This window comes from Meles meles, chromosome 20 (genome assembly GCF_922984935.1).
Source record: "Meles meles chromosome 20, mMelMel3.1 paternal haplotype, whole genome shotgun sequence".
NCBI classification, from domain to species: Eukaryota; Metazoa; Chordata; class Mammalia; order Carnivora; family Mustelidae; genus Meles; species Meles meles.
In genome coordinates, this window is record NC_060085.1 from 2,256,253 (window position 1) to 2,325,641 (window position 69,389).

The window sequence follows — 69,389 nt, forward strand, 5'->3', positions numbered from 1 at the left end:
CCTGGCACCTGCCCCCATACCGGAGACCTCCGGGAGGAGCAGGGAGAGGGGCTCAAACCAGGCGGGCTCTCGAGGGACAGATGGGGACGCTGCCCAGGGCTTTAGGAAAAAACCGTTTCCTAACTTGTTATTTGGCCATAATTTCAGATTCAGGAAATGTTCGAGGAGTGCCACGCAGAACTCTTAACCTCTTCATGTGCTCTGGGAACGCGAACGGGTCACATCTGTGCCGTCCCTTTCTCCCTTTCCCTGTCTGTCCCTACCCGGTTCACTCCTAAATTTGTCCCGGGGCATTTCCTAAACTGCAGGGCGCCCCTCCCTCCTCACGAAGCACTCACCCAGCTCGAGAAGCGGACACGGATTCATGACAGACAAGCGTGGGTCGTTGTCCCCAACAGCGTCCTCCGTGGGAAAGAACATTCCAGATCACGCCTGCATTCCGAGTCCTGTCTCTTTAGCCTCCTCCACCCTGGAATGTTCCCCCGTCTTTGTGTCTTACGATCAGGCCCCTTTTAGGAGTCGTGGCTGCGTGTTTGTACAGTGGCCCACAGGCTGAGCGTCGCGGTGTGCCCAACGATCGGGGTCAGCTTCTCTGTCGGGGGTCCGCAGCCCAGATGCCGTGTCCTTCCCGGGGCATGAACCCCGATGGCAGGGATGATGTGGCGTCTGGGGTTTCCCCACCGGGGAGTAACTGTCGTCCCCTTTGTGGCCCAGCAATGTGGTGCGGGGGGGAGGGCCGTGGCCCTCCCAGGACCCACCCGCCGGGGCTGCCCGCCCGAAACCGAGACCCTCTGATGGCCGACAAGCCGGGGCACTTCTCGCTTTCCCTCCTACATTTACCTGCTGGATTCAATGCCCACTTGTGTTTCCAGTTTACAGGGGACAAAAGAGAAATTCAAGCCCGTGAAGGGTGTTGCCCTGAGGTCGAACGGCAAATGGGAGACAGGACCGGCATTTAGGGTTTTTATAATTCAAAACAAAACCGCGTCATAGAGACCGATTCACTGACCATAAAATTCACCCACGTCAAGGGTACATTGCAGTGGTTTGTATGTAGTATACGAACAGAGTCATACCTCCATCAGCCCTATCCGGAATATTCCATCACCCCGAGGGACGCCCCGCCCCCGCCCCCACCCCCCAGCAGCGGCGGGTTCCCCTTCTGTGTCGGATTTGCCGTTGCGGACACTTCCAGGCACAGGATCCTACGGTTCCGAGCCCACGTGGTTCCGATGACGAGTCCAGGAACACGCTGAGGCCGGCTCATTCAGAAAAGAGAATTTATTATCCATCTTTCTCATTCTTACTTGGCAAAAAAAAAACAAAAAACAAAAAAACCCGTTGATGACTCCCAGGTTCAGCCCAGCGCGCACCCGGCCCTGTAAAGGGCTCCCCTTGCTCCCACACTGAGATTCCCAGCGGGAGAATTCAGCGGCCCGGTGGGCAGGGGTCTGCCCCTGGACCCAGGGTCTGTGGCCCACTGGGGGCATGGGGGGACTGGGGGTGTGGAGGGGGTGGGACCGAAGGGCATCGGGGTCCAAAGGGACAGGTGAGGCTGACTGTCACCCACACACCGTGCCCAGCCCCCGCCCGCGGACTGGCCATTTCCCCACCTGCAGAAAGCCAGGATGTTGGCAGCAGGGGAAGGGGGACAGGGGGGTGGGCAGGTGCCCAGAAAGGACAAGGAGCCATTTCTCATTCTTCCTCCTGGGGCTCGGCCCTCTTCATGCCCACACCCGGTGAAAAGTCCATCGGGAACAGCGCAGACATCGCCCCAGGCCTGCGGCCCCTCCCCAGAGGCTCGTTGGGAATGCAGAGTCCCAGGCCTCAGCAGGCTCCGGACCCACATTGCCGGCAGGATGCCCAGACGGGCACATGGACATTCTCCGAGCGTCGCCTGCTGGCCCCGGAGCTGCCCGGAGAGGGGGCCGCGTGGTAAGGACGCAGCTGTGCGACTCAGTGGGAACGGCAGCCCCGGAGCTTGGACGAGGGTCTCGCGTTCCGAACGCCGCCTGGCTGACCCGCTCGACTGCAGCTTCGTGGGACTCGGAAGGGAGCCCAGGGGCTCGCTGTGCTCCAGGGACTGGCCCAGGGAAGCCGTGAGACCATGAACGTGTTTCCGGCCCCTGAGTCTGCCGTAAGTGGTCACGCGGCCCTGGCCAGCTGACGCAAGGCGAGCGGGTGTCCCTCTCATGCCTGGCATCGGGGTTTTCCTCTGGGCTTTGCTCTCCGCCCCTTAGAAAGCACCTGCAGCGCCTTCCGGCCCCTTCTTGACGTCTCCTTATAGCGTGCAAAGTGCACGCTCGGTGCTCGAGGGAGGGGTCCCGAGTCAGACGTGGGGGAGTTCTCAGGGCCCACGCAGGGGCCGGAGGGGTGCTCATGGCCACCACCTTCATGTTTGGGGACAAGGAGGGTTTTGGTTTTTTTTTAAGATTTTATTTGTCAGAGAGAGAGAGAAAGAGAGAGAGAGCACAAGCCCGCAGAGGGGCAGGCAGAGGCAGAGAAGGAAGCAGGCTCCCCGCTGAGCAAGGAGCCTGACGTGGGGCTCGATCCCAGGGCTCTGAGATCATGACCTGAGCCGAAGGCTGCGGCCTAACCGACTGAGCCACCCAGGCATCCCGACGAGGAGGTTTTGACACAGGAATGTCAGTCCCTAGGGTTTCCCGCCAGGCAGGGGAAGGCCTGGGGGCAAGAACGGGGATTTAAGTGAATTTGTAGAGTCTAAAAACTCGGTGTTTCTTGGTTATTTTGAGGTTGAGGGTCATTTTCGGGCTGGGGCTCAGCCCGCTGCCCGTCCACGGTATCACGGGAGCCTCACAGCTCCGTTTCGCAGAACCGTCCCTGCCCCTCCCCACAGCATACTGACAGTGCAAGGGGGGGCCCAGAGAGAGCAGGGGACTCACCCAAGGCCACACAGCACAAACCACCTCTCGCTAGGCTTAGAGCACTGTCCCCTCAACCAGGGTTTCCCAAAAGGTGGGACTCCCACTGTGATTGGGGGGGCGGCTGATGGAAAGACCCTAGCGTGAGGACGGCCCACTTCCTCCAGCTGAAGTCTGGAGAAAGTCTCTCTGGAGCCAAGGGCTCTGCCGCGCCTCTGATGCCTGCTGGTCGCCCTTCTGAACCCAGAGCGAGAGCGTCCGCGTCCTGTTTAAACCCACGGACGAGCACGGTTTTCTAATATCTAATGGATCTAATCAACCTCATTCCCTTTTAAGGCAGCAACGTAGTTTTGCCTTCAAGATGAATTTTTTAAGGCTTTATTTGTTGGAAGACAGAGCGAGCACAAGCAGGGGGAGGGGCAGAGGGGGAAGCAGGCTCCCCGCTGCACAGGGAGCCCCCTGCGGGGCTCGGTCCCAGCACCCCGAGATCACGACCTGAGCCAAAGGCAGAGGCTTCATCCGCTGAGCCCCCCAGGCGCCCCAGCCTTGGAGATCGATTTATGTAAGTTTGCTCCGCTGAGGGACGCGTGGGTGGCTCGCTCGGCCGGCTGTCCAGCGCCCGGTTTCCACTCAGATCACGATCTCACGGTCACGAGATCGAGGCCAGCATCGGGCTCCCCGCTCTGCAGAGCGTCTGCTTGAGATGCTCTCCCTCCCTCCCCCTGCCCTCTCCGTGCTCACTCGCCCGCTTGCTCGCTCTCTAAACAAACACGCAAACAAAATCTTCTAAAAAAAGCTGATTGCAGGGACTTGAACAGATACCCACGCTCCCAGCAGCCCAAGCGTCCACAATGTGTCCATCCTCGTGGTGACAGAGACAGCGGCTGCGGCGTGGCCGGGTCGGGAGGACGGGCGAGCGGACTGATTTGCCGGGAGCCCCCCAGCCGGCGGGACCCCTGCCGTGATGCCGATGTGACCACGTTCCCCCCCGCACCCTGGCTGGAAGCAAGTCAGAGAAGCGGCCGCGGGGACTGCCGACGCACAGGCCGCTCTCCCCGCCCTGACCTGGGCTGAGCTGTGACCGCCGGGTCAGGGGATGAACTCCAGGGGCGAGCATGGCTCAGAAGGTGGATGGCTGTGTTTATTTTTTTTTAAAGATTTTATTTATTTATTTGACAAACAGATCACAAGTAGGCAGAGAGGCAGGCAGAGAAGGAGGGGGAAGCAGGCTCCCCACTGAGCGGAGAGCCCGATGTGGGGCTCGATCCCAGGACCCTGAGATCATGACCTGAGCCAAAGGCAGAGGCTTAACCCACTGAGCCACCCAGGTGCCCCGATGGCTGTGTTTAAACTCCCCAGGGCTGGCCGGGAGCTGGACTGGGCTCTCTCCAGCCCCTTCCCTCCCCACACCAGTTCATTTTGGGTAGAAGCAAGAGGAAAATGCATCTTTAGCTCACAGGGTGCCTGCTGGGTTTAATTTTTGTCCTTTTTACCAACTCTCCTGGCACATCAGAGGCCCACAGGGCTTCGGGCGCCGTGCTCTGGTCTCCATGGAGACAGAACCTGTCTCCAGCCCCGGTCCACCAGCCGGTCCTGGGGCTGAGCTGAGAACCAGGGGCTGGGCAGGGCCGAGGGGTGGGATGCCGTAGGAGGACCCCTGACTCACTGCCACCCCACCCCACCTCTGCCTCTCAGCCAACCCTGATGCCCTGCCCCTGTCTGCGGTTGGACCGGGGGCTACTGGCGATGATTACGAAAGCAGCCGTTCCCTGAGTGCTGAGAATGTCCCAGGCGCTACACGAAGCCTCACCAGTTAGCTCACTGAGTCCATGCCCCCTGTTCACTCCTTGGTGTCACTTGGCAAATAAGGAAACCAAGGCTTAGCCACCCGTAGTGTGACGGAGATGGTGTGGGATTGTGGGAAGTGGGTGGGCTCCAGAGTCAGCTGGCTGCGCTCAAATCCCAGCCCTCTCTGTGTGACTGGACCTTTCCAAGCCTCAGTTTCCCCCTCTGTAGAGTGGGTATAGAAGCAGTACTCCCCTCTTACGTTTGGTGGCTTTGAGGATTGTGCTGGGAGGGACCAGGGTGAGCTCACCTGGGGAGAAAGCTTAAGCGTGGGGGCGGGGGGGGGCTCCAAAAAACCCAGTCATCAAGATAAAGATTATTTTAATGCAATTTTATTTTTTATTTTTTTTAAAGATTTTAGTTATTTATTAGAGAGAGAGAGTGAGCACAGGCAGAGAGAGTAGCAGGCAGAGTCAGAGGGCAAAGCAGGCTTCCCGCCGAGCAAGGAGCCCGATGCGGGACTCGATCCCAGGATGCTGGGATCATGACCTGAGCTGAAGGCAGCTGCCTAATCAACTGAGCCACCCAGGCGTCCCTATTTTAATGCAATTTTAAAAAGTCTACACTGATGACCAGCAAATCCATAATTGAACTAAATGTCAACACTTTAAATAGAACCAGTGTTCCCGAGTTTCCCTTTTGGTTCAGCATGGCATTGTGACGGGTCCTGTCTTTGCTTTAAAACAGAATTTTTAATTTAAAATAAAAATAAAACAAATTAAAAATTAAAACCAGGACCGGTAACAGTGCTGTGCTGAGCAATGGGAAAACTCAGTAATACTAATTCTGTGTTTATTTAAAATTTTGGTATCTCGTTCCTTGTCATTTTTTGCATTTTGATCTTTTAAATATCACATTAAGTGTTTTTTATTTTTTAGAAAGGCTTAAAAAAAAGGTTTATGTATTCACTCTAGAGAGAGAGAGCTCGCAAGCAGTGGGAAGGGCAGAGGGAGAGAGGGTCTCAAGCAGGGTGCAGAGCCCAACGTGGGTCTCAATCACAGGACCCTAAGATCATGACTTGAGCCGAGACCGAGTCAGATGCTCAACCAACTGAGCCACCCAGGAGCCCCTGCATTAAATGTTTTTTAAAGATTTTTTTTAAAGATTTTATTTATTTATTTGACAGCGAGAGAGAGAGATCACAAGTTGGCAGAGAGGCAGGCAGAGAGAGAGAGAGAGAGAGGGAAGCAGGCTTCCCGCTGAGCAGAGAGCCCGATGTGGGACTCGATCCCAGGACCCCGAGATCATGACCTGAGCCGAAGGCAGTGGCTTAACCCACTGAGCCACCCAGGCGCCCCTTTTTAAAGATTTTTTAAGTAATCTCTACCCCCAACATGGGACTTGAACTCATGATCCCAAGATCAAGCATCCCATGCTTCATCAACCAAACAGGTCTGTAGGAATCTGTTTATTTGCACCCACCCAGCGGGGTGTGCAAATTGGATGAGTCCCTACGTGTTGGGCACCTAGCATAGAGCCCGACACCTGGAAAGAGCTACATGGTTAGTTAGTAAATAAGTATGTAGCATATTAGCATTAAGTTAAAAGGATATGCACGCCCTGGAGGAAAAAGCAAGCCAGAGAAAGCAGATGATGATGGCTGAATGGTTTTAGATAAAAGGGATAGAGAAAGTGGTGAGGATCCAACGAGTGAGCCCGCCATGCACCATCTGGGAGATGGCATTCCAGGAAAAGGGCACAGCTCGTGCAAAGGCCCTGGGGCAGACCGTACATGGTGTGCTGGAGGAACAGAGGAGACTGTGTGGCTGGGGCAGAGTAAGCGAGGGAAAGAGAGGGAGGTGGGAGGGCAGGGAGCGGACGGGTCAGGTCCTACAGGGGCTTTGGGGGGGGGGGGGAATTCGGGCTTTAATTTGGGGACATGTTCGGAGAGTTTTAAGGCAGGATGACGGGATAGTCTCCGAGCTGTTGCACCCAATGTGTCAATATCCTTTGATATATTTTGATTGGTATGTGCACATAGCAAGTGTGAAAAGAAATGTTAGTTCTGGCTGCTGTTGGTGGGGACCCAGGGTGGCAGTCCCTTTTCGTCTGTTTTCCGTCTTTGTGTTGAGTGTTGGTGCGCACGGGTTTTGCCGCCGAAACCCGGGACGAGGATGGCTGTCTCTATCCAGCGAGCTGTCCGCCTGAAGGCACGGAGCGCAGTGCCCGGCACACGGTGTGAGCAGAGGGTCCTTCGGGGTCGGGTCGCTGATGCTCTCAGGGCCTCCCATCCTGCTGCAGGCTCCGAAGGGCCAAGGACGCCCGGTCACGGCCAGGCGGGCACCCCCGAGAGCGGCGCGCCGCGCTCGGTGGTGTTTCCCGTCCTCGGCCGCGGGAGGAGCGGCGCGCTGGCAGCCAGGTCCGCCCGGCCCTCGGTTTCCCCGCCCGCGCCCGGCGCCGGCGGGGGGTGGGGGCGGGGGCGCCGCCGCGGCGAGGCGCGCTCCGGCCGCCAGGGGCCGCTGCGGAGCCGCCCTTTTGTGGTCCTGATGCTGGAGCGAGCGGGCGCGCGGGGGAGGGAGGAGGGCGCGGGGACGGGGCGGGAGGGAGGCGGGAGGCGGCGTCCGTCGCTCCAGCTGCGAGTCCGCCCGCCGCCCGCCGCCGCCGCCGGCTCGGTCCCGCGCCCGCCGCCCGCCTGCGCCCGCCATGGCCCGCCTGACGGAGAGCGAGGCGCGCCGGCAGCAGCAGCAGCTCCTGCAGACGCGGCCCTCGCCCGTGGGCAGCAGCGCGCCCGAGCCCCCCGCGGGGCAGCCCGACGGCATGAAGGACCTGGACGCCATCAAGCTCTTCGTGGGCCAGATCCCGCGCAACCTGGACGAGAAGGACCTCAAGCCGCTCTTCGAGCAGTTCGGCCGCATCTACGAGCTCACGGTGCTCAAAGACCCCTACACGGGCATGCACAAAGGTGGGCGCCCGCCCCCGCCTCCCCTCCCCTCCGCCGGCCTCCCCACCCCACCTTCCGGCATCTTCCCTCCCCCAGCCCTCCTCTCCTCACCTCCTCCCTCTGCTCGCCTCTGCCACGGCATCATCCCCCCCTTCCCCACCCACCCCGCCTCCCCCCTCTGGGGGTGCAGCTGACAGATTCGAGCTGGCCCCCTCCCCTCCTCCGCCCCCTCTCCCTCCCTCCCCACCTTCCGGCATCCTCTCTCTCCCTCTCCCTCTCTCTTTCCTTTTCTCTCCTCTCCCATCTCCCTCTACCTCCCATCCTCTCCCCCCCCCAAAGCATCCTTCTCTCTCGCTCTGCCTCTCCCTCCCATTCCCCCTGGACCCCCACCCCTTCCTCCCTCCCTCACCCTCTCTCTCCTGCCCCTTTGCTGGGGGAGCTGCCTGAACATCGCCCCCCTCCCCGCCCCCCCCACCCCATTCATTCGGCCTCCCCAGGCCCCGTCGGGAAAGTTTGCACCTCTGGACTCCATTGCTTTGGTCATTTTCACAAAGCCAGCCCAGTGGGGCAGGTCCGGCCAGCCGCGGGGAACACGGATGCCCAGGACCCCGGGCTAATCGGTAACTACAAAGGAAACCGGGTGGGGGGATCAGGGAGCTGAGCGAGAGGGGGAGGTGGCGGCGGCGCCAGCCTCCCCAGTCCTGGGTGGTTAAAATGCTCCGGTCTGCCCTCCCCTCTGCCCATCCGCTCTGTTTGGATCAGTGTCCCCCGTCCATTTCCCTGCCCTCCCCCTCCCTGCCTCCACCTTTGGCTCAAGTTAAAACTGGCCTAGCCTGTTAGCAATGTGTCGAGGTCTGAGGCCAAAGACGATGAGCCTGGACCGTCCATCTGGCAGAGCCCAGATCCCAGGGTGGACGGGGAGGCGTGGGCGACCTGGGAGTCCAGTGGGGGAGGCAGGAGGGGCGGGGAGGCCTGCCCACCTCCCTCCCACCTGATTCCCTCTCTGATGGGATGCTGGGAGGAGGTGCCCGGGGACCGAGGCCCCAGCCCCGGGCTCCGATCGAGGGCCCGCTGTCGAAATTACGGTAGCTTTGACGGCTCTCCTGTAAAGAGGTTGGCGACCGAGGGTGCGGACGGTGTAGGCTTTGTGCTGCCCACCCCTGACAAGACCCTGGAGGTGCCTTGGGGATGAACCAGGGCCCGTGACCTATTTCAGACCCTGCTTGTCTCCATCCTCCTCTGTTGCAGGCATGGGAAGCATGAATACATGTTTGTTGGATGGATGGATGGATGGATGGATGGATGGATGGATGGATCGGACCGGGCAGGCTGTGGGGACAGTCTAATGGGACGGAGCGAGGGCCTGTCACTGGCTAGACCCTCCAGCTGGTATCTTAGGGGAGAAAAGAAACCCCTCCCATCCCCCACCTTTTTTCAAATCTAACCATCACCAAAAAAAAAAAACAAGAAAAGAAAAGGAAAAAAAATCGGGCTTGGAAAATCCAATTCTTCTATGTGAACTAGGAGGGTGGGGGGGTTTCCATTCATCCATGAGTCACGCTCAGGGGTCCACGGCTGCGTGAGGGCTCTTTCCTCAAGCCCCTAACCCGAGTACGCCTGGAGGGCCCATTTCTAGAAAGATTCTGATGGAGGCTGGAGGGGGTGTCCGCACGGCCCCCGAATGTTGGGCTGAAAGGCTGTCGGTGAGCTCTGGATTGAGGAAGCCTACGGGGTGCTGGGCATGGCCACGCTGGGTGATCCTTCCTTTCTTTCCCCTTTTCTCATTTTTTAAGTCTCCCCTGGCGCTCCCCCCGCACCCCCCCCCCCCAGCCAGGAAGAAAAGAGCGAATGTGGCCGGAGCCTCGGTTTCCCCCACTGTCACAGAGCAAGGCCCCTTGAATGCGCCGTTATGTTTTTCTGGCTGGAAATTCTTGGATTAGGGACATCTCAGGGGCTTTCTCAGGTGGGGGAAAATGAGGAAACAACGTGTCACCTGACAGACACCTGTCTGTCACCCTCCACGTCCCAGGGGTCCTGGATGGAGGGCCTGGGGCTAGGGCAGGGGGCCTGTCCTCACATCCACTCTCCGACACCCGCAGTCAAGGATGGGTCTCTTTTCTGATCCCACCTCTGCTGGGCCTGGCTGGGCCTCGCCTGTGGGAAGGGGCCGGGGGTGGGGGGACAAGCTTGAGGTGAGGGGGTCTCGAGGACCCACAGCGTTTGGGGCTCTGCTGTGGGACCTGTGGTCCGTGGCTGCCCCTCTCTGGGTCTCAGCCAAAGGGAGGTGGAATGATGAATGGGAAATGGGGGTGATCTGACTTAGTTCCTGGGGAGCCAACAGGGCACAGGACACCTGCTGTTGGTGCTGAGAGTAGTGGGGTTGGGGGTGTGGTCCCGGCGGGTGGAGAAGGGAGGGGAATTTCCCCCCCACACCCCCGCCCAGAGCCTTCTGGGCTCCTGAATGCTAGGGGATCCCATGACGAGGGCAGCAGGGGCGTGGGAGGGCCAGAGGGTGAAGTGGGTCACGGTGCCACCGGCTCCCCATGCGGCGAGGACCACACGGCGTCGTCCTCGTCATCTCGTCCTAAGGATCATCTCATCCGTGACTGTCATACCCGTGGGGGGTTCAGCGCCCGCTGAAGGGTCACCCCTGAGGTGGGCCGTGAGCATTAGCGCCTTCCACGCGGAAGGGAAACTGAGGCCCGGAGGGGCCGGGACTGGGTCTTGAAGACCAAGCGGGACTGGGTCCCTGCTGTCCTCCTCTCCCCCCCCCCCCGCTGTCCCCCACCTGTCTCCCTCCAGCCCAGGGAGTACAAAAGTCTGTCTATGTGATGGAGAGGTGACCGGTTCCCCCAAGCCAAGTCAGGGCCCTCCAAGATGGTGTTGGGGAGGGAAGGGGCTGTGAGAGGAGGCACCCGATGCCTCAGGGACGGTGTGCTGGGTCCCCTGCTGAGACCAAGGGATGGCCCAGCCAGGCCCAGGGCTCTGGGAATGTGGCCGGGTAGGGGGAGGATGGGAAGGACACAGTCCTCAGAAGGAGGGCAGGCCCCTGGGCGCTGGCTTGTTTTGTTTTTAAGAGAGAAAGGCATGGAGACAGAGACACAGAAAAACAGAGATTCAGAGACAGAAGGAGAGACAGAGAGAGACTCAGAGCAGAAGGAGAGAAGGAGAGAGACGCAGAGACTGAGAGAAACAGGGGCAGGGGAGGACCCCACACACAGCCAGGGAGAGGCAGGGGGAGGCGGGGGGAGGCAGGGAGAACCAAGGAGAAGGGGCAGCGTGGAGGGAGCAAGGCCGCTTCTCCACTCAGACCTGCGCCTCACCAAGACCTCAGGCCAGGAGCGGGGGCTCCCACTGGCCGGTGTCCCCATGTCCCCCCACCAGGTCCCAGCCAGGGGACGGCACCCTCAGAGGGGGCCCACGGAGGTGCTTGGTGTGGCCACGCGGTCCCTCTCTCCCGAGGGGGCCAAGCATCAGTGTCCACCCTGTCCTGGGCAGGCCCCGTCCTGACCCGCCATAGGGCCAGCGGCCACAGAGAGCGGGGAGCCAACCCCGTTTATGGTCATTGTGTATGCATTTGCATGGTAATGACAATATTTGTCTTAAAGCGGAGGTGGCAGGGGGGAGGGGGGCCGCTGCAGGTGGGGGGCCGGGTGGAGGCCTGTGGTTTCCATGGGAGCACAGGCTGCGGGGCCAGCGGCAGGCGGGGGCTGGAGCGCGCTGAGCTCTGAGGCGTGAGATCCTGGCCCTGGGAGACGGAGGGCCGCCTGGCGGGGGCGCCCAGGGAGGAGATGGCCGGGCGAGAGCGGCGCGTGGGGGGTGCTGGGGGCGGAGTCCGAGCGGGGCCTGCCCTGCCTCTGTGCCTCAGTTTCCCCAGCCGCCCACTCTTCCCTGATTTAGCAGGCTTTTATTTTTTATTTTTATTTTTTTTTAAAGATTTTATTTATTTATTTGACAGAGAGAGAGATCACAAGTAGGCAGAGAGGCAGGCAGAGAGAGAGGAGGAAGCAGGCTCCCTGCAGAGCAGAGAGCCCGATGCGGGGCTCGATCCCAGGACCCTGAGATCATGACCTGAGCCGAAGGCAGCGGCTTAATCCACTGAGCCACCCAGGCGCCCCTTTAGCAGGCTTTTAGGAGGCCCTCGGAGCCTTCCAGGCTGTGCCGGTGGCATCCCTTCCGCCCCCCTTGAGGCGGGAGCACTGACCGAGCATCTACTGTGTGCTGCGTTTGTGGGGACGTGGGATCTGCAGGAACAGGAGTTGGTCCGGGATTCACGGTGGAGTGAATGAGACCCACGTCTCCACCGACCCATGGAACCAACATTTACTGAGCTCCAGGCCCCATTCTAGACCCAGGATACGATGTCGAACGACACAGATAGAAGCGTCCCCAAGACCTGACCTGCCTGCAAATCCCAGCCTGGCAGGAGGACACAGTGAGGAACGAGGCGGTCAAAGGCATTGCTGTTAGGGTTGTGATGGTGGAAACACGCGCCTCCAGGGACAACCCAGAGGAGCCCTGGTTCCTGCAGGTATGGAGACCAGGAGGGCTTCCTGGAGGAGGTGGTCAGTGTGAAAGAGCCGTTCCAAGCTTGACATTGAGATGAGTCTGGTTTCTGTGCATCTTACTGGCAGACCGTGTTGCCATCTACAGGAACAGGAGAGCTGCGGGGCTTTCCATCTCAGAGGGCGGGGATGGTGAGCACCAGAATGGTAGGCAGTTAAGCCTTTTGGCACCGGGCTGGGCTCATCACGTGACCGAGCTGACACCTGTAGGGTGAGAAGGATCTGTTGAAGGGGACAGGTGTTCCTGGCACAGAGAACAGCATGTGCAAAGGCCCAGCGCAGTGTTAACTCTGGAAACCTCTGGTGGGGGAGGGGCGGAGGTTTTGCCCTGGTGGGGAAAGCAGGAAGGGGTCCTTGGAGTCTCAGCGTCCCTTTCTGACATGGGACTTATCTGGCAGGGCTCTTCTGAGAGGCTCTGGCATTGGGGGTGGGCCCAGGAGCTGTGTCTGGCAAGGGCTCATGTCTCTCTCTCACCCCTGACCCTGGCAGATGGGAACCTGGCCGTCAGGGACGCTCAGGAAGACCATGCTCACTCAGGTGCCCATTCATTCATTCATTCATTCAGCCAACACTTCCTGAACACCTCTGGGGCCTTGTCTCGTCCTGGGTGAGACGGGATGAAGGCCCTCTGACGCCGAGACAGAGCTGGCCGTGAGCGTCTCGAGCCAATGGTCAGGGCCGGGCAGAAGCAGGGAGGCAGCATGGGGGGAACCAGACAGGGCATCGGGGGCTCTGCCTGTGGACTCCGGCTGCATGGAGGACAGCTTTAGGGTCTTTGAAAGACGAATAGGAGTTGGTGCGGTGGGGAAACATTTCATTTGTTCATCCACAGAAATGCTTACTGTGTCCCAGGCCAGCGATGCGCGCGAGACACAGCAGAGAGTGCGTGCTGGGCAGCCGTCCCGCCCTCGTGCATGCGGGCAGAGGCAGCCGGGTTTACAGAGGCCGGGGCGCGTGGAGCACAGAAAGCATTAGGTGAGACGTGGGAGATGAGGCCGGAGAGTCGCACAGGCCTGCAGGGCCTGTGATCCCTACGGAGGGCACTGGGGAGCCATGGGCGAATGTAGAGCAAGGGAGGAAGTCGGACTCGTGTGGAAAGGGCGTTTCATGTGTCTTTACCTGCCATAGCCAGCCTCCTTCTGGGCTCACAGCCTCGTTCAGGATATACTTACTTCCTACGCACCTGGATGAAAAAAGAGGAAGCTTCCCCGTGGGGTGGACCCGCACTGTGGGGAAAGAGAAGTGCAAAGAAGCAGACTTGTGTCCTCAGAAAATCAATCTCCCCTCCCCCACATGGGTCACATGAGGAACTGGGGCTCGGAGACGGTAGCACTCAGCCCCAAGTCACACAGCAATGTATCGAGGCATCGCAACCTCCCAGACTGAGGCTTGACCCACTTTGGAAGAGGAGTGAAGGCAGCAGACAGAGGTGTGATCGTGGAGATGAGGACTCAGGGTAATAGTCATTGAGGGAGGCTGGCGGTCCTCAGACCAAAGACGACCAGTGCCAGAGGAAGGGGCTACTGGGCTTAGAAGACACTGACCTAGCAATGTCCTGTTGGCCTGGGGTCATGGGGATCGTCACTGGTACATATGCTCTAGGAGGGCAAGGACTGTGTCTTATTTGCCATTTGGAAGTAAAGCATGTGGATGGATGAGGGCATGGGGGAATAAGAGGGTGGGACGGTGGGGAGTGGGCGGGTCCAGGCAGTAGGCTGGCTGCGATATGGATAGATGGACGGGTCAGTGAGTAGACTGGCCCAGGCATGGATGGATGGATAGATGGACAGGTGGGTGGATGGATAGATGGACGGACAGATGATGGATGGATGGATGGATGGATGGATGATGGATGGATGGATGGATGATGGATGGATGGATGGATGGATGGATAGAGGGACGGACAGATGATGGATGGATGGGTGGATGGAGGGATGGATGGATGGGTAGATGGATGGATGGATGGATGGATGGGTGGATGGGTGGATGGATGGATGATGGATGGATGGGTGGATGGGTGGATGGATGGATAGATGGACGGACAAATGATGGATGGATGGATGGATGGATGGATGGATGATGGATGGATGGATGGATGGATGGATGATGGATGGATGGGTGGATGGGTGGACGGATGGATAGATGGATGGACAGATGATGGATGGATAGATGGATGGATGGATGGATGGATGATGGATGGATGGGTGGATGGGTGGATGGATGGATAGATGGACGGACAGATGATGGATGGATGGATGGATGGATGGATAGATGGACGGACAGATGATGGATGGATGGATGGATGGATGGATAGATGGACGGGTGGGTGGATGGATGGATAGATGGACAGACAGATGATGGATGGATGGGTGGATGGATGAGTAGATGGGTAGGTGGTAGGTGGAAGGATGGATGGACGGATGATGGGTGGATGGCTGGACAGATGACTGGATGGAAAGATACAAGGACAGGTGGATGCGTGTGTGGACGATGGATACCTCCCAGCATTTACCGCCTTCCTCCTCACATGATGGGTGGGGATGACCCGTCAGGTTTGCAGGCGGACAGGCTTGGTTTCTGTTCCTGTCTCTGCTTTGTTGCTTCTGGTGGATCTTAGACAAGGCCCCTCATCTTTTCTGAGCCTTAGCTTCCTCGTTTGTAAAAGAGAAGGAATATTGACAGCTGTCTTCCAGACTAGGTTGTAGAAATTAGAGTTCACTTGCATCATGTGATTAGTATACTGACTCCGAGTAATGTCCTTCATATTGTAGGGCTCCTCGATACAGGGCCAGGCGGTCATATGGTCAACAATTGTCTGTCCAGTCTCTATTATGTGTCAGGCACTGAGCTGGGCTGTGGGATGCAAAGCTATCCCAGGCAGAAGGGGGACTGATAATAAATGGGGAAACAAATCAGTAAGATTTAGATCGGACTGAGCTGCCATGAAGGAGATAAAGTAGGATGTGTGTTGGAGGAGACAGAGTACCTTGCCCCTCTTGCCTCTCATCTGAATGACAGATGAGGCCAAGGGAAAGGCATTCCAGGGCCAGAAACAGCATGTGCAAAGGCCCTGAGGTCAGAATGAGTTTGACCTGTTGGAGGAGAAGCGAGGCCGATGTGGCCGGAGCAGAGACAGTGAGGGGAGGGAGGGGGGAGGGGTCAGGGCCAGTTGTGCTGGGATGGACTGTGGGCCTGTGGACGTTGGTGGGATGGTGGGTTTTACCCTGAGTGAGGTGGGAGCCCTTGAAGGCGGTGAGCAGGGGGAAGACGGGGTCCCTTAGGGAGCTCAGAATCTGCATTTTCCAGAGGGGGTAGCTGAGGCACAGAGGGTCTTGGAGAGCAGATAGAGCTTCCTGCCGCATTGTCGTTGCCCCGGCCCCCCGAGGGCCTCCTGAGGATGGCGGATTGCCCCTCGGCGGCGGCGCGGTCAGGATAAACATGGGAAACCTGGGAGAGGGCGTCCTTGTCCCTGACCCTCTGCTTGGGGGAAGGAGCCGGTGAGGGACCCCCATTGTGGCTGGGGGGGACCCAGAGCAACCTCACCACAGGGGGAGATGGAGGCTCAGGGAGGGGAGGAGACCTCCCCAAGGACCCACACACGGTCGGGGCTGCGGGCTCGTCTCTTCACCCCCGACCTCCCCCACTCTGTGTCCACAGGGAGCCCACGGCTCTGGGAGTGGGACAGATGTCTGTGCGGGCCCTAAGGGGTGGTGACGTGTGCTGGGGGCGGGTGGAGCGCGCGACCTGGGGTTGAAGGTGCTGCGGGAACGCATGTCAGAAGCCCAGGGAGGCCCGCACGCCCCGGGACAGCTGTTCGAGGACAGAGCAGACGAGTGACTGCGAGGATGTGGAGAGACCCCAGCCCTCACGCACGGCTGCGGGTGCGCGCTGGGGCGGTGCTGGGGAAGACGGTTCCTCAAAACACGGACACGCGGTTGCTGGTCGCCGTATGAGCCAACGGCTCTCACAGACCCAGGACTGAAGGTCTCCGAGAGCCGTTTGCACACGGGTGTTCCCAGCACAACTCATGACGGCCAAACGTGCAAAACAGCCCGTGTCCGCTGATGGACGAACCGATACATGCGACGTGGTCGTCCCCATGCGGGAACACGGTCCAGCCTCAGGAAGGGGGGGACTCTGACCCCTGCCACGACGTGGAAGGGCCCCGAGGACACGGGACTCAGCGAAAGGAACCAGACCCAGAAGGACCCGTCCCGCAGGACCCCACTCCCGGGAGGGCCCAGAAGAGTCCCTTCCACACGGACAGAGAGGAGAGGGTGGGAGCCGGGGCTGGGGCAGGGGTGGGGAGTCCGTGCTTCGTGGGGACGGAGTCTCCATGTGGGGAGATGGAAAGTTCTAGAGACGGAGGTTGGGGGTGGCCGCAGGATAGTGTGAGTGTGCGCTTAGACATGGTGAAGATGGTGAATTTATGTTATGTGTATTCCACAGTGATCTGGGGGGAACAGCATAGAGGAGAGCAGGGCTATGGGGGAGGGGCCGGAATTCCGGGGTCAGGCACCGAGGCCTGGAGGCTGCGTGTCTGGGGAGTTACAAGTGGATCGGAGGGAAGGGCAGCGGAGGCTATGCCAAGAGACGAGTCCGGAAGGCAGCAGCGGTGAGGCTGGGAAGGGCTGCAAAGGCGGGCAGTCTTGGCTTTGACCTGAAGGTCCGGGGAGACAGAGTTAAAGGGTCAAGTCATCGGCTCTCGGTGGGGGAGGTGAGGAAGGGGAAGGGATCTAGCAAAGTGGTTCTCTCCTGGGACACTTCTGCCCCCAGGGGACACCGGGTGATGCTCAGGACGTCTGCGGTTGTCACAACTGGTGGTGCTCCTAGCGTCCAGTGGGTGGGGACCAGGGATGCTGCTCAGCCCCCCCCCCCCCCACCGTGCCTGGGATGTTCCAGAGTGACCAGAGTCCTCTCTGCAGCCCCCAAGACCCTGCATGACCTGCCTCACCCCTCCCTGCCCTCCCCGCCTCCCTCTCTCCCCCTCACCCACTCTGCTCCAGACACACAGGCCTCCTTGCCTTTTGTCCAACGCACCAAGCTGGTCCTGCCCCAGGGCCTTTGCATGAGCCATCCCTGTTACCCGGGATGCTGTTCTCCCAAACCTCTGCAGGGCTCACTCCATCTCTTCCTCCAGATCCCGGCTCAGAGGTCACCTGCTTGACGAAGGCTCCCCTCCCCCCCAGATACTCGCATCCGCCTTCCTCTTGCCTTTCAACCTTCGCCTTCCCGCCTTCCTGCCTTCCCGGGCTGCCTCCCGCAGACCTTCTATAAGCACAGCCACCCTCCAGCGCTCCAAACCCTGCCTCCCTGCCTTCCTCTTTTCCCGTGAAAAGGAAGACTTCTGACACACCCCACATCATAGATTTTGCTTCTTACGTGATTTTGCTTTTCTCCACCCCCGCCCCCCAGACTGGAAACTCCATTAGGACGGAGTTTTTTTTTGCCTTCTGTGTTCACTGCTGTGTCCCCCGGGCCTCGAATTGTGCCTGGAGCATAGCAGGTGGGGAAATGGATGGCTGGACGGATGGAGGGACGGACAGGTGGGTGGGGGGTGGATGGGTGGCCAGGTGATGGACAGGTGGGGGGATGGGTGTGCGGATGGAGGGACCAGTGGTGCAGCTGTGGGGACAGTCTGTGACAATCAAGGCAGCTGTGGGCCGGAGACCGGGGGTGCGTGTCCTGTCGAGGCCTGGGAAGCCCCAGTGCGTAAGTCTGGGGCACAGCAGGAGTCAGCAGGGGCAGCCAACGAGACCAGGCAGGGAGCGGGGAGGTCCCCCCCCCCCGAGATGGTGCGCTGGCCGGAGGGGTCCAGGAGCGTGAGCCAGTGAGTTTGTAAGTGAGGGGAGGGGTGATGGATACGGGAGGGAGCCTGTCCGCCCCCCTCTTGTCAGCAAGTTGGGGACAGCCCGTGGCTGAGAGGATGGAGGGGAGCAGAGAGGGTGTCCAGGGGCAGGTGGCTGGTGGAGGGTGGCCCCACAGCACAGGGGAGTGTCTTCGCTAATTCTTAGTGGAGCCTCAGAGAAGTTAAGTGATCCAAGATCACACAGTGGAGAGCGGCCCTGGGCCGGGCTAGATCACAGAGCCAAGGTTAAAGACCAAGAACAGGGGGCACCTGGGGGGGCAGGGGGTTGGGGCCCAAGGGATTTGAGAGGAGGGTTCACACAACTAGCTGTGGTCACGTCCTTGCCGGCGAGGGAAGCGGGAGATGCTGGTGATCAGCAGTGAACAAGGGAGTCTTTCCGTCGTCTGTTTCCACTGTACAGCTGGTGCGTAATAGGTGCTCAGGAAACGTTGAATAAGTCCGTGCCATGCATGCTAAGAAAGGGGAGGGATGAAAACGATCAAACTTCACTGCCCTCGAAGAGTTGCCTTGATATCAGCAGGTCAGCTTGAAAATGCAAGCGTTCAGCCAACAAGTGTCCATTGAGCACCGACTGTGTGCCGGGTGATATCTAAGTCCCCCCCAGCCCCCGAACCAAACATGTAAAAAGCTACCAAAGGACTCCGGAAGTACCTCTTTTTGGTAACCGAAGGAAACCTGGAGGGGATTTTTGTTTTTATGCATTGGTTTTGCAGGGAGCTGTCCTGGAGGCAATGCCCCCCTCCCCCACCCCAGCAGCAAGCACCGCCCCACCGGGTGCCTTCCCCAGGACCACGCTGGGCATCCACACCTCAGTCCCCAGGGCTCCGAATGGTGTGAGCATCTGTGCGTTATCTCGATTCATTCTGTGCATCCATTAGCAAGATGTGTCCCGAAGTATCTGAAAAGTGTAAGAGGTTATTTTTTGAGTCTGGGAATGTTCAAGAAGTTTTTCATGTAAATGAATGGTGGTTGCTTCCTTGCTGTATGCCATTTAGGCGGTCAGAAGGTTTCGCAGGAACGCTCAACTTCTGGATAGTGAGGGAAACCTGTGTGCGTCATGCAGAGGTGATGAGGGCCCCGGAAAAATAGAGCTGGGGGAGGGGGCGATGGGGGGCTGTAACCTTACATGGGACGCTCAAAGGAGGCCTCACTAAGGAGGTGACGTTTGAGGCAAGACCTGAAGGAAGGGAATGAACTGTGCAGAGATCCGGCAGAGTGCATTCTGGAATGGCTCGTGCAAAGGTCCTGGGGCAGGAGGGCCTGGCATGTTGGAGGAGCAGAGGAGGTGCGTGTGTCTGGGGCAGAGAGGGCTAGGGGGAGAGAAGGAGGAGGGGAGGACAGGGAGGGGACAAAGCGGGTCATGTGGGGCCTTAGGGACTGCGTGGGGAGTACTTGGGCTTGTACCCCAGGAAGGTGGGAGCCCTGGAGGGCTGTGGGCAGAGGAGGTGCTCACAGGCGCCCTCTGGTGGCTCCCGGGAGGAGGGCCGGTTGTGGGGTGGAGGGCGGCAGTGGTGGCCTTGGGGAGACAGGACCGAGGGGCTCCGCAGGTCCAGGAGGGCTTGGATGGGTGCTCGATCAGCGTGGAGGCCGTGAGCTGTGGCCAAACTCTGCTGAGCACACAGCGTGCTGGGCCCTGGGGACGCGTCGGTGGTGGCTTACCTGGTTCCCACGCTCAGCTCCGGGACTCGGAATCCAGTGGGACAGTAACTCCTGATGGCAGTTAGAGACCCACACAGGCTGGGGAGAGCTGCAGGGGTGCCTGACCCCCACCTCTGGAAGGGACACTGGGCTGGGCCGCAGGGTGGAGGAGGAAGGTTGGGGACAGATGAAGGTGGGGGTGTGCGGACCAGGGCGTGGCGAGCTCCAGGGTGGTGGCTGAGAGCCCGAGCGGGGTGCCGGGGGACACGGCCCGTTCCCAGACCTGCCCGGCTCCCAGAAGTGACAGAAATCCTACACTTAGGCATGAAAATAACCACCATGACTACTAAGAAGGGAAAAAAGCTTTAAAAACGGTTTTTGTTTAGGCCACTCAAGTAGTCCCCCTCACTCTGGGATTTTCTGAAACCTCAGAAGCCCTTTGCCAACCCCCAGGTTGGACTCAGTTCTAGGCCTTGTTTGTGACTTGCTGTGTGACCTCAGGAAAATTGCTAAGCCTCTCTGATCCGGGGTTTGTGCATCTGTAACACGGGATACAGATACCCGCCAATTTAGAAGGAGGGTTCCACCTGAGGCCGTGGCGTCTGACCCGGGGCTTGGCTCTGCTCAGTGGGTACTGCCTTGCTGGGCCATTTGGGGGACTTTCAGGGAGTCCTGGGGTGGGGGGGATGGTCCTCCCCTGATGTCCCCCAAGCTCCCAGTTGGGTCTGAGGACGCGAACCAGATTCTGCATCTTTCTTCCAAACTGGTCTTCCTACTGGGTCTCCATCTCTGTGAGCCTCCTGGGGCGTCGGTCACAAATGACCACAAACTTGGCTTGAAACAGCGGACTTCTCGCCCAGTCCTCGAGGCCAGGAGTCCAAGATCAAGGGGCTGTGCTCCCTCGGGAGGCTCCGGGGACAGCTCTTCCTGCCTCCTTCAGCTTCCTGGGGCTCCAAGCTCCCCTTAGCTTATGGCCACGTCCCTCCATCTGTGCCTCGGTCTTCACGAGGTGTCTCCTCTCTCTGCGTCTCCTCTTGTCTCTTACAAGGACATTTGTCATCGGATCTGGGGTCCACCTTGTTATCCAGGATGGATCTCATCTCAGGATCTCTCATTACATGGGCACAGTCCCTTTTTCCAAAGAAGGTCCCACGCACAGGGCCTGGGACGTACGTTATCTTTCCTGGAGGGCCTAATGCGATCTGCTGCTCCCTCCCGGGATAGCCCTGGGCTTCCGCCTTACCTCCACCCCCAGCCCCTCGCCCCCCAGAGACCCCCTCGGAGTGTCCCACCCATCTGTCCTCTCTGCCTCCACGGCCCCAGCTCAGCCTTCGCCTCCCCTGACCTCTAGCCTCTGGCCTGTGCTCCAGGCTGGTCCCAGAAGATCTTCCCAGCACACACCCCTGGGCCTTCCCCCACCTGCACACACCCCTGGGCCCTCCCCTGTCCGCACATCTTCTGTGGCTCCCCACTGCCTTCAACTCAGTTCATTCCCTTCACCTGCTGCTCAAAGTCCTTGGGACCCTGTTTACGCTCCCCGCCCCCCAACAGCGTCTTTCGACACCTGCCACACTCCCCAGCCTGCTCCCTGCATCTTCGACGCCACACCGAGCCATCCCTCGTCCTCTGGGCTTCCCCTAGCCCTCTGTCCCGCCCTCTGCTGCCCCAGGCTGACCACACATGCCTCTTCCCAACCTCTGAGTCTTAGGATTGCCCGTTAATGAGGACATTGTCCCCAGAGCCCAGGGTGAACAGAGACCGGTGCTACAGAGGGACCATGGCCACCTTTGCCCCCCCCCCGCCACCCCCGAGGCAGCATCTCCCAGGCTGGATAGAGGAGTGTCCTTGTGGGCTGGGGGGACAGCCCTGGGCAATGGGGTCATGCAGATCCGGATGTTATCTTTCCATAGATGCTCTTAAGGCCATGTTTGTCTTAACGTAGCCAAGGTTTTGAGTGAATTTCAGGGAAGATGGCAGAATCGGGAGCCCCTGCCACTCCGCATGCACACCCTGGAGATCAAAGCCTCTCAGTGCAGTGGATGGGAGGGAAGCCCGTGATGTCGATGCCCCGGGTTCCAACTCCAGCCCTGCCCTTTCCTGCTGTGCATCTTAGGCAGGCTTCCCCAGCTACTCTGTGTAACCCGCCCTGCAGGGCTCCTGCGAGGAGCGTGGGGGGGGGGGGTGTCGAGGCGGGTGGAGCCCAGCCCCAGGAGAGTGGCCGCCCTGTCCCGGTGCCCTGTGCAGGAGCCGTTGTCACCACTATGACTGTCTCTATAAGAGGGAGAAGAGAGAGGTTGAGGAGGCACAGACTGGAGCTAGTCCTCTGGGCTTCCGATCTGGCCTCTGGCCCCGTCACTGTGTTACCCTGGTGGCAGCTGTCTGAGTTTCCTTACCTGTAAAGCGGAAATAATCATAAATAAAATACCGGGGCGCCTGGATGGCTCAGTCGGTTGAGCATCTGGCTCTTGGTTTCAGCTCAGGTCGTGATCTCAGGGTCGTGGGATCGAGCCCCAAGTCGGGCTCCATGCTCAGCAGGAAGTCTGCTTGGGATTCTGTCTCCCTCTGCCCCTCGCTCTCTCTAAATAAATAAACCTTTAGAATAATAATAATAATAATAATAATAATAAACACAATCATGCAATTCTCTTGGGCTAGTCTGTGGACTGAGGGTTGATAGCGGTGACGTGCCCCATAGGATATGTGGTGCTCAGAGGACACTGACTATTATTATCGTCGTTCCAACTTTGAGTCATGAAATCCCAAAAGCTCAGATCTCAGACCAGAGAGCAGAGGATCTTAGCATGAGGAAGGTCTCTCAGGATTCTCTGGCAAAGAAGTTTCCTCTCTGGGGAGACCCTGCTGCTTACCTCTAGAGATAGGGAGCTCCCTGCCTCCCAAGGGAGCTGTGATGACCCAGATCTAGTTATTAGGAAACTTTCATGCATACATACTCTTGTTCCCCAATGAGTCCCCCATCTTGGTCCCTGCTCTGTCTTTGGGCCTGGAGAGATCTGTGGGCATTGACAGCTCCCCACCCCAGGTCCGTCCTGGTCAAGGCTTTGAAAATGGGTGTGGGTGTGAAGGGATGGTCAGGTGCTGAGCATTCTGGGAAGGACCCCAGGGCTTGGCCAGCATGGGCAGGGGCTACTGGACACCAGGCCTGGTCGCCTTGTCATTGGGGAGGCTGATGTGTGGGTAGGGGTGGCCAGGACTGAAACTGAGATGAGAGGTTCACCCAGTGTAGGCTTTGGTTGGGTTGTGGCTTCCCTCAAAAGGTCTCTCTGGGTCTAGGATGCCGCAAACAGACCTTGAACAATTAAAATGGGGTCCATGGCCTTCGACCCAGCCTTTGATCCTGGCACTATTTTAAAACTCCTTTTGGGGAGGCTTGAGTCAGGGGCCTGTGATCCTCCCCTAGGCCCTGGGTAAAATTTTTTAAAAGATGCAAGTTTCAGGCAGTGTACCCCAGTGTTTAGCACACAGTCTGTGGAGCCTGAATGAGCACAGGCTTACCACCTGTGTGACCCTGGGCAAGTCACTTGCCCACTCTGTGCCCCAGACCCTTGTCTGTATAATGAATACAAGAGAGCAGCTACTTTGTGGGGTTGCTCCAAGGACTGAGTGAGTCATTCTGAGTACAAGCTTATTAGTATTAGAAGCCCGGGACCTTTATTAATACCAGTAAAAGTCTGTACTGGTTGGGGACAGTATTAGTTGGCTAGGGGTGCTGAGAAAATGTACCACAAACCAGGAGGCTTCAAAAACAGAACCATGTTTGCTCACCATCCGGGGATCCAGAAGTCTGAGATGAAAGTGTGGCTTTGAGCTGGTTCCTTCTGAGATGGAGGGAGAACCTGGTTCTGGTCTCTCCCAGCCTCTAGCGGTTTGTTGGAAGTCCTTACTGTCCCTGGGGGTCCTTACTGTCCCTGGGCTTGTGAATACATCACCAGGATTTCTGCCTTCATAATCCCATGGGCTTCCCCCTGAATCTGTGTCTCAGTGCCCAAATGTGCTCCTTTTTTTTTTTTCATTTTATTTATTTTTTCAGTGTAACAGTATTCATTCTTTTTGCACAACACCCAGTGCTCCATGCAAAACGTGCCCTCCCCATTACCCACCACCTGTTCCCCCAACCTCCCACCCCTGACCCTTCAAAACTCTCAGGTTGCCCCAACCTCCCACCCCTGACCCTTCAAAACCCTCAGGTTGTTTTTCAGAGTCCATAGTCTCTTATGGTTCGCCTCCCCTCCCCAATGTCCATAGCCCGCTCCCCCTCTCCCAATCCCACCTCCCCCCAGCAACCCCCAGTTTGTTTTGTGAGATTAAGAGTCATTTATGGTTTGTCTCCCTCCCAATCCTATCTTGCCAAATGTGCTCCTTTTTTAAGGACACTAGTCCTGAGGGACTGGGGTGGTTCCTCCTTCCCTACGGCCTCACCTTAACTCATTACATCTGCAATGGCTGGTTTTCCAAAAAAGGTCCCATTCTGAGGTCCTGAGGTTAGGACAGCAACAGATGAGTTTTGGGAAGGGAGATCCAGTTCAGCCCTAACAGAAACTGAAAATCAAGGCTGTGTTTACCCAGAAAGTGGTGAACATCACACATTTTCCCCAGTTAGAAAAGAGAAACGGAGACATCGGGAAGAGAGCAGGTCAGGGGAACAAGCGAGCGTTTCAGCACCGGGGACAGCGGCGCACAGTCGCGTCTCTGCCTCCCTCTGGCTGGAGACCGGCTCTAGAAGGTGGCTCCCTATTGTCCTAGTCTAGCCTCCCAGGACCAGCGCACTCCATGTTCTCCAAATGAGGCCTCGCAGGCAAGAATGGGCCCAAGGAAAGGGGTTTTGTCTCTATCTCACATCTCCCTGCAGTCCAATTTCTTGGCTCTGCTTAATTTCTCTCCGGCCCTAGACTAGTTGTCTTAGCACCTCTCCTTTCCCTGAAGACCTTGGGGGATTAAATTCAGAAAATAGAAACACCAAAAAAAAAAAAAGTGTAGACAGACTAGCCATAGATTGGGGGAAGATGTGTGCCTCAGATAGAACCATAAAAGAATACGAAGTGTTCTTGATTTACACAGCACATAAAGAATTCCTACACAGTGCATCAAGGTGGCCGGCTTTGAAACTATGGCAATGTATGTTAAGTCTCAATGAAATACAGTGATACGCCCACCATCATGACTAACGTTTAAAAGCGTTGGTGAAAATGAGCATTAATATTGTCGGACCCGCTGGTTGGAGAATTCTTTGGTACAACCCACTTTGGAAAACTGTTTGAAGGAATCCTTTAGAGCTAAACATAAGCCTACCTTATAAGCTGCAGTCCCGTTCCCGGATATGTCTTTGTGCATCAAAGACCCATACAAGAGAGTCCCAAAGCAGCTTTGTTCATGGCAGCCTCTAACCGTGGACAGCCCAGATGGCCACGCACAAGAGTACAGATGGCCAACCCGCATTATATCCACAGGAGAAAATATTACACAGCCACGAAAAGGAATTAACCCCTGATACCCACAACCGCCTGTTGTGGAGTAGCAGAAGCCAGACACAAAGTGTACATACGCTATGATTCCCTTTACGTAAGTTCAAGGGCAGGAAGTACTCAGCTACACTGAGTAGTGACCCACACGGGGCGGGAGCCGTAATGAAAAGCAACGGCGTGGGGATTACGAAAGCCAGTCTAGCAGCCACCTCTGGGGGATGCAGGGGTTTGTCACGGGATGCGAGGCACTGGGGATCCCGGTGGCTGCCGTGTTCTGTTCCTTGACTTGGGAGAGGGTTACATGATTTTATAATTATTTGCTACATTGTACACTTAATGTGCTCTGCAATTTTGGGGGGGGAGTATGTTTTTAATATATCCCAATGATGATTTTTTATTGCGGTAAAACACACACAACACTAAATTCACCATCTTAACCATTTTTTAAAGATTTATTGATTTTTAGAGAGAGAGAGTGGGGTGAGATGGGGGAGGGGCAGAGGGAGAGAGAGAATCTCAAGCAGACTCCCCGCTGAGCCAGGAGCCCTGTATGGGGGGCGGCTCTATCTCGTGACCCTGAGATCATGACCTGAGCCAAGACAAGTCAGGCATTTAACTGACTGAGCCACCCAGGCGCCTCCCGCCCTCCCTTCATCCTAACTATTTTTAAGTGCACACCTCAGTGGCATTGAACACGCTCCCCCGTCCTGCAGCCACCCCCTCTGTCTCTAGAACTTTCCATCTCCCCAGACGGACACTCTGTCCCTATGAATCATGGACTCCCCACCCCCTAACCCCAGCCCCGGGTTCCACCCTCTCCTCTGTGTCTGTGTGGACGGGACTTCTCTGGGGGACCTCCTGGGAGTGGGGTCCTGCGGGACGTGTCCTTCTGGGTCTGGCTTATTTCACCGAGCATAACACCCTCAAGGTTCATCCACGTGGTGACACAGGTCAGAATTCCCCGCTTTTTAAGGCAGAATAATACTCCAGTGTAGGAGTGGACCACATCTCGTCTGTCGGTGCATCCGTCGATGGACACTGTGTTGTTCCACGTCTGGCCGTTGTGAACAGCGCCGCTGTGAGTGCGTGGAGTATCTGTTCAAAATATCTGTTCGAGTCCCTGGTTTCCATTCTTTCGGGGACAGACCCAGAAGTGGAATTGCTGGGTCCTATGGTAATTCTATGTTTAACTTTTTTTGAGGTGTTGCCCACAGGGGCTGCACCACTTTACATTCTCACAACAAATGTTTTTTAAATGCTAGAAACCATCCTCCGCTCTGCCTGGTGCCCTCCTCCCCAGGGCTCCCAGGGAGCCTGTCAGGCCTGCGGCAGACCCCTCCCCGGCAACCCCCTCCCCAGCAACCGGCCGGCCTGTGGGAGTGGCAGCTTGGTGAGCGCATCCCAGAAGGAAGGAAACAGCTTTAATTAGCTCCTGTCTGGAGCGAAAATGGGCCCCACAAAGCTGTTCCCAGGGCTTCTGCGCAGGGGGTCCGCAGGGGGTCCTCCGGGGGGAGGGGGAGGCAGAGGGAGGGAGGTGGGGGGCGGGGTGGACACAGGGTCCAACAGCATCAGAATGGCCGACGATGGTCTCATTTCACACGCAGTGAAAATGAGGCCCCCAGAGGTTAGCGGCAAAGCCCAGGGCTGAAGCCCTGTCCCCTGCATCCATCCAAGGGGACCTGACTCCCGCCTGCATCCCATGCACATCCCCCCCCTCAAACCCTCACCCCCTCACCGGCCTCCAGCAAACGTCTTTCCAACACCTTTGATCTCATCGGCCTGTCTCTGGGGACTTCTCTCTCCTTGCTTCTGTCTCTCAATGTCTCTCGTCTCTGCAGTCCTCACGCTTCGCAACCCCCACCAACTCACCTCCCCCCTCCAAAACGTCGTCCAGTCAATCACACCCTGGCTCTGGACCACTTCAAGGCTGGCCTGCCCCTCCCTCTCCTGATTGGCTCTGCGCTTGGCCACTGTGCCCCACTCGCCCCCCTTCCCTTGACCCCCACCCCCCCGCACTCGGACCATCCTCGCTGATGGGGGCAACTAAGGCCCAGAGAAGAGAGGCGCCCCATCCGAGGCCACGACACAGGTCGTAGCAGAGCCGCGGCGCCCCTCGTCTGCAGCTTTGGGGCCGCTGGTGCTCTCCCCCCCGCACCCCCCCCCCCCAGGCAGCAGCTGTCCCACTGTCCCGCCACACCTCACCCAGCTTCCCGGGATCCCTTCATCGAGCCTCAGCCACGGACTTAATTAACAGCTGGGTCTCCTCGCTCCCCATCCTTTTCTCACCGGTTTGGGGGGGTGGGAGACTGCACGTCTGCCGTCGGCCCCCCCAAAAAGCAGGCTCCTCTCTTTATTTTTAACTTGGAGTAAAAAAGAACATAAAATCCACCATTCTAACCAATGTTTCCTTCTTCTCCAATTTTTTTTTATCGTGGTGAGATACATATAACATTAAATTTATCATCTTAACCATCTCTGCACAGCTCAGGGGCATTTTCTTTTTTTTAGATTTTTAAAAGATTTTATTTATTTATTTATTTGAGGCAGAGAGTGTGAGCGGGGGTGGGGGGGAGGGGCAGAGGGAGAGGGGGAAGCAGGCTCCCCGCTGAGCAGAGAGCCCGATGCGGGGCTCCATCCCAGGACCCTGAGACCATGACCTGAGCCGAAGGCAGACGCTGACCCCACTGAACCACCCAGGCGTCCCATAGCTCAGTGGCATGAAGCACACTCACACTGTCCTGTGACCACCGCCACCCTCTGTCTCCAGAACCTTCCATCCCCCACACGGAGACTCCGTCCCCACGAAGCACGGACTCCACACCCCTGCCCCAGCCCCGGCTCCCACCCCCCCTCTCTGTCTGTGCGGACGGGACTCCTCCGGGGCCCTCCTGGGAGTGGGGTCCTGCGGGACGGGTCCTTCTGGGTCTGGCTCCCCTCACTAAGCCCCGTGTCCTCGGGGTCCTCTGTGTTGTGGCAGGGGTCAGGGTCCCTCCCTTCCTGAGTCCGGACCGTGTTCCCGCGTGGGGACGGAAGGACAGGTTGTGTTTATCCCTCCTCCACTGAGGGATATTTGGGGTGTTTCCACCTTCTGGCCTTTGGGATCAAGGCGACCGTGAACACGGGTCTGCACACCCCCTTCTCGTAACATCCCCGTTTCCTTCCTTCCCAGGCTGTGCCTTCCTCACCTATTGTGCCAGGGACTCCGCCATCAAAGCTCAGACCGCCCTGCATGAGCAGAAGACCTTGCCCGGGGTGAGTCCAGGTGCTGTCTGGGAGGGGGGCTGCTCTCAGCCCGGGGAAGGCTGAGGCCCTTCCTGGGATCAGCGGCGAAGCCCACTTGCCTCTGGACTCAGAAAGAGGTACAAGGCGCAGACAGACAGGAGCGATCATCGGAGAGAGCATTTACTGAGTGCCTACTGCATGCTGTGCTCTGTTCTCCCCACCAGAGTGGTTGTGTGTGGTCGTGTAGGTTGCACACGGCACAAGGGCACGTGGCCCTGCACGTTAGTGTCGTTGTGCTGAGACCCGAAGGATGAAGAAGCATTAGCAGGCAAACGGAATAGCCGTGCAAAGGCCCTGAGGCGGGACTGTGCCTGGGGTGTTGGAGGAGCAGCAAGGAGGCCTGTGTGTCTGGAGCAGAGGGAGCAAGAAAGGAGGGGACTGGGCAGGTCATACAGGGCTGGCCTAGGCTCTGTCCCTGCTGGCTGTCCTTGTCAGCCCTGCCTTCCTGGGGAGGGCAGGAAGTCCCTGTCCCCGGTGAAGGGAAGGTGGTCCCCCTGAGCCAACTGAGCCCAGGCAGTGCCTCGAGATGGAAACTGAAGGAACCACAGTGAGATCCATGGCATCCCCTGACCTCTGGGGGTGCCACCCTTCCCTCTGGGATTCTCGGGGTCTCTTCAGCATCAAAGGCTTTTGGGAGTGGCTTGGGTGGCTTCTGCAGCCACAAATGCTGAGAACACGCGTGCAGCGCGGTTGGCTGGGCAATCGGGGAGCACCTGCCGGAACATGAGGTCACGGCAAGGGTTGGCTTGATGCCGAAAGCACCGAAAATGGTCCTGGGGTTGGCCTCAGCCTCATAGTAAAGAATAAGGTGCCCCTCTTTGGGGGAGGGGAGCGTGGAGTGGAGACGAGAGCGGTAGAGAGCTGTGGCGGCCACATCCGTGGACTCCTTGCTTGGTCCCCAGCAATCCTTGCTGTGTGTCCGTGAGCCAGTGACTTGACCTCTCTGATCTTCGGCACTGGAAGCGTATAATGGGGGAGTGGAGAGAGGAAACTGTAGAGAAGGTGGTCAAGGAAGTCTTCACTGAGGTGACATCTGAAAATTCACAGTTCTCCCTCCCTTGGACGTGGTGCCAGCACTGGGGGGCAGTTTAGCACTTGGGGGGCGGGGGGGACAGCGGAGTTCTGTGGATCTTCTTAGTTATCTCCTGCTGCCAAGCAATTATTCCACAGCCCAGCGGCTTCAAACATCCAGCATGAGTTATCTCATGGGCCCCGGGGCTGGAATTAGGGACTGAGTTTGTTGCACGGTCCTGGCTCAGAGTCTCTCCTGACGTCGCCGTTGAGAGGTTAGCCAGGTCAGCCGGGTCCCCCCAGGACACAAGGAGGAGGCTCAGCGTGCCTGGATCTCCAGGCGCCAGGGCCCCGGGGGGCGTCGGGCACTTAGAGGAACAAACCAGTGCTGTAGTGGGTTCTGTCCCACGTCGGCGGCTGGCAAACAGCGGAAGGGGGATTTGACCGCAGACCCTGCGTGGGCACCCAGCCCTTCCATGCCCACTTGACCTGCGTGTGCGTGTGTGCGTGTGTGTGTGTGTGTGTGATCAGATTTGGGCTGGAAGCTCTGGCCCCTCTGTCCGGAACAATCCGTACCCTCACGGAGATCTGCTAACATCTCTAACATGATTTTCCTGAAGGAAGCTCTGACACCCCAAAGCCAGCCCTGACCTGAGCCCCGGCTCCCTCTGTGTTGGGGACAAAGATGGGCTCTGGGCTCCATCAGCATCTGGGATCAGGGGCCCCTCCAGGGCAGACGCTGGGCTGAGTCCTCAGCACCCAGCGGTGCATCCAGCAGACACGGACAGAGCCCCTGCTCTGTGGCCGGAGCGGGCCCCAACGAGAGGGCATCCGGTGATGGGAGCAACAGGGAACCAAGGAGCAGGAGGACGTTCAGAGGGATTTTCAGACTCTGGGTGCAGGATCCGTTCAGACAGCGTGCTTGGGGACACCACTCCGCGCAGGGTGCGGGGCCCAGAGGAGCAGCAGGGAGGTGTGGTTGTCCGGGAAGCGACTGGGGCAGGGATGCTGGAGGTAGAAGGCGGGGGTTTGCGATGACCTGGGAGCAAGGGTTCCTGGGCAGGAGTGAATGGGGGGCCGCGCACTAGGGGGCTTAGCGTGACGGAGACTTACGCTCTCTCAATTCCGGGACCTGAGGTCTGAAATCAAGGTGTCAGCAGGGCCGTGCTCCTTCCAGAGTTTCTAGGGGGGACTCTGCCCCGCGTCTCCCCAGCTTCCGGGAGCGCCCGTAATCCTTGATATGCTCCAGCTCGTAGAGGCATCAGCCTCTGTCATCACGTGGCCGCCCTCCGTGTCTACACGTCTCCGCTCTCCCTCTGCCTTTCTCCTATAAGGACACCTGTCTCTGGGTTTAGGGCTCGCCAAAAATCCGGGATGACCCCATCTCGAGATCGATGACTTACTGACACCCATAAGGACATCTGTTCCAAATAAGGTCCCGTTCACAGGTTCTGGGGCGTTAGGACTTGGACATGTTTTAGGGGGGCTCCCCCATTCAAGCCACAGAATGAACAGCGGGTATGAGGCAGCTGGGGGGATCTCAGGGAGGGGGCCCCGGGGAAGCAGGGGACCCGGCCCACTGCCGAGGACTTGGTGGCGGGCAAACAAGGCGCCTTCTTGCAGGACAGAGCGTTTGCGCCATGTCTGGAGAGACGGGGAAGGCTGTGGCAGATGGAGAAGGGGGTAGCGTAGGGACCGCGTGTGCCGAGACTGGGAGGCAAGAACGAGCCAGGCACATTTTTGAGTGCAGGAACGCACGAGAACCTGCGTTGTCTCATAGAGGAGTTCACATCAGGTCACAAGGGGGTCCCAACCCCAGGGGGGCAATTCTGCCCCCACAGGACCCTGGGTGACATCTGGGGACATTGGCGATTGTCATGACTGGGAGAGATGACGGGCATCCAATGATCAGGAGAATAAGGAGCTGGCGAAAGGTCTAGAGCGAATGCTCACGGATATATAACGCAAGCCACAAACGGCATTCTCATTTTTCTAGGAGCAACAGCTAAAAATTAAAAAAGAAACAGGTGAAATTAATTTTCATGCTAGATTTCCTCTTAACCCAACACCTCTCCAAGATAGTATCGGTTCAGCAGGCAGTCGGCATAGTTAAGGAGAGCTCACGTCCCCTTGTCCCTCGGAGGCGGTCCCGCCTCTCGGTCCATCTCAGGTTGGACAGTCAGTTGTGATCAGAAATGCTCGATCTGCCTTTGCTGTTCACGTTCTATAAAACGGACGGTAGGAGAAGCAGGCTCACACACCTGCTTGCTCTAAAATACTTAAGAGATTTTCCAAGAATGGAGTCAGAAATCAGTTTCTAGATGTAAGTTTATATTTACAATAATTATAATTAAAATTTAAAATTCTGTTCCTCGGTCACACAAGCCACATTTCAAGGGTTCGATGGCCACGTGTGCTGGTGGCTCCCATGTTGGACGGTATCTCGCAAAAACGTTCGAGGCCGAGGGCGCCTGGGTGGCTCAGTGGGTTAAAGCTCTGCCTTCGGCTCAGATCATGATCCCAGCGTCCTGGGATCGAGCCCCGCATCGGGCTCTCTGCTCCGCAGGGAGCCTGCTTCCTCCTCTCTCTCTGCCTGCTTCTCTGCCTCGTTGTGATTTCTCTCTGTCAAATAAATAAAATATTTAAAAAAAAAAAAAACGTTCGAGGCCGAGAGTCAGCAAACTTCTTCTGTAAAGGGTCAGAGAGCAACTATTTTTGGCCTCACGGGCTGTAGGCCCTCTGTGGCATCACATAAAAGAAACCACAGACAGTGCAGAAATGGATAGGTGTGGCCGTGAGTCAATAAAACTTTATTTACAAAAACAGACAGAGGCCCAGAATGGAGTTGGTAGATTCCCATTCTAGGCCACTGCTGTCCGATAGAATTTTCCAGAGTGACAGAATGTTCTATCTCCGCGGTCCAATTTGGTGGCCGCTAGTTTGGTGTGGCTACTGAGCCTTTGAAATGTGGCAAGTGTGACTCGGGAAAAACTTCTTTTTTTAAAAGGATTTTATTTATTTATTTGAGAGAGAGAGAGCATGAGCGGGGGGAGGGGCAGAGGGAGAAGCAAGACTCCCCACTGAGCAGGGAGCCAGACATGGGGCTCGATCCCAGGACCTCAGGATCATGACCTGAGCTGAGGGCAGGCACTTAATGGACTGAGCCTCCCAGGCATCCCCTCAGGAACAATTTCTAATGCTGTTTGATTTAAATTTAAACTTAAAACGCCACATGTGGCTCGTGGCTACCACATTGGACAACTCAAATCTAGAATGTTCTAGATCAGGGGTCAGCTACTGTGTTAGACGGCAGATATCGAATGTTCTAGACTGAGGGGGGGTCACCTACTGTATTGGCGAGTTCAGACCTAGAATGTCCGAAACTAGGAGTCAGCCACTGTCTTGGACAGCACAGATGTAGAATGTTCTAGACCAAGGATCCACTATCATCTTGGTGCAGACCTAGAATGTTCTAGACCCAGGAACATGATTCTGTGTCATCTTATTATGTCTAGGTTGTGGGTCTCAGTTTGATACCAGCTCATGGCTGGAGAGGCGGAGGGGGGGAACTGTCACCAACACCCAGAAACCGTCCCTGCCACGTCCCCAAGCCCGTGCTCTCACCATCCCGACCTCTGTGGTAGCTGACCCCTGATTTTCACGTTCTCCGCGCTTATGACCAGATCTCTGAAGCACTGGGCTGCTTTTCCCCATCTTGCTCTTTCCCCACAGGGGACGGACCCATAGTACACGGCGTCTTTACCGTCTGCATTTTGTTTTCACTCAGCACGCCGCCCAAGAGGGTCGGCCTCCCCGGTCGGTGCCCCGCGCCCCCGCTGCAGGTGCCTTTTCGTGGCTGGCCGGCACTTCACCGCACGAAGCCACATTGACTTGTCCGTCCCCCCGTTGGCGGACACCCGGGTCGTTCCCAGCTTTTGCCGTGACAGACAGAGACCCTCGTCTGCGCTTTGTGTCTGCTGGGCACGTGCCATGCTTCCTCGGGGAGCAGCCGGGAGCTCACACCCGAGTACGCGGGCCTTCGGCTTCTGGAGCTGACGCCCCCCTGCCTAGCGAAGGGGTCGGACTCGCGGGGGAGCCTCCTCTCCCCCCGGACCCCAAGGGGACCCAATATCTGCCATCAGCACACTCAGAGCCTCGTTCGCAGCGTGCGGGGGGGGGCTGCTGGGGGGGAGCCCCCCGTGCATGTCAGCCGCATCGAGCAGGGATGTCTGAGCGCCCCCCCCAGGCGTCTCCGCCAGAAGACGGAGCAGCAGCCGCATGAGGTGCGCCCGTGCAGGAAGAGGCCCCCCCCCCTGGCGGCTCATGTGCCCCCACACGCCTGCACAGGGACCCCGGGGAGTTAGGGGGCCACAGTGGGGTCACGCGACAGACCAAGGCAGCCACCATCCTTCCTGTCCCCTGCCTCCCCTCAAAACCCCACGTGTGTGCGTGTGCATGTGCGTGTGTGTGTGTTGGGGGGACAGGGTGGCGTGGACACCAAGTCTTTCTAAGCCGGGAGGGACTTTCTAAGCCCCGTGCCCCACCCCAGTCCAGGGAACAGGCCAGCCCCCTCCACAGAAGCTGCTTCTGAAGCGAGTTCCAGCTCCCTTGTCTGAGCGTGACAGCGGCGGCCGTGGGGGTGTGGTTTAATCAAATCTCGGCATTCTGGAATAGGATCCGAAATTGAATAACAGGATCCCAGAATAGAACCCAGAACGGACCGCAGGCCCCTGGAATGCACGCTGGGCAGAGGACTCCGATTGCAGCAGAGGCTTTTTGTGGGGCTGTCCAACCCGAGGATGAGGTTCCCGGAGATGGCACAGGCCCGTGGGGACAGTGGGGCGGGGGGCAGGTGGCCGGTCCAGCCCTGTCTCTGAGAGGCTGTGCCGTTAGCTTCTTTCTTTGGGAGGGTCTTGAGGGGCGAAGGACATCCCAGATCTGGCGTCTGCCCTGCACCCCAGAAAGGGCTACGTCTGTCTGGCTGGCTGGGGGTCCCCCCACAGACCCCTCCTGAAAACTCTTTCTATGCACACAGGGATTTCTGAAGTGGCCCCCTGGCAAGACTCCCTCCCACGTCCCATGACCTGACTCTGGTGCCAAATGTCCAGGGCTCTGACCCTCCCCGGCCTCAGTTTCTTCGTCTGTGAAATGGGATTGCAGAAGGGCTTTGAGGCTCCTGTGAGGGGACAAGGCGCGTCGCTGAGCTCGCAGTGGGAGCTTGGCAGATCCATGCTGAATGAACAAAGGAGTGAGTGAATGAAGGAACTGTCCCAGACACAATGCCTAGAGCCAGACAGCGGTGTGGTCTGTTTGGCCCCCACACGCCCGCACAGGGACCCCGGGGAGTTGGGTGTTAGGCACTGGGCTGCAGGGCCGAAGGGGAGGCTGGAACAGTGGCCCGGGCACCACCTTGCTTTCTCCTCCCCTTCCACCCGGAAACGACCTAGCCTCTGCTGGGCCCCCACGTCCTCTAAAGGCACAACTTTGCATCTTCTAAAGGACCATCTTCAAGGCCCCAGCCTGACCGCCGAGACACCTCCTGTCATCCCTCCCCCAGTGGCCTCGGTTTCCCCATCCGTAATAGACGCAATTTAGACATGAGGGACCCCGTTTTCTCGATGGTGCGTGGCTTGGTCGAAGTCACCCAGCAAAGGCTGGGGGACAGAGCAAGGACTGGGTCTCATCTACCTAAAGCACGGCCACCCCAAAGACACAGACGCTCCCCCAGAGCCCCGGCCCACAGGCCCCTTGGCTGGAGGGTTGACTGGACCCGGAGGAAACCAGCAGATTGGGCCTCAGCTTTGACTTTCTCCGTTCCCTTCCCGATTGCCCATCTGTAGAGTAAGAAGGCTTCCATCTCATGAAGTTGTTTAGAGATTAAATGAGTCGGTGGAGGTAGGGATTCCTCCAACATGAGAAACTGCCCCCCACCAAAGTCTTACTCATACTCCAAAACCCCCCGACAGACTTTCCATCCTCCCTGAAGCCCCAGGATAGCCTTTGGCTCTCTACTGCTCTAGGCGCTAGGGTTTCCCAGGGGGTTGTCCCCACCTCCGCCTCAATCCTGACTGCTCAGGTCTCGGAGTGTCTGTATCTGCCTCTGTCTCCCCTCATGCCAGATGAGAGGGTCCTCCTTGGGGCTGCAAAAGTACTCAGCACGGGGCACACCAGGAATGTTCTTGAATAAATGAAAGGAGGAAGGGAGGGGGCAGGGAAGGGATGCAACCATGGGGAGCCAGAGAAGGTGGAGGAGGGAGGGAGGGCACTAGGCAGAGACCTCGGTGGGACAGATGGAGAGAGGGAGCCGGAAGGAGGTGGGCAGAGCCAGATGGGCGGGCAGGGGCGACAGGAGGGGTGGGTGTGGGGAGACCCAGCTTCCCCCCGCCACTAGCCCCCCCACCCCACCCCCCCGCCCCGCGCTGCACGCCTCCTCCCGGCCTCTGGCGGGCGGATCGACTGCGCCCGCTGGGCGTCGGGCTCGGGCGCGGGGAGCGAGGCGCGGGGCCGGTGCGTGCGTGCGGCGTGTGCGCGCCTGTGCGCCCAGGGCCGGCCGGGCGGGCGGCGGCACGTGGAGGCCAGCCTGGCGCGCGTCTCCAGGCCGGTGGGTAAGGCGGGCCGCGGGGTGCGGATGGCCGGGCCTCCGAGCCTCGGCTTTGGAGCGGGAGACTGGGGAGGAGGGGACTGCCCTCCTGGCTTCTCGGGACCGCACCGGGCCTCTTGGCCCGAGCCCGAGCTGACCCGGGAGAGGGAAGGGGTCTCCCAGGAGGAGGCGGAAGGTCCCAGGCTCGGCAGCGGGCGGGGGGAACTGGGGCGCAGGTACCCAGGCCGCGAGAATGGGGCGGGGGTGGTGGGTGCGGTGATGGGGACAGGTTCCCTCCCCGTGGCCCCCTCTCTCGCTCCCTCCCTCAGCTCATCCATCTCCAGAAGATTATATTTAAATATCTCTTTTGTGCAAGGCAGGAGCCGGGCTCGCCCCTAAGAGGCGGTTTCCATGGCAACAACAATTGCCAGCTTCCGTGTGGTGAATCAGCGTTGCCATGGCAACCCCATCCTCATCTGCCCAAGGTGCTGGGAGGAGGGAGGAGGTGAGGGCCAGCGGAGGCGGCGTGGGGGGGGGGGGTGGGGGCGAGCAGGAGGCCGGAGCTCAGGTGCCCCCGCGCCCCCCACCTCCCTTCCCAACCTCAGTCTGCCCTCAGCCCAGAAACTGGTCCCGTCTGGTTAAAATAATCCCTGCTCCTGCCTCCAGCTAGCTGGGTGTGGTACCCAGGTGGAGAGGGTGTGTGTGTGTGTGCGCCTGTGTGTGTGTGTACACGTGGTGGGGGAAGGGAGACGTGGTTTGCTTTCCCAGGTGGTTTGGGTCCCTCTGAAGATGTGGCTGGGTGGCAGGAATTGGGGACACTGGAAGGCCTCTCTGCTTCTGGGGCTCCCAAGGCTGAGTTCAAATTGAGGCAGCCCTTTAGGAGCTGGGGAACAAACACTCAGAATGGGAGGGGCGCAGATGGGGTAGGGAGGCTGGAGAGGGGCAGGGGGCTCAGGGAAAGAGGGCGCAGAGTGAGGGAGGGGCCTCCGATGGCGTGGGGAGGCTCAGAACTGAGATAGGGTCTAAGACAAGGAGAAGGAGATTTGGGGGGTTCCGAGTTGGAGAGGGGTCTCTACTCATAGGACTGGGTAGAAAGATCCTTAAATTTTAAGTCTAGGAAGCCTTAGTGTCTTGACTCGCCCACCATGACCTTGGACAAAGAGTCTGGGCCTTGATGTTGACATCTGTAAAGCCCGGTGAAAACTGAGCCTCTCTCCAGAGCTTGCTGGGCGTCTGTACAGCATCTAGAAAGCTGGCATCCCTCAAGCACCTTTTCTGAACGGCTATGGGGATGGTCTGACCTGGGAGGGGGTCTGGGACGGGCACTCATTCCAACCCCAGGTTGGGCACATTCGTCACAGCCACCTTTCCACGCTGGTGTGTGTTGGCCACTTCTTTCTGGTCAGTTCAATTTGGAAGCTTCCCGGATTCTCCCTGCCTGGTGTGCGGAGAACTGCCTGCTCTGAGAAAGCCAGATGTAGACACTTCCTGCCCTGAGGCAGAGGGAGGAAGGAACCCAGCGGGGTGGAAAGATGGCCTGCTTGGGGACGTTTGAGCTGGGTTTTGAAGGATGAATAGGAGTTCACCAGGAGCCACGAGGCTTGGAGAGAGATTCTGTTCTCAGACCAGTGGAGAAGCAATGTCTCCCATTTCCCACATCCCTTGAGTTTTTTTCAAATACCCACGTTAGCTCACCCCTATGGCTGGGTCAGTTTGGGGGTGGGGATTAGAGGAGGATTTCTTCCATTAAACATCATTTTCAGTGCTGGGGGTGGGGGAGAAGGACAGAAGTGTCCAGAACAAGGAGTCCAGATTGAAAGCTGGTCCACTCAGGTGTGACAGTCCTCGCACCCAAGTCTCAGCTGACTGAAAGTACCCACCCTTGTATCAGTCAGTTACTGCTGGGTGACAAACGCCTCAGCCATTTTATTTGTTGATTCTGTAGGTTAGTAAGTTCAGCCTGGGCTCAGCTGGGTGGTTCTTCTGCTGGTTTCTCCTGGGGTCATTCATGCAGTAGTGGACGGGGCTTGCCGGGATGAGCTGGGACAGGCCAGTCTCACTCCCATGGGCTGTTTGGCAGTGGGGCCTTTCAGGGCATGAGGTCTGTCTTCCTGTTCTGTCTGGGCTTGTCACCTGGGCTTGTCCCAGTGTCAGGTTTCCAAAAGAGGAAGCTGCAAAGTCTCCCAAGGCCAGAGCCTGGAACTCCCACCACTTCCCTTCCATGACCTTCCACTGGTCAGAGCAAGTCACAAAGCCAAGTCCAGATACAGAAAGGTGGGGAAACAGCCTCCAGTTTGTGATGAGAAAAACTGCAAAGTCACATCATATGCAGAGACTAGAGGGGTTGGGCATCTTTGCAAAGAGCCTACTACACCTGGGAAGGCAAGGAGGCTTCCTACAGCAAGAAATATTGTGAATGGGTTTTGAAGGTAAAGTAAGAGTTTTCCAGACAGCGATGAGCAAAGCCCCATTGGTAGGACCATGAGTCACTTGTTTGACTGGTTTGCTGCTGGAAGCTGGTGGGAGGCTGTGCCTCAGGGAGGTGGGCAGGGTGGCTGGCAGAGCTCCGGTGAAGCCCTCACCCCTGATGTCCCCACGGTCAGCCTCGACCTCCTCCTCCCCTCTCTCTCCACAGATGGCGCGGCCAATCCAGGTGAAGCCGGCGGACAGCGAAAGCCGCGGAGGTAGTTGTCATCTCTCCGTGGCCACCAGGCTGAGGGTGGCAGAAGAATGGGGGAGGGGGATCCCTGATCAGAAGGCTGTAGCTGTCCCCTCTCTTCTCACGTACCTCATGGTGGTGGGAGAGACAGAGTCCCCTGGCTAGGGTAGGCGCAGGAGAGCAGGGGGGTGTGTGTCCCCTCTTCCAAACCACAGTGCCACAGGCCTAAGAGTGAAGGAGTTTGGGGGGCGCAGCTGGCTAGGTCCAGTTGCTTGTCCCTAGATCTTAAAATGCCCCACTCCCTGTGGGGTGCAATACTGGGGGGTCTTCTGAGGCAGAGGGGCTGGGATCCCTGAAGGGACCCATCAGGGGGAGTACTGTGTGTGCGTGCACGTGCGTGTTTGTGTATATGCAAGCATGCATACCTTGGCACGCCTGTGTGCAGATGTGTGTGAGCAGGGCACGCGCACGTGTGTTTCTGTGGCTTACATGGTGGGGCTTCCTGCTGGCCTGTGTGCGCGTGTGCATGCCTGGCCTGGGCGTGGGCGTGCGTGTAGGATCCTGTGTGCTTGACTGTTCCGGGCTGGGCGTGTGGGTATGTGGGCTGGAGGCCTGGCGTCTGCGCAGGTCTGGACTGTGTTGGGGTTGTGACCTCACCCAAGCTAGCCGTTCTTGGAGATTTTCCTACCCCCTCCCCGCTTCAGGTGGATTGGGGGCTGAGGGGGAGCAGCCAGCCTTGGGGGTGGTGTGTGGGGCAGGGCTGTTAGGACTCCTGTGTATGTGTAGGAGCCTGCGACAGCCCATCGGGGCTGGGACCTGTTTTCACAGTCTCCAAGCAGGCTGCTGGTGTAGGTCAGGGATTGGGACGGGGTGAGGGTGGGGGGAGGTCTGCATGTCTCCGTCTCTTCTCTTCTCTCTCTCACTCTTAATAATTCTTTCCCTTCTCCTCCTCCTCCTCCTCCTCCTCCTCCTTCTGTCTTTCTGTCTCTCTCTGTCTCAGCTTCTCTTTCTTCCTCTCCATACCTCTTTCTCTCCCATCTTTTCTCCTCCTTCTGTCTCTCTGGTTCTCTCTCTACTCTATATGTGTCTCTCTTTGTCTCTTACTGTCTCTCTCTCTGACTGTCTCTGTCTCTGTGTTTCTCCCTGTCTCTCTCTCTCTCTCATCTGTCTCTTTCCCTGACTCTCAGTCTCTCTGGTCTATGCCTCTCTCTTCCATCCCCATGAGTGACAGCTGCCAGAGAACAGGTTTCCATAGTAACCCAGCTCACCATCCCTGGGAGATGAAGCTGCCATGTTCCTGATTACAGGGGAGCAGCCCAGTTACCAGAGGGAGCAGGACTCTCGGGCCTCATACGGGAGAGGCTGGCCAGCCAGGCCTCCAGCCAGACCCCCACCCCCACCCCAGCAGCCGGGGGCTCCAGGCTTCCCGCACCTGGTCCTGTGCGCACAGGTGCCTTCACTCATTCAACAGACACTGACTGCCTGGCCCCCGCTGAGGGTAAAGGGGCCATCAGCGCTCACCCCCACTGGGAAATCTAGATGGCAGACAGACAGACAGGAACCCAGGCCAGGCGAGGCACTTCTTACACTAGCACGGTGCGGGTTCTCCGCGAGCAAGGAGAGAGCATCTCCGCCCGCAGGGTGGGAGCAGGGAAGCGGTCGGAGGCCCTGAAGGCTTGAAGGGAGGGCGTCCAGGAGGGGGGCGCCGCGTGAGCCCAGGCTTGGAGATGAGCCGAGCATGGCACGTGGGAGGACGGAGAGGCCCAGAGCAGGGAAGCGCGCGGCTGTGTCCTCCCACACGCAGGCAGAGCAGGGGCCAGCCGTGCTCCCCCCACGCCCTGCTGCCTCCATTCTGCCGGAGGGACCGAGAAATTCCCGGAGGCCAGGACGCGGCTGAGGGGGTGTCTCCGCCCACAGGAGACCGGAAGCTGTTCGTGGGGATGCTGAACAAGCAGCAGTCGGAGGAGGACGTGCTGCGGCTGTTCCAGCCCTTTGGGGTCATCGACGAATGCACCGTGCTGCGCGGGCCTGACGGCAGCAGCAAAGGTGACCGGCCGGGGGCGGGGCTGGGCGCGCGGGGGGCGGGGTTTGGCTTCTGGGGGCGGGGCCTGGCACGGGGCGGGGCGGGGTTGGTTCCCGGGGCGAGGCCCGGCGCTTGAGAGGGCGGGATTGCCTCCTGGGGTGGGGCCAGACCCTTGAGAAGGCGGGGTTGCCGTGGGGGGGCGGGGCACGTGGGACGGTGGGTTCGGCTTCTGGGGGCGGGGCCGGGCCCTCCAAGGTGGGTTCGGCTTCTGGGGCGGCCTGGGGAAGTGGGAGGGCGGGTTTGGCTCTTGAGAAAACCAGGTGGGCTTCTGGGGTGGGGCGGGGCGCGTGGGCGGGCAGGGTTGGCTCCTGGGGGAGGGGCCTGGTACGTGGGAGGGCGGGTCTGGCTCCTGGGGGTGGGGCCAGACTCTTGAGAAGGTGAGGTTGGCTTCTGGGGCGGGGCGGGGCGGGACACGTGGGAGGGAGGGTTTGGCTGGGGCGGGGGCGAGCACTTTAGAAAGTGGGTTTGGGGGCGCCTGGGTGGCTCGGTTGGCCGCCTGCCTTGGCTCAGGTCATGATCCCGGAGTCCTGGGATCGAGTCCCGCATCGGGGTCCCAGCTCCATGGGGAGTCTGCTTCTCCCTCTGACCTCCCCTCTCATGCTCTTTCTCACTCTCTCTCTCTCAAATAAATAAATAAAATATTTTTTTTAAAAAAGCAAGCAAGCAAGCAAGCAAGCGGGTTTGGCTCCTGGGGACCCGGTAGGGCCCTTGAGAGGTGGGGTTTGCTTCTGGGGCGGGGCGGGAACGGGGGGGCGGGGCTGGCTCCCGGGGCGGGGCCAGGCGCTTGAGAAGGCGGGACTAGCTTCTGGGGAGGGGCGGGGCACGTTGGGGGCGGGGTTCGGCTTCTGGGGGCGGGCCGGGGCACTAGAGAAGGCGGAGTTGGCTCCTGGAGGCGTGGGCTGTGTGGGCGGAGACTGTCCAGTCCCGCCTGGTCCTACCCGCGCGCCGCCGGTGCCCACCTAACTGCGGGACAGTTTCCTGTCGACCGTCTGCGAGATCCTGGCTGAGCATCTGGGAAAGACTTTCATGGTCCGCAGAGACCTGTTTCCCTGTCTGCCCACGTGAAGGGCATCACTCCACCTGCGTCTTTAGTCTCTGACTTTTTCTGCCGTAGTGTCTAAATGACTCTTTCTGCCTAGCTCTTCGTGTGTCTGGAGGTCTTTGTCTGTCTACCTGTTCTACCTTTTGGGGTTCACCTGTCAGGCACCAACTGTTGCCCTGCCTGTCTCTGGCCCTGGAAACTTTTTATCTTCTAGGACAGAATGTATCCCGTGGTCCCTATTTGCTTGTCTCTCTCTCTCTTTAATTATTTTGATTTCTAAGTGTTTTTTAAAGTTTACTTAATCATCTCTACGCCAAATGTGGGGCTCAAGCTCACGACTCCAAGATCAAGAGTAGCATACTCTACGGACTGAGCCAGCCAGGAACCCCTCTTTTCTTTTTTAATTGATACTCACATAGTGTAAAATCCACCTTTTGAAAGTGTATAGTTAAGTGCTTTCCAGTATGTTCAAGAAATTGTGCAACCATTGCCACTCTCTAATTCTAGAACATTCCATTGTCCTACCCACCCGCAGTCTGCCTGGCTCTTCCACAATAGTCTGCCCGTCTGGAACTACGTCTAGTGGTCTCTCCTATGACTCTGTGTCTGAATTTGCCTGTGTCTCATGGTCCCTGGCTGCCTTGGCTGCCTGATTTCTGATTTCTTCCTGTGTGGCCAGCCGGCTGGGTCTGACCTGTCTGGTATTTATTTATTTATTTTCTGTCCCCATCTTTCCAGCTCTGGTCACATGGGCCTCCGTGTCTAGGTCTGAATGATTCTGGACCTGAGGGTGCCCACGGGACTGTATCTCAGTGCCTCTGTCTGAACGTTTGTGACGTTCTCTCTGCATATCTGATTACAACTCGATCTCACGGTGTCAGCGGCTGGTGGCTGGTGGGTGTTCCCTAAGCCCGTGCCCTCCACTTGTTCCAGCGGGCAGGACCTGCCCCTCCCCGGGACTGCACACTGCGTCACGGCGCCTGTCCGACCATGCGAGCCGCAACACCTGTGTAGCTGGTGGCTTTCTGAGCGAATGAGAGGCCACGGGGCTGACATCATGCTCTGTGTGCTCTTCTTATTGCCTGATCCTTTAGTGTCCAGCTGTCTGTCTGAACACATGACTGGCTGGCTGTCTGTTCTGACCGTCTGACCCGCCGCCCGGGGCTCCCAGTCCCCTCTCCTGTGGCCCCTCCCCACCCAGAAAGACCCTATTACCCTCACGCGTTCTCCTTCTCTTGGGGCAGGCTGTGCCTTTGTGAAGTTCTCCTCCCACACCGAGGCCCAGGCAGCCATCCATGCCCTGCACGGCAGCCAGACCATGCCGGTGAGTAGGGACCGCCCTGGGCCACGGAGCTGGGCGTGCGGAAGGGGGGAGGGGACAGGGACAAAACCTCTCCTACCATTCCCGCCATCCCGTAGCCACTTGCTGTTCATCAGTAAGGCACAGGCGGAGAGAGAGGCGGAGTCCCTGATGGTGGTGTGGGCACAGGTATGCAGGTGAGTGTGCGATTGCGCACGTGTGGAGCATACGCGTGTGTGAGCGTGCAAGTACGTGTGTGAGAGTGTGCCTGGAGGTACTGCCGGTGTGTGGCTGCGTGTGTGTGTAAGAGAGGATATGTGAGTGTGTGCGACTGTTAGTAGGTGACTTAACGTGCAAATGAGGGGTGTGATGTGAGAATAAGGATACGTGTGTGCCGCTGCCCATGTGGAAGTGTGTCGAACGGGTGTGTTTGTGTGAGAGGCTTGTGCAGCGTGCATGTAGGTGTGTGCACATGTGTGCTTATACATGTGTGTACTGAGTGCCCGTGAGTGTGTGGGTCTGCCTGGTTGATGTGGGGGAAACGAGAGCAGCACGCTTCTGTGGGCATCTGTGAGGGTACGTATGTGAGTGTGTGTGGAAGGGCGAGGGTGTGTGTGAATGTGCGTGTATGGGATTGCATGTGTACACGTGTGATATGGGCCTCTGAATGTACCGTGTGAATGCGTGTGTGCAACTCTGTGCGCCGTGCATGGTGCCTGCAAATGTGTGCACACATCTGTGACTTCGTGTCTGTGAGTGTGAGTTTGTGTGGGTGGTGTGTGAGTGTGCATAGTGAGTCTGCATGTGGGTATGTGAGCGTGCAGTGTGTGTACATGTGTGAGTGTATGAACATGGGGGTGTGAGGTTATGTTTTTAGACGCATGAATGTGTGAGCATGCGTGGTGTGTGTGACTGTATGAACGTGCGTGTGCATAAGTGTGCGCATGGGAGTGTGTGTGCATGTGTGTATGAGTGTACGAGAGGGTGTCCTGGAGGGGCGGAACCTGAGGGGTGGTGTGACTTTGTGCAGGCCAGCAGGGGAAAGTGGGGCGGGGGCGTGACAACAAGGATGGGGGTGGGGCGCGCAGAGGAGCAGGGGAGAGGGCTGGAGGGGCTGCAGCCCTCTGCCGAGGAGCACCGGGTTCTCGGGGTCATGAGGAGCCATGGAAGGTTTTGACCAGGCAGGGAAGGGGTCAGGTCGGTTGGAAGTGTCCCCTGGGCCAGAGTGGGGATGGGTAGGGGGCAGGCCTGCGGCGGGGAGAGGCGGGGAGAGGCGGAGGAGGACTGGCTCAGCACTGGGAGTAGCCCCGCCCCCTGGGGGAGGGGCCAGGAGCCACAGTCGCGGTACAGAAAAGGCCGAATCTGCCACAGGGGGCACAGGCCCTAGAGAACCATCTGCCCTCTCAGCTGTTCTCAAATGCGTGTGAGGAGCAGGCAGCGTCAGAGCCTCCAGCCCTTGCACGCTGGGCACTCGGGCCTCAGTCGTAGCCCCTGGAGGCAGGATTCGGGCTCACCGGGAGGTCAGGCTTTCTCCCTGATCAGTGATGGGGCGCATCGGGGAGCGAGCTCTCCAGCAAAGGGGGCATGTCCCCTCTCTGGTTGGGGTCTCACCTGTCCTCAGGTGTGAGTGACAACTCTAGGGTCCCACCAGATGGACTCTCCATTTTTGAGAGCGTGGCTGTGTGGCTGTGTGGTTCTGACGCAGCCCCCTGGGCGGGGGAGGCCCCACCTGTGCCCAAAGGCAGCTGCACACGGTCAAGTGCGAGACCTAGGATGCTGATCTCTGAGCTGTTCTCGCTGTGACGTCCGTGTCCTGCAGCTCGGGGCCCACGGGCAGGACTGGTCGCTGTGATCCCCCAAGGGCCAGAGCTGGCGTGGCTCCACAAACCCCAAAGTCCTGGCTACCTCCCTCCTTCTTTCCCTCCTTGCTTGCCGCTGCCCCTGCAGGGTGCCTCCTCCAGCCTGGTGGTCAAGTTCGCCGACACGGACAAGGAGCGGACCCTGCGGCGCATGCAGCAGATGGTGGGGCAGCTGGGCATCCTGACGCCATCCCTCACCCTGCCCTTCAGCCCCTACAGTGCCTACGCCCAGGCTGTGAGTGATCCCGGCGGCTGCACTTCCGTCTGCAGCGGGGCTCCCCACACCATTCGGGGGGGTCCGGCTCAGTCTCTCTCGCTCTCTCTCCACGCATGCTCTGTTGGGGGCTCTGCCTCTCTGCTCATCTTTCTCTCTCTTCCTACTCTCTCTGACTCACGGTCCTATCCCAGTCATGGTTGAGTCCCCAAATCAGGCTAATTCCTGAGTGCCCTCCAATCCCAGCTGAGCCCCCAGCCATGAACTGAGGCCCAAGCTGAACCCCAACTCTGGACTGACACGACTCCATGCTTAGGCCCTAAATCTAGGCGGGGCCCCCAAGCCCAAAGGAGCCTCTCAATCGAGGCTGACTTCACGCTGAGACCCAGCCCTGGCTGAGCTCAATGTTGGCTGATCCCCAATCCCAGACCGAGTCCAAATTCTTGACTCAGCCCTGATCCTAGACAGAGCCTTGATCCCACACCGAGCCCCAGTTCCTAGCTAAGCCCTGACCCCACCTGAGCCAAGAGAGCCAGGCTGACCCCCTCCCCGACTCAAGTCACTTGAGGACCAGGCCTCCCCCCATGAGTCATAACCTCAGGGCAGGTGCCACCCCCATTGTGCACACTGACTCCTTTCCACCCCCAGCTCATGCAGCAGCAGACAACGGTCCTGTCCACGTCGGGCAGCTACCTGAGCCCTGGCGTGGCCTTCTCACCCTGCCACATCCAGCAGATTGGCGCCGTCAGCCTTAACGGGCTGCCTGCCACGCCCATCGCCCCTGCCTCTGGTGAGAGAGTCCGCCAGGATCCTAAGGATGGGTGGGCAGGGCAGGGCCAGGGCCAGGGCCAGGCTCAGGCTCCCCATGGTGCTCCTCCGTTCTGCAGGACTGCACTCACCCCCGCTGCTTGGCACCGCTGCCGTGCCCGGGCTCGTGGCTCCCATCACCAATGGCTTCGCAGGGGTGGTGCCCTTCCCTGGGGGGCACCCTGCCCTAGAGACCGTGTATGCCAATGGCCTTGTGCCCTACCCAGGTAACTGGAGTGGTCCCCTGGGACCTATGGGGGCTGGGAGGGTGGGGAGGGTGTCTCGGGGACCAGCAGGCGTTCCCATGCCATGGTCCCTGGGACCCAGACGGAATGTCAGCTCAACAGATGTGAGCTGCGGGTGCAGAGAAAGAGGCCACAGCAGGGTGGTTAAAACACAGGAACTTTATATCCAGACACATCTGGGGTCAAATTTCAGTTCGGTGGTCCTGGGTGGTCTCTGTGAGTCCCTGGGCCTCAGTTTCCTCACCTGGGAAATGGGCTGATGCCCTCAGTCATCTCATGAGGTTGCACTGATGAAATCAGCATATCGAATGCTTAGCACACTGTCTGTACCAAGAACAGCACCATCAATCTTAAGTATTAACCGTCACTGTTGAGGAAGATATCAGGACGCATATCCACTCCTGCATCCGGCCATGTAGTATTAGCCATGCACCGAGTTAGGCCGGGCCCTGCCTTTGCAGAGCCGAGGTCCACCTCTCCCCGCCCTGTACCACAATCCCCAGGCAAGCCTCCTCCTACACCTTGCTTGGGCGAAGTAAGTCATCTGCACATCCATCATTGAGGAGAATTTGTTTTTATTTTGAAATGACTGGAACTCACAGAGAGTTTCAAAAGTAGTACGGAGAGGTCCTGGTCCCTCCAGCCCAGCCCGCCACCCGTGCTAACAGCTTACATAACGGAGCACATTGTCGAAACCAGGACGCTGACGCTTCGTACAGTACAATGACCTCGACAGGACCTGGACACCTTATGGACACTGTGCCACGTTGTGTGTGCACTCGTGCGCGTGTGGGGGGTCTGGGCCATGTTATCACGGGCAGAGATTTGTGTAACCACCACCACAATGCTCCATCTCCATGGGGTGATTCGTTCATGTGACCCCTTTATGGTCACCCCCCACACACCCATCCTCTAGTAACCTCTCTCTTCGCTGAAATTTCCCCCTGATGCAGCAGCTCTAGTGGTCTGGACAACCTCTCCCCTCCCCTTACCTCCTGCCCTGAGAGCAGTCAGGAGGTCACAGCCACATGGGGGATCCACGGGGTGCCTGATGAGTGAGGCTTGGGGTGGGAGAGAGGGAAATGGATGGGGGTGAGGGGTGGTCAGGAGCAGAGGTCTGAAGTCCTGGAGAATCCGGAGAATAAAGGGGAAGAGCGAGGGGGTCCGGATGGGGACAGAGAGATGGCGGTGAAGGTTAAACCTCTCTGGAGTCTGGAGCCCTGTTCGACTTCTGCCATTTCCTATCTGAGTGGCCCCGCGCCGGTCGCTTCACCTCTCTGAACCTCAGTTTTCCTACCTGTAAAATGGGGACCATACCTGTAAAACGTTTATGCAGAGGTGAAGCTGGGCGGATGTTTGTTGCTCTCCTTCCGGGCGCTAAGGATCGGGGGTGGATGGAAGCTCTGCCGCCCCCGTCCCACTCAGCCCTTCCGTCTGCCCCGCAGCTCAGAGCCCGACCGTAGCCGAGACCCTCCATCCCGCCTTCTCCGGAGTCCAGCAGTACACAGGTACGCGGGCAGTCCGGCCCACTCTCGGGCGTGACCCCGCCCCCTCGGCCCCGGCTTCCTTCCAGTCTGGCCACGCCCCCTTGGCCCCACCCCGCTTCTGGCCCCGCCTCCCAGGGGCCGCCCTTTCGTTTGGCCTTCTCTCTCGTACCTAGCCACGCCTTCTACTTCTGGCCCAGGTTTTGGCCCCACCCCTCCTCGGCCCTCGCAGCGTGTGGTCCCGCTCCTCTTATCCTGCCCCGAGTCCTCCAGGGCCCTGCCCTCAGCCTTGGCCCTGCCCCTCACACTCTGGCCCCACCCACTCTGATGCTGTGCGGCCTTGGCCCCTCCTTCAGGCCCACCCTCGGCTGTGACCACGCCCCTCCCTGATTCCACACGTTGCTCCACCCCCTCGAGTCATGGCTCCGCCCCATTCTTCCCTGTGCCTTGGCCCCTCCTCTAGGCCCGCCCTCCGCCGCGGGCACGCCCCGCCTCCCTCCCAAGACCGCCGTGGCCCCGCCCCCACCTTCCCCGGGCCGCCCACCGGCCTCACACCCGCCTCCGCCCTGTCTCGCTCCCGGTCTCCGCAGCCATGTACCCTACCGCGGCCATCACGCCCATCGCGCACAGCGTCCCCCAGCCGCCGCCCCTCCTGCAGCAGCAGCAGCGAGAAGGTGAGGGGGCCGCGACCTTCCCTGGGCGCCAGCCCCGCCCTCTGACCGCCCCCTCGACCTCCAGGACCCCTGGCCTGGCCTGGCCAGGCGCGGGACCTCGGGGAACCGCGGCCAAGAGCACGGCCTGCGGGCCAGACAGACCTGGGTTCGAGTTCTGACGCGGCCCCTGGGTGCTCTGGGGGAACCGCATCACCCTCTCTGAGCCTCGGCTCGCTCCTCTGGAAAGTTGGGACCATAGGACTAGCGGGACTAGGGGTGACCCTGCCACCACCAGCCGCCCTCCCCAGGACCGGATGAGCCTCTGAATTTTTGGAAAGGACGCTCATCTTGAGGTCAGGCGCGGGCGGCGGGTGGAGGTGGGATATCTCGGGTAAACTGAGGCTCCCCAGTAAAGTGGAAGGAGGGAGGAGTAGAGTCTGGGGTCGGACGGACCAGGATTCAGATCCACCCCGTTCTGGCTGTGCACGGTAAGGAAAGCACTCGCTGCCCGTGCCTCAGTTTCCTCCTCTGCAGCAGGAGCAGCTGTCTGGGTCAAGAGGCGTTACTGGGAAGGAGGCCAGGCCGTTCCTGACCCACAGTGTGGCTCAGCACCAGGAAGGCCCTTTCCCTTGTCCATCCAGCTAGTGGGGGTGGGGGAGAGGTGACCCACTGGCCCCATGGCCGGGGAGCTCTGTGGATGTCCTGGCCTGCAGACTGAGTTCTTTGAGGCTCTGCCCCACTTGGCCCTTGCCCTTGGCCCTTGGCTACTCCGCCCTCCGTCTTATTCCTCTGGGGGGCTCAGTGGGTAAAGTCACGGGCGGCAGGGCTCAGTGGGTAAAGTCACGGGCGGCAGGCGTGAGGATTTGACAGTGGTCGCAACTCCAGTGTGACTTTCAGCGACCTCCCAACACCCCCTGCAGCCCCCACCCAGGGCAGGCCAGCACCAGCTTCCGAGAGGGCCCCGCTGCCTCAGGTCACTGTTTTGTGGATGGCTCCGACCTGGGTGTCTCCCTCCCCGGTCCCTGCTCCAACTTCCCTCCACCGGGGCTGAGGCGGTCAGAGCTAGTGCAGCGGTGATCAGCCCTGCTGTCCCTCGCCATGAGCATTTTGGAGAGTCCCCACCTCGAGGAACAATCTACAGACTCCCGCTCGCACCATTCCAGACCTCTGTCTGCGACACGTCGAAGCAAAAGAAAAGATAGAGCCCTGATAAAAATGCCAGACGGCGTCATGCGCACGAGCAGGTTAAAAAATACGGTCAGGGTGGCCCTTTATCCTTGCACGTGGACGTGGCACTGATGGGAAGGGTCGCGGCTGTGGCTGCTGTCACGCGGCGGAGACAGACGTGTCTGAAGCCAGAGAGGGAGTCGTAACCCCAGACGGGGATGCGCCTGGCTCACGACACACGCGGGGGAGCCGAGGGAGTGGTAGGTGGTCCCACTGTGTGCGTGCTGTGGGGAGTGTGCGCGCACGCGTTGTCTTCTCATGGGGTCCCACTCAGCTGGGTGCGGCTTTCCGCCTTCACCCCGTGTTTCTCGGAGATGGGATCGCGCTCTGGCCGCTGTAACGTTTGTGCCGCGGTCAAGATCACACCATCCACATCCATCGCGACCATCACGTTGCGACTCGCTTGCATTTTAAAAACAAGCGTTCTTAGAACTGTGGTCCTAACCAGGAAGATAAGGGTCGGATGTCAGTGGGTGATCCTGGATCTTTAGTTCCTGGGATGGAGAATACTATACTCACTTCCGGACCGAGGGGGATTTTTGGTGGTTTGGGGGTTTGCGTTTTGGGGGGGCATGGGAGAAGGTCATCTGTTGGTTTGGGATGAGGGACAGGTTTGGTGACTGTTAGTGGCTTCAGATAATGAAGGTTTTAACATTTGATTGTTATTTGTAGATGTTACGTGACTTCTCCATTGGGGATTCTTTGGGGAGGGGATGGTTTGAGAGTTACCTGTGCTTTTAAGAAGTTATTCTTGGTTGGTGTCGTATATCACTTTAAAATTCTCAGGTGAGGACATGGAGGGGGGCGGGGAGGGGTGCCTGGCCGCCTCAGTCCACAACTTTCCATCTCGGAGTCCTGAGTTGGAGCCCCACGTTGGGCGTGGAGCCTACTTAAAATTAAATAAAAATGTAATAAAATTACCAAGTGGCTTGGGGACTACAGAATTTTTTTTATCTTAATTGAGTTTTTTTGGTGTCATCTGAGTCTTGAAAATTATTCAAGGCTTGGAGGATTATCCACAGTTTTGAAGACTATCTCGATATTTGGGGTTTGGGACCGGGGAATGACTTGTCTTATTCTGTGATCATCGGACTTATAAGACATGAACATCTTATTTTAAAACCAGTTGTAGGGGCACCTGAATGGCTCAGTGGGTTGAGCCTCTGCCTTCGGTTCAGGTCATGATCTCAGGGTCCTGGGATCGAGCCCCGCATCGGGCTTTCTGCTCAGCAGGGAGCCTGCTTCTCCCTCTCTCTCTGCCTGCCTCTCTGCCTACTTGTGATCTCTCTCTCTCTCTCTGTCAAATAAATAAATAAAATCTTTAAAAAAATAAATAAATAAATAAAACCAGTTGTAGATTTACAGAATTAGTGCAGAGATATACAGAGTGTCCGCATACCCCACTACAATTCATCCGCTGTCGTAAATGGTCTGGCCTTTCCGGGTTTAGGGATTTTTTTTCCGGGGTTTCCTGTTTGTCTGGGATTTGGGGACGACCCAGGGCCTGGCACTGAGGGATTTATGTCAGTTTTGCGGGGAGGGACCGTCTGAGTTTTGTAGATTATCTGGGGCCTGAGGATAATCAGAGGTTCAGGGTACCCAAGGGTGGGGTTAGAAAGGCGAGGGGGAAGCACGCCCTGCCTCCCCTCCCCCACGCCGTCTCCACGCCCTGCTTCCCGGTGGCACGGGCACCCTCGCCCAACAGCCGGAGATGCCAGAGGTGGGCTCCGGTCCCGCGCCCCTCCCCCCGGGGGGGGGTCCGCCTCCTCTCCTTGGGGGCTTTATGTCTTTCTCTCCCCCACCTGCAGGTCCGGAAGGCTGTAACCTGTTTATCTACCACCTCCCCCAGGAGTTTGGAGACACGGAGCTGACGCAGATGTTCCTGCCCTTCGGCAATATCATCTCCTCCAAGGTGTTTATGGATCGGGCCACCAACCAGAGCAAATGTTTTGGTGAGTACCTGCCGCGGGCTCCCCCTTCCGGCTGGCCAGCCCTGTCCCCCTGACTCCGCTTGCTGCCAGGAACACGGACGTGGGAGGGCGTGGTTGGCGTGGCCGGCTAGGAGACAGGCGTGGTCCGAGACAATCACAGTTAGAAGTTAGAGGGAGCACTTATTAAGCACCTGCTGTGTGCCGGGACAGGGTGGCGAAGAAAGCCAACAAAATTCCTGCCCTCCGAAGCTTGCAGTCTTGCCGCACTGCCCGACAGAATTTTCTCCACTGGCGGAGATGTTTTTCTCGCCCCTGCCATCTGAGCTGTGAGCACTGCGTGGCTGCCAGGCACCTCGAGAGGGGCAGTTCAACCACAGAACCAAAGGTTTAGTTTTAAGGAAGCCAGATCTAAATGACCGCCCCTGGCCAGCGACTGCGGAGTTGAAAAGCACAGGTTTACGGGTGGGAGGTGGAAACAAACAAGGCAGGGAGTCGGTCAGGGGTTATGAATGGCAGGAAGAACGCTGGCACCGTCCGCTCCTAAGGACCCAGAAGCCGGTGTGCGGGAGGTAATGTTTCAGCTGAGACCCAAACGGTGAGATTCCCCAGCCCCAGGATGTCTGGGGTACAGGGTTCCGGGCAGAGCTATGCCTGTGTGTTGGAGGGCCAGCCAGGAGGCCCGTACGCGGCTGGAGCAGAGTGAGGGGGAAAGTGGGAGGAGGGAAGGCCAGGGAGGGGACGGGGCGGGTCCTACAGGGCCTTGGCCTCCAAGGTCACACAGCAGCCAAGAGGCAGAACCTAGATCGGAACCAGTCCGTTTGACTCTGAAATGGGGACTCTTAATCTCACCCTGTTGCATTCCAAAGGCCAAGTCTTGCCTTTTTAGCTGGCGCCTTCTGTATATACTCAGTATCCAACCGTGAAAGGGAAGAGCGGCCCCATTTAACCCAGGGAGGAGGGAGAGGCACAGGCCGCCAAAGAGCACACTCGAGTCACTCGGATCAGGGGAGGGCCCAGGCCCCTCCTCAGCATCCCACTTGCAGGATGAAGAAGGCGGCGTGTGAGGGAAAACCCACTCAATCCCTCTCAGCAGTGAGGAGTCCCGTGCCTGCCCTGAGCCTCGGTTTCCTGATCAGTGTAGCGGGGCGCAGGCGTTAGGGCAGCTGATAGACGTGAAGACCGTATCCCCCGGCTCCACATTCCCCCATGGCTCCCTAGCGGGCCTCTGCAGGACCGCTCAGCCCTGCCCCCACTCTCTCTCCACCTGACCCCTCACCCAGCCTCTCACCCAGAGCTCGGGGACCCCCACCTCAAATGCTTGGGCATGCAGTCCCTCACCCCAGAGGGCTCCTGGCCCCTGTGGCCTCCACACCCTCCCGGGAAGCCTGCGAGGACCGAGAGGTGAGGGGCAGGAGTAGGGCAGGGTGGCCCGGGGTGGCAGGTGGAGGGAGTCGGGGCTGGTGGAAGGTTGAGGAGTGGCAGAGAAGGATGTTTCTGATGGCCTGGGGGGAGCGGGGCGGGGTGGGGGGGGGAGATGGGGTAGAGAGACAGAGACAGAGAAAGAGATAAAAGGCAGAGAGAGGGGGCGCCTGGGTGGCTCAGTGGGCTAAAGCCTCTGTCTTTGGCTCAGGTCATGATCCCAGGGTCCTGGGATCGAGCCCCGCATCAGGCTCTCTGCTTGGCAGGGAGCCTGCTTCCTCCTCTCTCTCTGCCTGCTTCTCTCCCTACTTGTGATCGCTGTCTGTCAAATAAGTAAACAAAATCTTTAAAAAAAAAAAAAAGGCAGAGAGAGGAAGAGGGCAAGAAGGACAGAGAGAAGGGTCACAAGGACACTCACACAGAGACAGTCTGATCCACAGTCAAGATCCCAGATGGACAGCAGTGTCGGAAGGGCAAAGGGTTAGCATCCAGGGCCTGGAAGGAGGCAGGCAGCCAGGATGGGGAGGGAGGGAGAATGTGGCCCTCATGGGACCCCCATGGGCCTCACCTGTTCCCTCCACCTGTGGGAAGTCTCAGCAGAGCAGACCCCAGGTAAGGAAGCAAGCACCCCGTCCCCGGAGGCATGCAAGTCCAGAGGGTGTCAGAACCAGGCGCCGGGCTGCTATGCGTGCCCTGGCGCGCCCTCCTACCTCCCCGGGCCCACTTGCCCCTGCGAGCGCACACCCCCCGCCCCCAGGACCCCGCGAGCCGGGATGCCGGGGCCGCAGCACCGGAGAACGCAGAGGACGCCCACGTTGCCCACCATCGCGGGTCCGCCCCCGTCTCCGCAGGCTTCGTGAGCTTTGACAACCCGGCCAGCGCGCAGACTGCCATCCAGGCCATGAACGGCTTTCAGATCGGCATGAAGAGGCTCAAAGTGCAGCTGAAGCGGCCCAAAGACCCGGGACACCCCTACTGACCGTGCCCACAGCCGCCCGGAGGCTGCGGGCCTGGCCCAGGTGAGCCGCCAGGCGGCCCCACCCGCCCCCACCCCCACCCCGTTTTGGCCAAACACCCCCTCATTCTCCCAACCCTCCCCAGCCCCCGGGGATGCTGCTGGAGGCCATGAGGGGTCCCCAGCTTGGGTTGCTGTGGACAGAGCTAGACTAGAGCAACCCCCATCCCCCCTTTGGTCGGGGCTGGGACGGTGGTGGAACTAGGGCCCGGGGGTGGTTGGGGAATCCTTCCAGAAGAAGGCTTTGAAGGATGAATAGAAGTTCGCCCGAATAGCCAGGTTTGGTCTGGGGTGGGGTGGGCTGTGGGGAGGGGCTTCTGTCCTGTCCTGTGAATCTCGCAGTTGGGCCGGGGTCGTAACTCTTCTCTGGTGTAATTCCTGCTCTGTGGGCTGGTGAGAAAGCGGAATGTTTGCCCTGCTCACCAGCCTGCCCTCCCCCCCCCAAAAAAGGTACCCCCCAGACACACCCCCAAGAATGGATTTTGCCATCAGAGAGAACAACTTTATCAACAACTAAACACCTTCTCTGGGGAAGGAACAGTGAGCCTAAGGGGCCAGTGGGGAAACGTAGCTGACCGCAAGCCTTGACGAGCCTCATCTGTGGAATGGGTTCGTGAAAGTCGCCTCCCAAGACAGGGAGGATCCGCTTGGGGATGCGGTGTTTTCCCCACCAAGCCCACCCGCCACCTGGAAAGCTCTTGATCATTTATTTCGGTTTTCTTTTTTCCATCACAAGCGCCGTCGTCATCAAAGCGCCGTGCCTGGGGTCTGGTGCCGAGTAGGTGCTCAGTGAGGGGCTGATCAGCACCCCCAGATTCACGGGTATCCGGTCACGGGATCGGGCGACTAATGCCCCACGCACCTGAACGCTCTGGGACAGCAAGTCCTTACTGAGCACCTACTAAGCGCTAGGCGCTCTTCCCCGCGCTTGGGGCCACACCCCATTGGTGAATGACCGGACACGGGACGGGGCTTGGGGGGCAGAGCTGCCCCCGTGGAGCTTCAATGGCAGGGAGCGGGCGGGGGAGACAAGAATAAACACAACTCGAGGCCGCAGGTTGCGGGAGAAAGTGGGCTCAGCGGCCCCAAGTCCCTTCCGAGGCGGTTTGTTGGCCTCCGGATCTGGAAATGGACTCTCTGTGAAAGGACAGGGGCCCTTGGGTTCCCAGAACCCAGCCTGGCCAGGGCAGGGGGTGTAGGTGGGAGGCGATGTCGTAGGCCCCCATCAGCGCACCCTAACGCCCCTCCCTTCTCCGCCAGGTGAGGGGCCTTCCCACCCCAGGAGGGCTTCCCGCTTCCAACCGAGCCCGGACTTTTCCGTAAATTACAACCGAGTTTGGACACCAGCCCTCCCTCTCCTCTCCTGTCTCCCCTTGCCCACCCCCCTTAATGTGAAACACTACCGAAGGCCCCATGGAGCGGGGAGGGGGCTTTGTGATCTGCCCCAGTGCTGGGGGGAGGGGGCTTCTGAGTTGGGGGCCAAGAGGTTCACTGCCCCCTCCTTGGTGGCTCCCCAAACTAAATCACAACTTTTCCTATATATATATATGCATATATATAGAGCTATAGACAGTATATATATTTTTTGAGTATAGATCATGGGACCAAACTTTTCCGACTTCCTTCCATCCAAGAGAAGGTGACCCTGGCCCGGTCACTCAGCAGGGACATAAGAAGGGCTGAGGATGACTGGGCCGCCCAGTGTTTCCCCATCTCCCGCTGTCATGTCAGACCAGGGCGCCGAGAAGCACTGGGAATCAGCCGCCAACGCGATACTCCTCCAGGACTCTGGGCCCCTGCTGCCGACAGCTCTCGCAGGCCTTTGGGCTCAGCCAGCTCCAGTGTCCCTGGTCTTAGCTGCAGCTTCCGGAACCCCTAACCCCTCCCTCACCCCAGGGCCCTGCCTTCCCCGACGTAGGCACAAAAGAGACCCCCCCCTTCTCCCCCCCGTCATAGCCTTACTCATGTGACCAATAGCCCTTAGCTTTCCGTCAGGGGCAGACTGGGTCCGGGGAGCCCCCCGCCCCTCCTGCCCCCTCCCAACGGCAGGCAGCCTCCCTCCCTGCCTTCGGATCACCAGCCTGGAGTTCACGATCTCATGACCAAGATTGCCAAGCGCGTTGGACAAGCCAACCTGCACCGTCCCAGCACCCCTTTACCAGAAATACCTCTACAGATAATTTTTTTTTTAAATTTTGGTCTTTCTGAGCAGATACAAAGAAGAAAAGAGAACAAAACGGGGAAAAAAAAATCAGATGACTGGATTTTTGTTTCCTAGTCGGGGCGGGGAGGGAAGTCCTGTCGGGGCATCTCTGTATAGCTACTCAAACCGTGAAAACCCACTTTGAAGCACAGAGTCAAGTTCGTTGGACGTCAGTGGGGCCTCTTGCCAAGTGAGGCGCCAAAGAACTTAATAAGCTCAAGAAAAAAAAAATTTGTAAAGGAAAAAAAAAGCATTCCCTTTTGTTTCTACCAAAATGTGTTGACTGACCCAGAAAAAAAAAAAAAAAACAAAAAAAAAAAAAAAACAAAAAAGAACACATTGCAAAAAAAAGAAAAAAAAAAAGTCTTAATGACCAACTTGTTTCGATATTCCAGAGTTTGATAATTGTTCCGAGACACTCTAGCGTGCCTGTGTCCCGTGCGTCTGCGTGCGCGTGCCCAGGGGCCACGAGGGGGCCTCGTGCGTGTCCCCGGCACCCGCCAAGCCCTCCGCGGGCCTGCTTGGGAGTGCGTGTGGGTGTGCAGTGGTGTGTGCCCCGCTGGCCCATGTTTACTGGCTGTAAATACCATTTTTATACTCCACATCGAAGACCTGCGTGATTTGTACGATGTACTTTTTATTTCTGCTACAAGTAATTTCATGACGTTTCAACTTGCAAACCGACTTTTGGAGACAAACCGCCACACACACACATACATACACACACACACACACACAGAAAAGGAAGACAAGAAAGGGACTTAGAGGGAACTTTGGGTTGATTTGGTTTGGATTTCTGGCTGGAGAGGTCCTTGTCACTGTGGCGTGTTTCAGGTGAGAAGCTGCAACCATCATTTCAATGTCCAAATGCCTCTCTTTGGTCTGGAGAAACTGAAAGTTTATTTAATAAAAGTTTTACTTGCTAAAGGACCGGGTCCTCCCTTATTCGCCGCCTCTCGTCGATAGAGCGCGTCTGGCCCCACTGAGCTGCCTGGGCAAAGAAAAACCCAGATTTCCGGTTAGGGGTGCAGGAGGAGATATTCTGGGAATGTTTCTACACCGAGATTCCCTCTGAGTCTCCCGGAAGCAGAGGAGATGGGACTCGTCCTTCCCCAGGAGAGCGGGTGCCTCTGGCGCTGGGTTCTCTCGCTTGCTCGTTCCGCAGACACCCGCCCACCTGCTGTGTGCCCGTCCCTCACGGAGGTGGTCCCCGGAGGAGAGACGCTCTAAAAGGTGCATTTTCTTGAATCCGAGGTAGAATTCACGGAACATGAAATTCCCCATTATCACCATTTTAAAAGGTACAACCCAGAGGCGTTCAATACATTTACAAGGTTGTGCGGACACCGCGTGTGCCTAATTCCAGCACGTTCAGACCCGCAAAAGCAACCCCGTCCCCATGAGCAGTCACCTCCCCCCACCCCGCCCAGCACCCACGAGCCCCTTCCTGTCCGTGGAGGAGCCGGGCAGGGTCTGGCTGGGCAGGGCTCTGAATGGTGGGGACCGCCACGCCGATGCTGACACCAACCACTCATCCAGGAGCCACTTAATCCCCAGTCGGCCACCGGGCCACAGCCACATCTTTTAGTCTTATCAATAACTCATCCCATTGTGCAGTTCAGGAAACTGAGGCCCAGAGACAGCAAGCACCTTGCTCCAGCACCTCAGACAGAATGAGGCCAGTTAGGGTGGGAGCTGGAAAGCTGAGTCTGAGTCCGCCTGGAAGGGTTTTCTGGATGGAAGGAACAGCCTAGGCAAAGGCTCAGAGGCTGAGATGTTGTGGAGGTTGGATGGCCGGCTAAGACACAGCACCGGCTGGAGGAGAAGATGTAGGCTGGGAGGGACTCAGCGACAGAGGGCCTCTGGAGATGAAGCAGCTACCACGTGCCGGACCTTGTCCGCACTCTCCCAAGGCCCCAGGCAAGGAGGAAGGTGGGCAAAAACCCAGCCCTGCAGGAAAAGTAACCCCAGAGTGTGCTAAAAGTTGTAACCGCAATGAGGTTAACCAGTCTGGGCCATTATCTTAAGGACAATGAGAAGTCACAGAAGGGCTTTGAGCAGGGGAGAGACGTAATCAGACTGGCTTGGAGAAGGACACCAGGGTGACCTCTGTGCTGCTGCTGGGATGCAGATCAGCACTCTGGAAGATAATGTGGCAGGGAAATATTCCTACCAAGCATTTATTAAGCACCTATGGCTTGCCATGCATTGTTTCAAGCCTGAGTCATACACGGACCGCATGTGGCTGTTTACAGTTAAATCGATCTACAAAATTATAAATTCCCTTCCTTGGTCAAATGAACCCCCATTTCAGGGGCTCGAGAGCTTCACATCCACCACTGCACAAGGTTCTTGGGGACAGCACGGTGTGGGGCGGTGGGGGGTGCGGTGTTTTCTGCGACTCAACTCCTGTCACGCACCACCACCCTCTCAGGGAGGTCCTGATGAGAGCCCTGCCCCGTTCTAGCAGTTTCTACTAAACTGAGGCCCAGAGAGGCTAAGTGCCTGCCTGAGGCAGCTCCACAGGAAGGGAACTCTGGCCTTCTGGCTGGCTCTCACCTGCTTCCGTGTGCTATGTAGTGGCTAAAAGTCAAATGTATTAGACTGTAGTTCAAGTTATTTTTAATCAACTGAAGCTTTTTAAAAAAAAAAGATTTTATTTATTTATTTGACAGATCACAAGTAGGCAGAGAGGGGGGTGGGGGGGAAGGAGCAGGGTCCTTGCTGAGCCGAAAGCCCGATGTGGGGCTCGATCCCAGGACCCTGGGATCATGACCTGAGCCCAAGGCAGAGGCTCAACCCACTGAGCCACTCAGGCACTCCCCAACTGAAGCTTTTAAATGTAACTCTGAGCTGTCAAACGTTTGGACTGTACACGCTTACGATGCAGTAGTCCTGGCTGGGCATCTGCATGGAGTGAACAGGCATTCACAGCCGAGCCCTGCTGCGATGTCGGCTTCATCCAGGGGGGCTACGCTAAGTAACATGCAGGTATATCAGTTAGTAATTGCTGTATAACAAATTCATCCAAATTAGTAGCTTAAAGCAATATGCATTGGTTATCTTGTGGTTTCTGTGGTCAGGAATCCAGGAGCAGACGTAGCCAGGAGGTCCTGGCTCGGGGTCTCTCATGAGATTGTGGTCAGCCCACAGGCCCCCCCAGGGCTGCCTCATCTGAAGGCTGGGCCGGGGTGGGAGGAGTGTGTATGATCATAAAGATGAGGAGGATTAGAACCGATTCCACCAGGATGCTGAAGGAGGACGCTTCGGGGGAGTGAGGAACTGGAGGGCCAGAGGACCAACAGTTGAGCCTCACTTGCAATCTTCACAAGCTGAATACAGTCAAGAATCATTTAAGAAGTTAAAAATTCATTTTAAATACATTTTGTAAAGATGCAAGAACGGAAAGGGCAGGTATGGGCAGCATTCTGGGAAAAGTGCCAACATTTCCCAGATCCCAGCGAGGATGCTGAGTCCCACCAACAACCACACAGCTTTGGAAAGGGGTCTTTCCCCCATCGACCCTTTAGATGAGACCCTGCCCTGGCCAAGCCCTTGAGTGCAGCCCAGGAGAGTCTGGGAAGAAGACAGAGAGCCCAGCTAAGAACCCTCAGATTCCTGATCCACAGAAACTCAGATAATGAATGGTTTAAGCCGCTAAGGTTAAGACTCCTGATCTTAAAGAGAACTTCGACCCAGTCCAGATCCCTGCAAGAGTTTCCAAAGAACTGGGCAAGCTGATTCTCAAAGTCACGCAGATGACTGAATTGTAAGGGAAACCAGCCCAGAATGTGCCAAAACGAATAACTGGTCACTGGGTATGTTACCTGCGGGGCACGGTTCCCGAATCAGCATGCCATTGATGCCTGCGGGTTTTATCTCCTTCCCTACTCCCCAGAGCCCAGCACATAGCGGCTGTTGGCTGAATGTCCCAAGAGCACAGTAGTTAAGTCTGGAGGTCTTCGGCCCTGGGTTTGAATCCCAGTTATGACAATTGTCCGAACAGAGGCCAGTCCCTTGGCTCAGATCTCTCAGTGTCCCTCCTCTGTAAAATGAAGCTAACCGGGAACCCCGTTTTGAGGGTGGTTGTGGGGAGGACGAGTTAATATTTAGAAAGCCTGGAGTCAGACCTACACAAGCGCCAAATCGATCCCTTTCAAAGTTTCCTTTCCAAAGGCTTCACTCCAGGACACCAGCAGGGGGCAGCAGAGACCCATGCCTCGGTCCTTGACTGGCGTCACCATCTCGAAAGGCTACAAGCATTTATTGAGCACGCACTGTGTGCCGCTCACTGCTCTGGGGGCTGCGGGAGGCAGTGAAGGGACCTCCGGGCTCTCTGCTGGGACTCCAAAGCTACCCTATCCGCATTTCTTAGCCTGTCCCTCAAAGCCATTGGGGTCAGCCCCACCAGCGGTCTAGCAGGCTGAATGCGGTCCGGCTGCCCAGCCTTGGCTCTCCCTCCCGCCCTGGATCCTAAGATGCTGGGATGGGACAGCGGCATACATGAGGCTCCGAGCTCAGAGAACAGCACAGGCCAAAGCGGAGAGGGAGGGATTAGCTAGGTCCTAGGGACGAACAGGGGCCCGTTGACCCGCTGGGCCTCAGAGCTGCAGAGGACGCCAACAGGGTGCATGGCGGGCAAGCTAGGGTGACATGGGTCGCGCGGCCCCCGAGGACGTGGACTGGCACGCCCACCTCTGGTTCCCAGGACCTGCTGGGGGAGTCGAGGCCTGCTCGCCCTCGGCAGCTTCTCTCTCTCCAAACTTCAGTTTCCTCACCTGTAAAATGGGGCTCATGAGGGTATGCACCATGCAGGACTATGGGAGATTAATTAATGCACATAAATAACAGCCGCGGTCATTTTAATGTGATACGACTAAGACAAGACAGATCCTCCTCCCGAATCAGAAAAGCAAAAACGCAGACATCACTCCTACTGGATCCGAACATCGACAGGATTTATTGAGCACCTGCTGTAGGCAGGTAGGGACTGGAGGCCCCGCAGGAATCAAAATGCACAAAATACTGGGTGGGGTCTTCCAGCACGGCGCCCCGCCCCCAGCCCCGCCTTCTCTCCGCCCCCTCTCTTTCCTGGGCCTACCAGAGGGAGGTGGCTGTGGGTGATCTACATATTCATGAACTCATCAGCCAATCCTCATCCGGGACTGGGGCTGGTCTTTAGAGCCTGAGTGAGTGACGCATTACGTAATCCTTAAAGGGACAGTAATGGCCTATAGAGAAGGGAGTTTGGAACTTAGGGTGACACACACCTGCCTCTCTTTGGAGGTCTATACAATGCAGGTTGGCGTGGGCCCGGATTAGAAACCGGCTCAGACCAACGGCACCGAAGGAGCTTTGCCGTCCGGGTGAAGTCCAGGGATAGGTTTCGAGCGCTCAGTCCCTAGCAAGTACTTGACTCCAGCCCCGGGTTTGCAGCGCGCAGCCAGAACTTCAGCACCGGGGGTCGTGGACAGATCCAGGCCCGAGATGGACGGAGGGTCCTATGCCGCTGGGGGGACTGTGGAGCGCGTGCTGGGGACAGGATCCAGAAAGAACCCCAGGCCCTCATCCAAGGGCCTACTCTTTCTCTGCCTGGCTGCCCCCCACCAAACCCTCCAATGAGCCCAGCCCGTGATCCAAGAATCCACCTGACATCTCCAAGGGGACGTTCCTCAGGACGGAACTGTGTCTGGTCCCGAATCCCGCTCCTCCATGTCGTCCCCATCTCAGCACATGGCGGTGCCATCCTTCCAGGGGCGGGGCCGAATATCTCCATGTTATCTTTGACTTCTTTGTGGCTTGCTCTCTCCACATCTAATGGATAAGCAAGTCCTGTCACCGCTGCTTTCAAAATTCTATCCTAAACCTGTCCACTTCTCTCCCCTTCTCTACCTCCACTTGGTCCAGCCTCCATCACCGCCCCCTGCCCCAGCCTGGACCAGCGAAGTCCCTTCCGCCCTAAACCCTGCTAAATGCCCTTGCCCGCCCCCACCCCAAAGTCTGTCCGTCCCACTGCGGCCACCAGAGGGCGTCCGTGATCACCCCAGTCAGGTCCCGCCCTCCCCTGCCAAAAGCCCTCCAGGACTTTCACCTCCCTGGGATAGTGAAAGCCCAAGGCTATCCTGAGGTCCCCAAGACCCTGCAGGACCTATCCCTGTCCCCTCCCATCCTTCCTTCTCTCCCTCTCACTCTGTTCCAGCCACATGGACCTCCTCATTGTTTCTCCAACACTCCAGGCAGGTCCTGCCCCAGGACCTTTGCACAGGCTGTGTCCCCTTCCTGGAACTCTCTTCCTCCAGATACTTACCTGCAAATTATTCTCACCTTCTTTTCACACACAGGGGTAGCCTTGGAGGAGCAAAGGTGGGGGAAGTTACCAGGGGGCTGACTAGTGATGTCACAGTCCCTGGAGACCCGATGATGAAACTGGTTTTGATCTTGAAGGCAGTAAGAAACCATAGGAGGATTTTACCCCGGGGGAGAGCTGAGTCAAGCACATCTGCGTTTTCAGGTCTTTCCCTGGCTGGTGTGTGGTAAACAGTGCAAGGGGAGCTAAGTTAAAAGAGGAGGCTCATGCTGGCTTCCAGGCAAATAACGATGTGGCTTATAATGTCTTATAATAATAATGAGGCCAGAGCTCCCCAGAGTTCCCCTCATCAGAATTTGCCACCTTTGTCATTTGAATATGAATATATAAGGGCGCCTGGGTGGTAAAGTCGGTTGGGCCTCTGATTCTTGCTTTCAGTTCAGGTAGCGATCTCACAGTCATGGGACCCAGCCCTGTGTAGGGCTGAGTGCTCAGCTGAGAGCGTGAGGATTCTCTCCCTCTGCCCTTCCCCCCACTTCTGTGCCCATGCACACCCTCTCTCAAATAAATAAATGTTTAAAAAGTATTAATTTATTAATCTATTTTAATTATGTATGTATTGACATTTAATTATGTATTTATATAACTGATTATATATTAATACTTAGTTTATATATTAATATATATATTGATCGAATGTTCATTTCCCCCAGCATACTGTGAGCACCCCGAGGGCAGGACTGGGGCCTGCCTTGGTCTTGCTATGCTCCCCAGGGCTCAGAGCAGGATCTAGCATCACAGCAGGTACTCAGCAGAAGTCTGATGGATCAGTGAGTGAATGGCTCATGCCCAGAGCCCTGGCTGGGAGGCATCCGATGCCATATTGGCTCTCCTAGCAAAGCTGCAAAGAAAACGTCATCGGACCCATTTTACAGATGGGGAAATTAAGACTCAAGGAAGGGAAGGGGCTTGCCTGAGCGAATGCAGGCAGACACAAACAAGTCTTCTGGTGGTCATGGAAGGTCTCATTCTACAGAAGGTGGCATTTGGGTGGGACCTGAAAGGATGAGGGTCAAGGGCCAGAGCAAGAGCCCTCGATACAGGAAGGCATGAGCGAGAGTTAAGCCATGTGGTTGTGAAGGATGAAATCAGCTGGAAACCCGAGGGGAAGATCCTATGGGGCCGAGAGTCAGGGAAGAGGTCCTGAGCTGAGAAGTCTGTCCTTGGGGCACCTGGGTGGCTCAGTGGGTTATATCCTCTACCTTTGGCTCAGGTCATGATCTCAAGGTCCTGGGATCGAGACCTGCATTGCATCGGGCTCTCTGTTCAGTGGGGAGCCTGCTTCCTCCTCTCTCTCTGCCTGCCTCTCTGCCTACGTGTGATCTCTGTCAAATAAATAAATAAAATCTTAAAAAAAAAAAAAGAAGTCTGTCCTGCGCAGAGAAGAGCGCTGTGGGCAGCTGATTTCACAGATACCCACCTTGGGTCCCTCCAGCCCTTGAGTGCCATAACCATGAGAGTACGGCAAAGGTTATGGTGTCACTCAATGGTTAGGTTACTTTCCTCCCTCTTGTGATTTTTTCTCCAACTGTGGTAAAATGAATGTACCATAAAATTTATCACTGAAACCATTTTTAGGCATACAGCTTAATGGCACTAAGCACAGTCACGCAAGTTATCATATAAGCGTTTAATGCTATAATTTTTCACCTAAGTCCTGTTTTCGTGGCATCTCATAAACTTTAATATATTGTTTTTTCCTTTTCATTGAATTACAAGTATTTTCTTATGTTTTATGCTTTCCTCTTTGATCTGGGTTATTAAGAAGTTGGTTGTTTAATTTCCAAATATTTGGAAATTTTTTTTCACATGTCTCTTTGATATTGATACGGAGTTTGATTTTGTTATGGTCGGAGAACATAATGTGGGTGACTTGAATTCTCTTCAATTTATCAAGGTTCATTTCACAGCCTATGGTCTCTCACGGGGGAGATGGTCCCCCTATGAGAGAGACGCATGGATATAAATAAGCATGTAAAAGAATATGGTCTCTCATGGGGAATGTTCCATGCGAACTTGGAAAGGATGCATACTCTGTTGTTGGATGGTGTGTTCTGTACGTGTCATTTCAAGCTGGTGGACAGTGTCATCTAGCTCTTCTGGAGCCTTGCAGACCTCCTGTCTCCTTTTCCTTATCAATTGCTAAGGGAACAGTGTGGAGGTCTCCAAGGATAATTGTAGACTTGCCAATTTCTCCTGTAAGCTCTGTTTTTATTTCTTACGTTTATTTGAACTTCGTGTTCTCTTGTACATTTCCCCCATCCCTTAACTTCATCTGTCTTCTTTTTTTTTAATATTTTTATTTATTTATTTGACAGATAGAGAGATCACAAGTAGGCAGAGAGGCAGGCAGAGAGAGAGGAAGGGAAGCAGGCTCCCTGCTGAGCAGAGAGCCTGACTCGAGGCTCAATCCCAGGACCCTGGGATCATGAACTGAGCTGAAGGCAGAGACTTTAACCCACTGAGCCACCCCAGCGCCCCTTCATCTGTCTTCTTATTTAAAGCGGGTGTCTTGCTAATCATGAATTTTTTCAGCATTTGTTTGCTGAAAACCCTTCCTTTCACCTTCATTTTCAAGTGATACTTTCATTGGGTATAAAACTCGGAGTTGGCAGTCTTTCCCCGTCCTCAAGATATCCCTCCATTGCCTTCCTGCCTGTCCACGTTCAGACGAGAGGCCTGTGGTGAATCTTACTGTCGGGCCTCTGTCCGTAACGCGTCTCTTTGTCCTCATCCCCCTTCAAAATTTTTCTCTGTATCTTTAATTTTATGCGTTTGGATATGACATATCTGAGTATGTGTTGGGGGGATTTTTATTGTGTCTGCTATTTTCTAAACTTTGGGATCTGTGATTTAATGTCTTTAATTTTCGAAAATTATTGGCCATTCTCTCTTAAGATATTCTTCTTTTTTTTTTAAGATTTTATTTATTTGACAGAGAGAAATCACAACTAGGCAGAGAGGCAGGCAGAGAGAGAGGAGGAAGCAGGCTCCCCCACGGAGCAGAGAGTCCAATGCGGGACTCGATCCCAGGACCCTGGGATCATGACCTGAGCCGAAGGCGGAGGCTTTAACCCACTGAGCATCCAGGCACCCCTTAAGATATTCTTCTGCCTCTTTTTCTTCTTCTGGGATTCTGAGGACATGTGTGGTAGGTCATTTGGTACTGTCCCACAGCCCTGGGATGCTCCTAACCCACCTGTAAAACCTCTTAAATATTTGGTTATCTTTTTAACAATGAGAGAGCAAGCTTTAGGGTTAGGGTCAGGGTCAGGATCAGGGTCAGGGTCAGGGTTAGGGCTAGAATGCAGTGTCCGGTGCATTTATCCTCACTGCTGACCTTGACTCATGGCAGCCCGAGGGATGAGCTATACTTTTCTCTTTAAATACAGCTCAGTCTTTTTTTTTTTTTTAAATATTTTATTTATTTGACAGACAGAAATCACAACTAGGCAGAGAGGCAGGCAGAGAGAGAGGAGGAAGCAGGCTCCCCGCGGAGCAGAGAGCCCGATGTGGGGCTCGATCCCAGGACCCTGAGATCATGACCTGAGCCGAAGGCAGAGGCTTTAACCCACTGAGCCACCCAGGCGCCCCCAGCTCAGTCTTTTTACTTAAACAGTTTGATCGAAAGAAAAATGTCTGGTGATACATGCACAAAATGGAGAGGGTGAGTCACCGAAGGCTGAATGGGGCCTCCCTAATCTAGCCTGCTCATTCAGCACCTGGGGAAACTGAGGCATGGAATGGGCAAAGATTTCGGGACCTGGGCCCTCTGCCCTTGGTATTAGAGGACAGGAAGCGGGGGGACTCACAGGGATCCAGGCCCTGGCCTAGCTCAGCTGTGGCTGAGGCTTTGGGCTGGTTCTCAGGGTCTCAGTTTCCCTGAGTGAACACTGTAGCTGACCAGCCAGGCCCCGGGGGGCTGGGAGTGTGGGGTGTGTGACCCAGCAGCCTCCCAGCCTGGCCCGTCAGATGGGGTGTGGCTGGTCTCCTGGCCTTTCTTGGTCTGTCCTTGTGTTAATGTCTTTCTCTGTTTCAGTTCGTCTCTCTGCCGTCTCTGTCTCTCCCCGTCCCCAGCTCTCCCTCTGTCTCTTTGTCTCTGTCTCTCTCTCTCCCTCCCTTCTTGTTTGAAGATTGCCTCCCACATCTGCCTTCCGCCAAGGCCCGGGCTCTGACCCGCCGTCTGAATGCCTTACTCCAACCGCACATCTGTGGGGTAATTGTCTCCTACGACCACAAGGTACTGAGGCAAATTATAGTTACGGGCGGGGGCCTCCATGTGGGCGAACTGCGTCCGCTGGGCTGGGCTGTGCCGGCCGAGGCCGAGGGGTGGCCTCGCTCAGCCCCTGTGAGCCGGTGCCCAGCTCCTTGCCCCTCCCCACCCCACTTGCCGGACCTGGATCTCTTGCGGCAAGATGAAAATGCCTTTTGTGAAAGTCAGCAGGAAATGCCATTGTTTGCAAAACCCTGGCCCGTTATTGATTCATTCACTCATCCATTCAACAGATATATTACTGAGCGTCCATTCTGTGCCAGGCCGGTTCCAGACACCCGGGGCCAAAGCGGTGAAGATGACGTGGAAAGTCTGCCCGCCGGGAGGCTGACCCTCTGCAGGCGGACCCTCCACGGGGGATGCAGACAGGAAATAAATAATCATGATAAAGAGCCAACAAAGCCGGGAGGGGAGTAATTTTAAACACGGGGGTCAGAGGGAGCCTCCCTTTGGAGGGGACATTGGAGCGGAGACCTCAAGGAGATGAGGGAAGTCGGGGGGTGGATACGTGTCCCTCCCACATCTCAGGGGTGAGTTCTACCTGCCACGTGTCCCTAGGCTCCTGACCGGACTTCTCTGAGCCTCGGTTTCCCCTCTGTAAAAAAGGAAAAATCAAAGTACTGCACTCCCCCCCCCCCCGGCTCTTGGACAGGTGATCGTACACCTGGCGCGCCGTGAGTGGTCAGTAACAGCCCCGCTCTGGGGGATGCGGGAGTCCCCGTGAGGGCTCAGCTCCTGGTCCTGTCCTCCACGGGCCCCAAGTGGGGCACAGATATTCTCAATCCTATGTGCTCAGAGCTGGGGCCTGGGACTGGGAAGGTGTGGATCACATGGGTGTCTTCTTGTCCAGGAAAGTGTGGGTGATAATCCAAGCCCCTTACGGTGGGAGTTAAGTGTCTGACCCAGACAGTGGACAGGGCGGGCTCTCTCTCTCTCTCTCTCTCTCTCTCTGTCTTTCCATCTCTGTCTCTCCCTTTGTCTCTCTATCTCTGTCTCTCTTTGTCTCTCTCTGACTCTGTCACCCTTAGAGGGAGGAGCGGAATGTTGCGTTGGGTTTTGAAGGATGCATAAGAGTCCCCAGGTGATAAAAGAATGAAGGGTGTGCCAGGCAGAGGGAATGCAGGGAAGCCAGGCCCTTAAGTCCCCAGGGCCTTAACTGGGGGACCCTGGGAACCATGGAGGGCTGCAGGCAGGTGACAGTTGTCAGACCCCATTTAAGGAAGAGTGGTCCTGGTCGTTGGGAGACAGAGCAGAGAGGGTGAGCCTGGGCAGCCATGTTCCCCCTGTTCTGCCCTGTGTGTGCAGCACCGGGGCTCAGCAAATCTTGCCTCCTCTGCCCGCTCCTACTCGTCCAACTGCAAGGCCACGTGAAAACCCAAAGCCAACTGCTTTCCAGCCAGACCCCCTTCTGGCCGTTTCAGAGCCCATGGGCAGCCCTCACCTGGCAGTCCTTCCTGCTACCCACCTTCCGTCCCTCTTACCACCAGTGCAGGGCCAGGACATCTGACCCGCACAGAGCAGGGACCTTCTCACTGAGATTGGGCATACACTCGGTGCTCCATAAATGCACAGCAATGATTAGACGATGACCTGGAGAGAGTCTCCTGGGGCTTGCCCCTCCTCAGAGGTTGGGAGAAGGAAGGGAAAACGGGAAATAAAATGACAGTAACAGCCCCTCCTGTGGGCTCCGGGATTTTGTCTCCGCCTCCCCGCCCCCCATCCACAGTGATTCTCTGTCCTTTTCCAGACAGGGCGCCTGGAGCCCAGAGAGGGGCAGCCACTCGTCTGCGAGCACCACAGCCAGAGCTCAGCACCCATCTCCTCCTCCCCAGATCCAGGGCCCCGGAGTCCCACCCTCTTCCCACACTTGGCATCCAACCTCTCAAACCTACCGTGGGCCGGCCCACTGCCTCAGGCCTCGGGCCTGTTCCCAGGGCGACTGGGATGGGGAGGTGGGTGGGTGGGAAAGTGGTGGGTCGGCCCAGGGCTGCAGGACCCCAACGCCCTCTGGCCCCAGGCGCCCCTCCCGATGGAGGATGCAGCCGACGGGGAGGCAGAGAGGCGAGGGGGGGCCGCCCGGACAAGCCACACTCCTTCCGGGGGTGGGCGGGGGGATATTCCCAATCAGAGCCTCATTCACAAATCCACGCTCGGGCTGGTCGCCGCCGCACGCGCGCACACACACACGCGCGCGGCCTGCGACGGCCTCCTGGGGCTGTGGGTGGCCCCTCGGCGGGGATGGCCCGGCGCGTCTCAGCTTAGCGCCTCCGCACCCCTCCCGCCCTGCCCGGCGCTCCCCGCAGCGCGCGCTCCCCAGCTGAGCCGCGGGACCCCTTTCGACGCCCCCCGGGAGGGCCCTGCGGGGGCCATGGGAGCCGGTGGCCCCGACCCGCACGCCCGGCGGCCGGCCCGGCCCGCGCTGCGCTCCGAGTGAGGCGCCCCGGCCGCCCGCGCCCCGGCCAGCATGGAGGTGCCCGGGCCCCCCGTGTCCAGCAAGCCAGGAGAGACGTCGGTCAAATGGCAGCTCTGCTACGACGTGACGGCCAAGATGTGGTGGATGGTGAGTGGGGCGGCC

General features: G+C 57.7%; 1 protein-coding gene across 8 annotated transcripts; it reads left to right on the forward strand.

The window, feature by feature from the left end:
* Positions 1 to 7,341: 7,341 nt before the first annotated feature.
* Positions 7,342 to 57,101, forward strand: CELF5 (CUGBP Elav-like family member 5). 8 transcript variants are annotated; one of them, XM_045991604.1, is made up of 13 exons: positions 7,342 to 7,629; positions 28,330 to 28,412; positions 38,669 to 38,720; positions 40,610 to 40,738; positions 43,062 to 43,141; positions 45,065 to 45,211; positions 45,839 to 45,980; positions 46,078 to 46,224; positions 47,688 to 47,750; positions 48,317 to 48,400; positions 51,415 to 51,558; positions 53,808 to 53,975; positions 55,232 to 57,101. In XM_045991604.1, the coding sequence occupies exons 1-12, from the start codon at positions 7,371 to 7,373 to the stop codon at positions 53,933 to 53,935; spliced, it is 1,458 nt and encodes a 485-aa protein (XP_045847560.1). In that variant the 5' UTR covers positions 7,342 to 7,370; the 3' UTR covers positions 53,936 to 53,975; positions 55,232 to 57,101. The 8 variants fall into 8 exon arrangements, with proteins under 8 accessions (XP_045847560.1, XP_045847561.1, XP_045847562.1 ...); XM_045991605.1 differs by having other exon boundaries at positions 55,567 to 57,101; XM_045991606.1 differs by having other exon boundaries at positions 55,703 to 57,101.
* Positions 57,102 to 69,389: the final 12,288 nt, after the last annotated feature.

Excerpts from the sequence above, each read along its gene's own strand:
- CELF5 (XM_045991604.1), top strand. The coding sequence starts at position 7,371 with ATGGCCCGCCTGACGGAGAGCGAGGCGCGCCGGCAGCAGCAGCAGCTC. Across the intron at positions 40,739-43,061 it reads GCCTGACGGCAGCAGCAAAG|GCTGTGCCTTTGTGAAGTTC; the intron begins GTGACCGGCCGG and ends CTCTTGGGGCAG. Across the intron at positions 45,212-45,838 it reads ACAGTGCCTACGCCCAGGCT|CTCATGCAGCAGCAGACAAC; the intron begins GTGAGTGATCCC and ends TTCCACCCCCAG.